The sequence below is a fragment of the Ceratotherium simum genome, chromosome Y (genome assembly GCF_057802395.1).
Source record: "Ceratotherium simum simum isolate JZ-2026a chromosome Y, ASM5780239v1, whole genome shotgun sequence".
Classification (NCBI taxonomy): domain Eukaryota; kingdom Metazoa; phylum Chordata; class Mammalia; order Perissodactyla; family Rhinocerotidae; genus Ceratotherium; species Ceratotherium simum.
The window spans coordinates 12,636,171-12,708,259 of NC_141941.1; the positions used below are offsets into that span (position 1 = coordinate 12,636,171).

A 72,089-nucleotide genomic window follows, 5' to 3' on the forward strand; every position below is an offset into this window, starting at 1 on the left:
TTTCCTGTTCTCAGAGGAATGGCTTTCTGTTTTTCACCATTAAGTATGATGTTGTCTGTGGGTTTGTCATATATGGCCTTTATTATGTTGAAGTACTTTCCTTCTATTCCCATTTTATTGAGAGTTTTTCTCATAAATGGATGTTGGATCTTGTCAAATGCTTTCTCTGCATCAGTTGAGATGATCATGTGATTTTTATTCCTCATTTTGTTAATGAGGTGTATCACACAGATTGACTTGTGGTGTTGAACCATCCCTGCATACCCGGAATAAACCCCACTTCATGATGGTGAATGATCCTTTTAATGTATTGTTGTATTCAATTTGCTAATATTTTGTTGAGGATGTTTGCATCTATGTTCATCAGCGACATTGGCCTGTAGTTTTACTTTTTAGTGTAAACCTTGTCTCATTTTGGTATCAGGGTAATGTTGGCCTTGTTGAGTGCGTTAGCAAGCGTCCCATCCACTTCACTATTTTGGAATAATTTGAGAATGATAGGTATTAAATCTTCTTTGAATGTTTGGTAGAATTCACCAGAGAAGCTATCTGGTCTTAGACTTTTGTTTTCGGGGAGGCTTTGGATTACTATTCCAATCCCTTTACTTGTGATTCATCTATTTAGATTCTCTATTTCTGCTTGATTCAGTTTTGTTAGGTTGTGTGATTCTAAGAACTTATCCAATGCTTCTAGGTTACCTAATTTGCTGGCATATACCTTTTCATACTATTCTCTTATAAACCATTTGTGTTTCCATGGTATCTGTTGTAATGTCTCCTCTTTCATTTCTGATATCATTTATTTGACTCTTCTCTCTTCTTTTTTAGTGAATCTGGCTAAGGGTTTGTCAATGTAGTGTATCTTCTCAGAGAACCAGCTCTTGGTTTCACTGATTCTTTCTATTGTGTTTTTGGTCTCTATTTCATTGATTTCTGCTCTGATTTTTATTATTTCCTCCCTTCTCCTGACTTTGGGCCCTGTTTGTTCTTCTTTCTCTAGTTCCTTTAGGTGTAAATTTACTTATTTGGGATTTTTCTTGTTTGTCTGGGTAGGCCTGTATTGTTATAAATTTCTCTCTTAGTACAGCTTTTGCTGCATCCCATAAGAGTTGGTATGTTGTTTCATTTGTTTCCAGGTATTTTTTTATTTCCCCTATGATTTCTTCATTGATCCAACAATTGTTCAGTAACATATTGCTTAGTCTCCACATATTTGTGACTTTCCCAGTTTTTTCTTGTAGGTGATTTCTAGTTTCATACCAACATTATTGGAAAAGAAGCCTGATATGATTTCAGTCATCTTAAATTTACTGAGGTTTGCTTTGTTTCCCGAAATATGGTCTATCTTTGAGAATGTTCCTTGTGCACTTGATAAGAATGTGTATTGTGCTGTTCTGGGATGGAATGTTCTCTCTATATGTATTAAGTCTATCTGCTCTAGTGTTCCATTGAAGGCCACTGTTATCTTTTGTTTTCTGATTGTTTTATATTTCCATTGTTTCTTGTTCTGTGTATTTCTATTTGCCATTTCACTTGTTCATTTTCTGTGATGGTTTTTTCAATTTTCTCTTTGTCTATGCCTTGTGACTCTGCTCTGATTTTTTGTTTTGTGGTTGCCCTGAGGTTTGTACAAAAAATCCCACAGAAGAGTTGGTCTTTCTTCTGATAGCCTCTTATCTCCAATAGCCTAGGCAGGTTCCATCCCTTACCTCTTTCCCTTCTGTGTGTTTGTCACAAATTCTTATTTTCTGTGTTGTGAGCTAATTGTATGAGTTATGGTTATTTTTGATGCTTTCTTTCCATTTCCCTTCTATGCTATAATTATTTACTAACCAATTCTGATATAGAGATGAAAATTTCTGACTCTGTCTGTTTCTTTATCTCCTTGCTCAAGGATTTTTGGACCTTTGCATTTTAGTTTCAGATAGGAGGGCTCCTTTCAACGTTTTTTTGTAAGGCAGATCTAGTGGGGATGAACTCCCTCAGCTTTTGATTTTCTGGGAAACCTTTTAATTATCCATCATATCTGAAGCATAATTTCACTGGATACAGTATGCTTGGCATGATAGTTTTTATCTTTCAGTATTTTGAAAATATTGTTTCACTTGCTCCCAGCCTGCAGGGTTTCTGCTGAGAAATCCATGAAAGCCTGATGGGTGTTCCTTTGTAAGTTATTTTCTTCTGTCTTGCTGCCCTTAGTACTTTTTCTTTGTCATTGACTTTTGACAGTTTTAATATTATATGCCTTGGAGAAGGTCTCTTTCTCTGAAAGTTATTAGGGGTTCTATTAGCTTCATGTACTTCCATGTTCAGTTTCTTCCCCAGGTTTGGAAAGTTCTCAGCAATTATTTCTTTGAAAAAGTTCTCTGCTCCATTCTCCCTCTCTTCTCCTTCTGGGGTACATGTGATTCTTATGTTACCTTACTTAACTCCATCTGATATTTCTCAACGAATTTCTTCCTTTGTAAAAAATCTTAGTTCCCTCTCCTCCACTGACTCCTTTTTAATTTTCTATTCTCAAGATCATTAATTCTCTCCTCCATATGATCTGCTCTATTTTTGTGTATGTGTGTGTGAGGAAGATCGGCCCTGAGCTAACATCCTTGCCTATCTTCCTCCACTTTATGTGGGACACTGCCACAACATTGCCTGAGAAGCAGTGCATTGATGCACACCTGGAATCCTATCCTGGGCCACCAGCAGCAGAGTGTGCACACTTAACTACTACACCATGAGGCCAGCCCTGGTCTGCTTTATTTTTAATACTTTCTACATTATTTTCATCTTAATTATTGTGTTCTTCATCTTCAGAATTTCTGTTTGAAATTTTTTAAGACTTCAATCTCCTCAGTGAAGTACTCTTCTCTTCATTATTCCTGAGCTGTTTGAACTGTCTTTCTGAGTTTTCTTGTAGCTTGTTGAGTTTATTTCTGACAGCTATTTTGAATTCTCTGTCAGTGAGATTATAATGTTCTGTGACTTCAAGTTTGGTACCCAAGAGCTGTCCTTCTCCTTCTGTTCTGCAATGTGACTGTAGTTCTTCATGGTGTTTGATGAATTGGTCCTCTTCTGGCACATTTGTGGTGGTAACCACCTTTCTTATTTGGGTATGGCTTTGGTTACTTGCTTCTGTACTGCTTCCGGGTGTATTAGAAAGCCTCCACTTTCCTCTCTCCACTGCCTATGTCAGGGCCATTGTCATTGCCCTCCTTGTGCCGTTCATGCTTCCAACATTGCTGGTGCCTTCACTTTAGTCTCAAGTGTCACCACCGGTGTCGCCAGGCAGTGAGCTTCCTGGGTTGCCTGGGCCTGGTGTTCCTCCAATGGCTTAGATGCTGGTATGGCATGCACCACCTTTGCTGCTCTTCCTGGATTGTCTGGGGTTGCTGGTTGTACCACAGCCAGGGGTGCTGGGTTCACAGGTGTCACTGTCACTGTCAGCAGCCTGGAGATCCGGGGAACTGTACACAGCCCATGCTGCTGGTGGAGCTGGCATTGGGGATGTTGCCACTTGAGACTGGGTTGCCAGTTTTGCTGTGGTTCCTGAAGCCTCTGGTTGCAGGTTCCACCTGCCACTGCTGGGAGGGGTGGTGAGCAGGGGCTAATCAGGTCAAGGTTTTTGTTGTCCCTCAATGTGCAGCTTCTGGTCTCTAGGGTGAGCCAGTGTGCTTTTAAAACTCAAGTCAGAGTGCCCCACTGTAGTTGGAAAATACACGTTTTGTATACTAAGCCCACTGTTGGAAGGACATGGTCACTGCTTGTGGCAGGGTGAGTTGGCACGCAGGCTGGATCTACTGGTAGACAGCAAGGGGCAATTTGATCCACACTCTAGGCTCCTGACGGGCATGCTCATAGGCATGCAAGCTAAGTACTTTGGGAGAAGGTCAGGGAGCACTCTTATCTGCACTTTCAGCCCCTGACAGGAATGCTAATGGGCACACAGTCTAAGTCATTTGGGAGAAGGGCAGGAAGCACTCTGATCTGCACTCTCGGCCCCTGACAGGAATGTTCATGGGCACACAGACTAAGTCCTTTGGGAGAAAGGCAAGGAGCACTCTGATCTGCACTCTTGGCCCCTGACAGGAATGCTCATGGGCACGCAGGCTAAGTACTTCAGGACAAGAGCAAGGAGCACTTATCTACACTCTTGGCCCCTGATGGGAATGCTTATGGGCACACAGGCTATGTCCTCTGGGAGAAAAGCAAAGAGCACTCTGATCCACACTCTCGGCCCCTGATGGGAATGCTGATGGGCAGGCAGGCTAAGTCCTTTGGGAGAAAAGCAAGGTGCACTGTGATCTGCACTCTCGGTCCCTGACTGGAATGCTACTGGGCATGTAGGTAAAATTCTTTGGGGAAAGGGCAGGGAGCACCTGATCCACATTCTCCACCCCTGCTGGACCACTGAACAAGTGACTCCTGTTTTCTTTCAGGCATGTGTGCCAGTGTGGGTAGCCGTGCCCTGGATCACTATTGAGATGGCAGGGTGGAGAGGGTGCTCCCCTAATCCCACTACCTCCTGGGGCTCCAGTCCACCCACCTTCAGCTATATAGATGCCTGGATCTCTTATGCATCCTCTTGTGCTGAGTAGCGAATCCTCTGTTGCTCAGTGGATGTCAGACCGGTTGTCATTTACAGGGGAGAGACAAAGCGAACAACTCACTCTGTCATGAGGCTGATGTCACTCTAAGATAATGTTTAATTTCTGTTTGATTTCTTCTTTAACACATTGGTGTTTTATAAGTGTATTGTTTAGTTTTCACATAACTGTAGATCTGCTCACTTCTTTTCTTGGTGATTGCTAGTTTCATGGCATTCTTTTTGGAAATGATAACTGATATGATTTCAATCTTCTTAAATTTGCCAACATTTGTCTTGTGTCCTATTATCTAACCTATCACAGGGAATTTTCTGTGTGTCCTTGAGAAGAATGTATATCCTGCCACTGTGGAATGGAATGTTCTCTACATGTATATTAAATTTCTTTGTTCCAATGTGTGGCCAATTCCACATTTCCTTGTTGATTTTCTGTCGGATGATTTATCCTTGCTGATAGTGGTGTATTGAAGCCCCCTACTATTATTGTATTTTGTCTAATTCTTTTTTAAGACTTGTATTTTCTTGGTACATTTTAGTGTTCACATTTGTATGTATTTATGATTGTTATATCCTCTCGACGTATAGACTCCTTTATCAATAATCATGATCTTCTTTTTCTCTTGTCATACTCTTTGGCTTGAAGTCTATTTTGCTGATATAAGCCTGGATATGCCCAGCTACTTTTGGTTTGCATTTGCTTGGAATATTGTCTTCAGTCTCTTCATTCTGAGCCCAACTTTGTCTGCAGAGCTGAAATGAGTCTCCTGTAGGCAGCACACAGTTAGGCCTGGTTTTCTAATTCACTCAGACATTCTGCACCTTTTGATTGGTGAGTTCAATCTATGTACATTTAGGGTGAGTATTGATATGTAAGGATTTCCTACTGCCATCTTACCTTTGGCGTTCTGATGCTTTTGTATCTCCATTTTTTTTCTTTTTCCTTCTGTTTCTGTGCACTTGTTTAAGATGCTGGTGTTCCATGGTAATTTGCCCATTGTCCCATGTTTCATCTTTTGTGTTTCTGCTCTAGATTTTTGATTTGGTATTACCATAAAGTTACATAAGCATCTCATAGATAAAATAGTACTTTTTCATGACAGCAATTTATCTTCATTGTTGTATAAATATTTCATCCTTTTACTCTTCCCCTTTTATATTTTGATGTCATAACTTATATTTTTATGCTTTGAATTCATTGCCAAGTTCTAGTAGCATCACTTATTTCTAATGCTCTTTTTCTTTAGCTTTTGTGCTATAATTGTTTAGTATATTATTCTGAAAGAGAGTTACAGTTTTCTGATTCTGATTCTCTATCACATAAACCAAGGTTCTGTGCACTTCTTCTTTCCATTTCAGCTTAAAGAGCTCCTGTCAGCGTTGCTTGTAAGACGAGACTAGTGGTGGTGAACTCCCTGAGCTTTTGTTTATTTGGGAAAGCTTTTATTTCTCCTTCATATCAGAAGGATAGCATTGAAAGATAGAGTATTCTTGGATGACAATTTTTATCTTTCAATACTTTGAATATGTATTATTCCACTCTCTCTTGGCCTGTAGGGTTTCTGCTGAGAAATGTGCTGATAGCCTAATGGGACTTCCTTTTTAGTTTCTGTCTTTTCTTCCTTGGCTGAATTTACGGTTGTTTCTCTACATTGCCATTTGACAAATTTGAAAAATGTGTCCTGGGGAAGGTCATTTTGCATTGAGATAATGAGGTGTTCCATTAGCTTCACGGACTTGTTTGTCCAGTTCCATCCCAAAGTTTTAACTCCCCTCTCCTCTTCTGGCTGCCTTTGGATAATAAGCCACAAAGAGAAGCTACAGAAAGCAAGTGCCGGAAGGCAAAGGTACCTTTCATCTGCTCTTCTCTATTACCAATGTTTTCTAATGCTTCATCTTATTTATTAAGTTTCTCAGCTTTGGAATATCCTTGTTTTGTTCTGTTACAATTTCCATCTCTTTGGTGAAGTACTCTTTCTGTTTGTTGATTTTATTCCTGAGATCATTGTGTTACCTTTCTTGTAGTTTTCTTGTAGCTTGTTGAGTTTCTTCATAAGAGCTATATTGAATTAATTGTCTGTTAGATCACAGTATTCCATGTCTTTGTGTTTGGTTGCTGGAAAGATGCCATTTTCTTTTAGTGATACCGTGATTTTTAAAAGTGTTTGATAAAAAGTGCATCTGCTGCTTCATTGGAAGTAGTAAACACCTTTCTAATTTAGGTAAGGTTTTGTTTACTTAAACAACTGAAAAGATTGTAAATAGGAGCTTTCCTTTTGTTTTCCAGGAGTTGAAGCTATAGCAGATGTTTTTTGTTTCTGTTACCAGACCTGAGTATCTGCTGAGGTTGGAATCCTGTGCATAAAAAAGGTGGAGAAAAATTTTAAAAAGAAATTTAAAAATATGTGGCAATGCCAGGGGATGTGAGTCATTACCACTTATGGCTTTTGGTGTGCCCACAGCCTAGTCATGGAATCCTTGAGCTGGGGGGGCCAGGTCGGTGGACAGTTCTCTTGCCAGAATCCCAGCAAAGAGAGGAGGAAAGTCATTCCTTCCATTCTCTTTGTTTACTTTCTTCATTTTTCTTTCCCTCCCTCTAGTCATTGTGCTTTCTCCACATAGAGAGTAGTGGGTACCTCCAGCTGCAGCAAGAATGGCCAGGTAGACCCCCATTCACCACCTCCACCTCTACTTCCTCTGCCAGAAAGGCTGTGCTGACCCAATGCTGCTCCAGCCACTGCCACCTGTGCCAATGCTGCCTCTGCTGCCACTCTTCAGGTGCTGCAGCTTCCTCCGAGTTCCAATCCACCTAATTTCAGGTGCACAGGTGGACGGACATCTCTTGGATGTACTGGTGTACTCTGCAGAGGTGCTTTTGGGTTCTGAAGGGGGTGAGGAGAAAACACGGGCAAGAGCTTTTATTGTGGTTTCCACAGGAAGAATTGGTGAGGCATGGTAAGAAGGCTTAGGACTGGCTAGTTTGAATAATTTCAGCAGGCTTGGAAGCATAGGGACTGTCCCTGGTTGTCTAGTGCCTGGCCCTGGGCAGGAAGGTCGTGGCCCGAGTGTGGGAGTCCAGTAAAGGGGTGGTTAGGATTTGGGCTGCAGATTGGCTGGTTTCCACTTGGTAGGTGTGTTCCCAGGGGAGTTGTTTGCTATCTCTAGGAATTAGCTAACTGAAAGGGAGAGGCACTCCCTTTCAGTGTCAGCAAAGCCCCAAGATGTCAAAGCATCAAAATAAAAAGACAAGCTTAATACACTGTGCTGATCACTACAGAGGTTATGCTACTCAGTTGTAGTAATCTGTTATGTTCCCATGGCCTCTGTAGTGGTGGGGCACCCTGCTGTGACTCAGAGATTGTAGTTTGGCCTCCTAGGCTGCTTGATGTGTACCTTTTAGTTACGTTTCCTGGACTGATGCTGCAAGCACGTGGTTTGGTTTGCTGAGTGGTTGCTCGACAGGTCAGGCTTTCTGGCTGATTGCTACAGAGGCTGTGTTTAGGCTCTCTGGGCTGACTGCTGCAGTTAGGTGGCCTGGGCTAGCTGACACAAACCTTACAGGTTGCCTTCCGGGCTGATTGCTGCAGAGGTTGTGGGTAGTCTTTTGGGGCCAATGCTGCTGATTTACATTAGGCTTCTGGGGCAGACTGCTGGGGAAGTTGTAGTCTGGCCTCAAGGCTGGTTGCTGCAGGCTTGAGTGTTTGTTGTTTCTGGCTGATTTCTGTAGAGGCTGTGATTAGGCTCCCGCCAGTTGCTGCAAAGGTTATACTTGGGCTTGACTACCAAGAGGACAAGAGCTATTGTAGTGGCCAGATTATGGAGGCCTTCCATCCAGTTGCTTGGTCCACCAGGATCTAAATGATCAAGGCCCTGTCACTGCCATCATCTTCATCATCTCTGTTCTCATCTCCTGCTCCATCCCCTACTGTTCACTCTAGTCCACGCACACTGAATTTCTTACTCTTCCTCAACAATTCCAGGCACACTTCAGCCTGAGGACTTCTGTAAATTGTTTTCTCTACTGCAGTGCTCTTCTCCAGGTATCTATAAAACTCATCTCCTCCAGATCTTTGCCCAAATGAGTCCTGTTCAGTGAGGCCAGCCCTGACTTCCCGATTTAGATTTACAGAGAAATAACAAAATGTATGGTGCTGGTTCAAAAAAAAAGGGTATGCTTTGAATCAGCTAGACCTGGGTCCAGACTCTTCCCTGTCATATTCCTTATTTCCTGTCCTTGATTAGTTCTTCTGTATCGCACTTATCGCCTTTTGAACAGAACGTGTGGTTTCCTTATGTATCTTTATTGTCTGCCTTACTCTCTAGAATGAAAGCTTCATGGGAGAACAGGTTATTGTCTATCTTGTTCACCACTGTTGCACTACTGCCTAGAACAGAGCCTGACACACTAGTAGGTGATAGTAATCAAATCTTAAGAGAATAAAAGAACACTACGTAACTACACTATGCCATGAGTATTCTCTTTAAAACTCCCTGAAAAGGGGCTAGTTTCTCTAATATATTAGTGAAAAACTCAAAAACTGATTCAGAAAGGATACAATCCAATAGAAAATGGACAAAGAACATTATTTGTACTCACAAAAATGGTCTTTAAGTGTAGGGAGATGCCCAACTTCATTCTTCATAGAAAAAGGCACAATAACACTGCTTGAAGATACTAATTCTCATTTATCAGATGCGGAAAAACTAAAAGCTTGACTGTTGACAAGGCTGTCACAAACAGGTGAGTCCTATATTGCTGCTGGGAATGTACGGTGATGGTATCCCTGTGGATGATGAATTTTCATACCTTACGTTTTAAGTGAGAGTAAAGATTTTAAAAATTATAAGAATCACTTCAAGTTTTCTCTATAAATATTCACCTTTTTTGACACTTCCTAATTTTCCTTTCCTAACACTAGGCCTTTGCACCATCTCTTCCCTCCACCAGAAATGTCTTCCCACAGTAATACCTTTTCACCAGAGTTGCACCTTGCTCCCTCAGGTCACTCATGCCTTAATCTGCCTGGTCCATAATGTATATATTATATATGTAACAATATGTATACACATATACACTACATATATACACACACACACTTAATATGTTTTAACATTTTAACATGTAAACGTACAAATGTGAAAATATATAACATTTAAATATAAAAGGACATAAATAAAAATACATATAGATAAATTCACATAGTAAAAATAAAAATATATACTATGTATTGTAATAATGAGTATACACAGGTTTTCTACAAACGATTTAATGTAAAATTATATTATATATGTTTGACTTATTTGTTATGTTTGTCACCTCACTTAGAATATCGCTCCATGAAGCAGAGATATTTTTAATTCAATGCACTGCTGTGACATATCACCACTGAGGAACCCCCATGCTTGTCTCCCTCTTCTCATCTCCGAGGCACTCCCCACTTCCAAAACACCATGCCTAGAGCCCGTCTTTGAATCCGCAGCCAGACATTTCAGGAGGAGTGCAACACCCAGAAGGCCCCACACCCTACAAAAGTATGTAGTTCTGAAGGGGCACCCAGGTTCAGGACCCTCACTGGTGGCAGGTGGAGGGGACAGCCCATCCTCTGGGGTCCTTTTGGTTTCACGTGTCAAACTTGGCTGAAACCAGATGCATGTTCTGGCTGGTGGAGCATTAGCCGCTCTGCTGCTTTGCAGCTCTGGCTTATGACCAACAGGAAGGCTAGCGTCTGCCCAGTGCAGTGAGTCAGCAGGACCACAGGGTCCCTGAAGACCTAGAGGGCATTGTGGGAGGGGTCTGAACTTCAGGCATCCCCGCAAGTGTGCATTTGTGTCTGTGGACTGGAGTGACATTTAGGGGTGTCTGTTTTGGAGAGGGCCTATAGGAAGTGGGTTTTGGGGACTCTGGGTGTGATTTGGGGGTCTCTTTGGGGGAGAACCCCTCTATGAGGGGGTAGCGATATCTGGGGGGAGCTCCGTGTTCATATTTGGATAGCGTGCAGGATTTGGGGTGCTCCTTAAAGGGGAGGAGGATTTGGGCGGCATTTGAGGTTTCCCATCAAGGCAGGATTTAGAAAGGTTTGTTTTAGTAAGGGTTCTGGTGAAAGTGTTTGGGGACTTGCCAAAGTGCCCTTGGCAACCCAGGAGACACGATGGGGTTATTCTAGCATTTGGCGACCTGGGACAATGAGATTGGCCACACTGGGGCCCACATTTTTTCTCCGAGAACGGTCTCTAACTCAGGTAGAGAAGGGACACTAGAGCCCAGTCCACTAGGCTCTTGCTGAGAACCAGGGTACCATCAGGCCTTCACTGGCTGCAGCTTTATTCATCATTCGAGGAGACGGGGTCTTCCTTGCCAGGGAAAGAGGAAGGGGAGTCGCGCTGTTTGAGCAGAGATATTCTTGTGCCAGACCATGTGAATTGGATAGTCATGAGGGAGAGTAGAGCCCCGATTTAGAGAGGCCCTTTTTACGACACCTGTACCTATGTCACAAAGAGTATGGCCTTTGCTTGTTAACAGACATAAACCATGTACAGTTTCCTTTTACAGGTTATAGGTTTTCAGCCTTGCATTTAGCGAAAGAGTGGGGACTGCTATATACATGAAGGGCAACGCCTCCTGGTCCAGTGTATCAGCAGGAGTTAGCAGCGAAGCTTCTGAATTCAAACTCCAGCATTGTACTTTCCCAGCTACGTGACCTTAGGCATTTTCTTTAGCACCCACGGTGCTTTAGTTTTCCCATAAGTGCCTATGAGGATAACGATAATAAAGATAGCAAATACTTATTAAGAACTTTCCAGTGGGGAGGGGAGGTGACCCTCGAATGTAAGTCTTAACCAGTTGTAATAATTCCACACAGATAGCAAATTCTTATTAAGTACTTTACAGTGGGGAGGGGAGGTGACTCTCGAATGTAAGTCTTAACCAGATGTCATAATTCCACACAATTTAACAGTACTGCCACTACTAATGTTCACTACATAGCACTTACCGGGTGTCACACACTGTGCCAAGCACTTTATACATATTTACTCTTTTAAACCCTATCACAGGGGAGGTTATTATTATTATTCCCATCTTATGGACGAGGAAATTCAGGCCCAGAATGGCGAAGTGTCTGCCCCAACATCACACACCTGTAGTTACTGAAGAGAAATGATTGTTGTGAGGGTCCAAGATCTCTTAGGTCATCTTTGAGCTGACACATGAAAGAACCTTTGTTTCTTCCTCAGGAAGGAGAGCTGATGGGTATTGAGAGAAAATGATGCAGTAAGGACATCCCAAAATTCTCTCCACCACAGAAATACTACAAAGTTGTCAGAATCGACTTTTTCAGAACTCTGGAAATTCACAAAATTTTGCAGCAACCAGAGAAGTGTTTATTAAAAAAAAAAGACAGACCAAATCTCAGTAAGAGCAGTACGCTTTGAAGACTTTAACTTGTCCTAATGCCATGATCCTCTTTCCAGTTCTGTGGTAGCCTTGAGCATTCCTCTTGCATCCTGGCAGCCACCAGAGGGAGGAGAACAAAGCCAGAGCTCATTAGAACATCCACCCCAAACCTCTGTCACTTCTTGATGTGTTTTTTGGAAGACTGCACTTGCAAGGCTGTCTATATTTGACCTGCTTTGGAGTTCTCCCTGGGCAAATAAACTTCTCCCCAGGGAGTTGCCACAACAGTTAAAGCAGCAGAAAGAAACTCTGAAGAGGTAATGGCAAGAAACATCCCCGTTTGATAAAAAATATAGAACTACATACACAACCAGCTAAACAAACTCAAAGCAGGATCAACTCAAAGAGATATAATCAAAGTATTGACACCACAAGACGAAGGGAGAATCTTGAAAGCAGCAAGAGAGAGGCAACTCATCACATACAAGAGATTCTCAATTAGTTTAACAACTGATTTCTCATCAGGATCCATGTAGGCCAGAAGGCAGTGGGAAGACATATTCAAAGTGCTGAAAGGAAAATCTGTCAACCAAGAATTTTATATCCAGCAAAACTCTCTCTTGAAAAATGAAGACAAAATTTGGCCAGTCCCAGATAAATAAAAACTGAGAGAATTCCTTGCTAACATATCTGCCCTACAAGAAGGCAGAATTCCTGAAGGGAGCCCTTCAGACTAAAATGCAAGAGTATTTCATGAGAATTCAACCCACAGAAAGACCGAGCATCAATAAAAATAAGCACATAGGTAAATTCAAAAAAACAGTTTAAATGTAGTTTTTGTTTGAAGCTTGGCAAGCTGAATAATAGCCCCCAAATATGCCCACATTCGAATCCCAGAACCCAGGAAATATTATTTTATACAGCAAAAGGGACTTTGCAGATATGATCAAATTTAGAGGCTTGAGATGGGGAAATTATCTCGAATTATCTGGGTGGGTCTGATAGACTCAAAACGGCCCTTGTGAGAGGAATGCAGGAGGAGTGAGAATCAGAGGAGAAGGCAGTGTGATGACAGAAGCAGAGAATGGAGTGATGTATTTGCAGGTAGAGAAAGGGACCAGTAGTCAAGGAATACAGGCAGCCACTAAGCAGAAATGGGAAAATATATATATATATATATATATATATCTCCCAGCAGAGCCTTCAGATGGAACCAGTCCTGCCAACACCTGGAGTTTCGCCCAATAACATGGATTTTGGAATTCTGACATCCTGAACTGTAAAAGAATCATTTGTATTGGTTAAGTCACTAACTTTGTGAAACTTGGTTACAGCAACAGTAGTAAACGAATGTAGTAACTTTTTCTCCTGTTATCAAATTTAAAACACAACTACATAGAGAAATAATTCTAACTCTGTGCTGATGGCAACAGAGTGTCTAAAAATGTAATTTGTGAAAACAGCATCACAAAAACAGGGGGACGAACTATATGCAAGCAAAGTTTTCATATACTTTTGCAAAGTCATCTGGTATTAATCCGAACTAGAATGTTATGATTTTAACATGGCAATTATAATCTGCAGAGCTACCACTAAGAAAATGACTGTAAAATATACAGTAAAAGAAATAACAACGTCATTAAAATGTACACTGGAAGAGGTCAAATTAAATGACAGAGATTGGCAGAATGGATTATTTAAAACTATGACCAATCACATGCTGTCTTCCCCCATGTCATTTCCTGACGGGAACTCGCTGTTCACCAACTTACACCCACTTTACCGGACGCAGCCCGGAGACGCAGTCACCCCCCTCCCGGCGGCAGCGTACGTGACGAGTGACGCAGGGCTGTTGACGTCATAAGTGATTCACTACTGGGCGCCACGGCGAATAGGACCGAAGGTTTTGTTTGGGCTTCGGGCTTGGCGGCCATCTTGGCTCGGCGGTTGAGGTAAAGGCGGCGTCGTCCGTGGACGGGACCGCGCGGGGAGTGGAAGGCGGCAGCGGGACGTGTCCGCTAGCCGGTTGGTGGGGGAGGACGAGGAAGAGGAGGGCGGCGGCCGGGCTTGCCTTCCGCTACCCGAGGAGTTGGCGGCGGAGCGACCCGGCCCCTGGCATTCGTAGAAAACGGCCGTTGTTGGCGCCTCGACCCGGGCAGGGGTTTCGGGAGCCCAAGGAGGGATGTGAGCTGGGCCGACGTGGCGGCGGCGGGGCAGATCCTGGGGCGGGCCAACGTTCCCCGTCCTTGGCTGGGGTTCAGACATCTAAGCTAGGGGCTCCAGAGGCCCAGTACTGGCTTTTCGAGTCTCAGGCCCAACAGACCTAGCCAGCGACCTCCTTGCCCCCCAGACCCAGCCTACTGTGTCACCCGTTTCAGCGTTCCAAGTCAACGTGTGCCCTTAAAGACCTTAAACCAAAAGCATTCTTCAGCCCCGCAGTATGTGTCCTCACAGCTTCCGAGGGGGCCCAGACCTCTGGGAGGGTCTGTTTGGCCTTCACGTCCCCTGAAAGGGAGCTCTCTCTAACATCTTTCTTCAGACGTCACGGCCCTCCCTGCTTTCCTCCTGCCACGGTCACCTTTCAAAGCTACAAAGGGGACCTGACCCTGTGGAAGACCATCTGGGCCTGGCTTTCTGTCAGGGACCCCTTCCTCACCTCTCACCCTGACTTGTGGCCTCTTCCATGAGAGATGGCTCTGGACGTGGTGTTTCTACTCAGAGATTTTTTTTCTTGGCCTTCTCACCATGGAGACCTTTAGTACCTGCCCTTAAAGACTTCTTCCTTTCTGCATCATCTCCAGAGACATCCCAAGACCCGGGCGTTGGAACTCAGTGGCCCACCTCCCCTAACTCCATCGCAGTGTCCTGTGTCAGAAACCCCTCTGGGTCTGGCACGGTCCCTCAGTGACACGCCCGCAGTATCTCCTTGTGGAGAACAGCACCGTTCCCATGGTCCCAGCCTTCTTTTCAGATAGCCCCCGAGTATCTTCCCAGATTTTGGTCCTAAGCACCCTTGTCAGAGACTCACCTTCCCAGCCTCATGCTGGGCCCTTCCTGTGTGTTCAAAAGCAGCAGCTTTCCCGGCTTCTTTCAGGATTCCTTAACTGCATGTCATGCCTCATAGTTTGCCCTCAGAGCCTTTCAGGGTCCCCAGCATCTTCAGTCAGAGGCGCTCGGGTTCTGCTTTCAGCCTCCTAGGACCTGACGTCACTATCACACATCTCCTCCCCCAACAGGCTTCTGTCAGAGTAGATCCCCTTCCCTGCGTCTGGTTGGCCTCCGTGGGGCCCAGCACTGTTGGTCAGAGAAACCCAGCCCGACTTCAGGATCTGGCAATTGTCTGCTCACTCCGTCTTTTAGGCCTGGACGGTCAGTTCAGCCTCCTCTTTCCAGCCCATCAGAGCAGCCCTAGTACCGAGCAGATCTTCTTTATCCTTCTCATCTGAGCATGGGGATACTAGTGCTGAATCCCTTCTCCCTCCCAGAGTTGCCGCCAACAAAAAGAAAAGCCTGTCCCCATCTGGCTCACCTCTGACCCTTTGCCTTCAGATGTCCATCTTGCCACAATCCAAGAAGCACTGTGTCTGGGCCAGATCCAATACCAAGCTCTAACTCCTCCGCTCCCTCTTCTGTGGTACTCAGCGTGCCCTCAGGACCAAACAGTGTGAGTGTCTTCTCTCTGGAGACCTGTAGGGGGGTAGTAGGGTGGTTGGTGGGGAAGCGCCTCCATCTGGTATCTGTCTCAGCTCCATTCCTGCTAGCTCCTTGAAACTGTTTCTCCCTTGCATTCCTAGGGAATGGCAAAAAAAGACAGCGAGACAGACATAGACGAGGGTCTTTACTCCCGGCAGCTGTAAGTGTGCTGAGCCTGGGGATGGGAGTTGGAGGAGACACAGAGAGCCTGGTGTTGGCTGGGCCAAGCCCTGACCCAGAATGTTCCCTAACCTGTCAGGTACGTGCTGGGCCACGAGGCAATGAAGCATCTCCAGACGTCCAGTGTGCTGGTGTCGGGCCTTCGGGGCCTAGGTGTGGAGATCGCCAAGAATGTCATCCTTGCTGGGGTCAAAGCCGTCACCCTGCATGACCAGGGCACTGCCCAGTGGGCTGACCTCTCCTCCCAGGTACCTCTTTGTTGCTCCCTTCCCTTTGTCCAGGCGCCAGATCCCCTGGGCTCTGCATCCACTTCACTTCATCCCTTCTTGTACCCTCTTTTAGTTCTACCTACGGGAGGAGGACGTCGGTAAAAACCGGGCTGAGGTATCACAGCCCCGCCTTGCCGAGCTCAACAGCTATGTGCCCGTCAGCACCTACACTGGGGCTCTCGTTGAGGACTTCCTCAGTGGCTTCCAGGTACCTTGGGGCATCAGCCTGCTTCCAGTCTAACCTTCTCAGATCCTGTTTCTGGTTGGTTGGCTCAATATTTATATAATGCGGTAGCCCTGTGTGTCAGGTTTTGTGCTGCGAGGCTAGGGGATACTGGCGGGACTTAGACCCTGGACCTGTCCTGGGGGGATCTCAGACATTTTCAGGAGGGAAGTGGCCAGGTACTGTCACTTGGTGGTTGTGAACACTGAACTCTGAAGGCAAACTACCTAGATATGTGAGGATCTAGCTCTTCTAGTTGTATGACAGCGAACAGGTAGGTTAGTTTCGTGTCCCTGTTGTCCAAGCACAACAGGAAAAATAGCGATCCTGATCTCAGCGTTTTTGTGAGGGTTAAACACCTAGCAATCCTGATCTCAGCGTTTTTGTGAGGGTTAAACACCTAGCAGTCCTGATCTCAGCGTTTTTGTGAGGGTTAAACACCTAGCATAGCAGTTGGCACATGATAAGCTCCATGTAGCTGTCTGTGAAATCACTGGACTGCAAAGAGGAGCTCTGGGTGCTGATACCCGTCCTGGGGTTTCCGAGAGGACTAGGGTGCTGGAACCCGTGGTGTAGGAGTAGGAGTTTATCCTGGTGAATAGGGAAGAGAATTCTGACAGAGACCCCTGCCGATTGTGGCTGAGCAGGTATGGGTTTTTTTTTGAGAATTGAAGCAAGTGTGTGTGGGAGGGAGGGGTCTAAACTTAGACTTTGGCAACATAGCATGACTCATTTTTTATCTCACGGAGCACTTCAGGGTTGTAGACAGGCAGGAGTGTGTTTGTCCAATGAGTGAGTGAGTTCGTTCTCAAACTCTGTCTTTGAAGTATCTCTGCCTTTCTTCTCGTATTCGGGGATTCGTATGTCCCTTCACTGAGTCTCACCCTCACTGAATAGGACACACATACATACTTTATAAATGTTTACAGAAGAGGACTGACCCAGCAAAGCTTGAGTCCTGACACCCCACCACCCATGTCCTGCCTGACACTTCTCCCATCCCTGGCCTGCCTTTCTCCTTTCTTTTCTTACTTCCCTTCACCCCAGGGCCAGGCCCTCCGCCTGAGCCTCCTTCTCGTTATAGGTGGTGGTCCTTACCAACAGTCCCTTGGAGGACCAGCTGCAGGTGGGTGAGTTCTGTCACAGCCATGGAATCAAGCTGGTGGTGGCAGACACACGTGGCCTGTTTGGGTGAGTGCCTGCCTCTCCTTTTCTCCCCAACTCCTGCCAGGCCCAGGCCAAGACTCCCTGACCCCCACTGCTCTCATGCTGCTCTCAGCCAGCTAGGTTTTCGACTGTGCATGGTCAGCTCTCCCCATGTGACAGGAGTGCTGCCTGATTGGCAGCAGTGACGGGCTGCGTTTGCTTAGCAAGCTTTCACTGCGTCTTGAAGGACATACGGAGTACCTGTGTGCGTGAGTCTCAGGCACCACTCCTGTTGTCTCCCTCGACAGGCAACTGTTCTGTGACTTTGGAGAGGAAATGATCCTCACAGATTGCAATGGGGAGCAGCCGCTCAGCGCTATGGTTTCTATGGTCACCAGGGTGAGGAGGTTGGCCCCAGATGTTCTGGTGGGCAGGTGGGCAGCAGAAGTCCTCCCTGTCTGCTCCTGGTACCCTGAGCCTACGTCTGAGGCTTGCTTCTCTTCCCACCAGGACAACCCTGGTGTGGTTACCTGCCTGGATGAGGCCCGGCACGGCTTTGAGAGCGGCGACTTTGTCTGCTTCACGGAAGTCCAGGGCATGCATGAACTCAATGGCACCTCCCCCATAGAGATCAAAGTCCTGGGTATGCCGAGGCTGGGGGCAAGAAATGGTTTCCTGGAGCAAAGGGAGAGTGTCCTGTGGTGTGGGCTGGCCCAGGGGCTAAGGGGTGACACATGTCTGTAGTCTGAATCGCATCAAAGGCCAAGTGACGACAGCTCTCTGAAATCTGAGTTCAGACTTAGGATAGACGTGTTCGTGGGGCCTCACTCAAGAGGTGTGAACTGAACTAGAGGCAGAAGAAGTTCATGCCACTAGCGTTTGATTCCATTTCTCTTATCGGTTTATTGGCCGTCCCTGTTTTTCTTAAGTGTTTGCTTTGGAATTTGTAGTGTACAACATTGTGTGTACTTAGCATTTGTGTGTACTAGTATCTAGGTAATACTTTACTGCTGTACATATTAAAAAGAACCTTACAACACAGTATTTCCACATCGTGGTTCAGCGTTTGCTGTTGTGTGTCATACAAGTCACCGTTTTCAAAGTTCTCAGAACTTTTCTGTGCATCTGGATTTACATCTGATATCATTTTCTTTCTACCTGAAGGCTGCCCTTTAACATTTGTTGTAGTGTGGAGTCTGCTGATGTTGCTTCTTTTGGCTTTTTAATGCTTGAAATTGTCTTTAATTTGCCCAAGGGTTCGAAATGTATTTTTGTGTGGTGTGGAATTCTAGATTGACAGTTTTTTCTTTTATTGCTTTAAAGATGTCGCTCTATTGTCTTGCTGCATTATTTTCCACAGGAAGCCTGCCGTCCCTCGTTCCCCTCTGTGATGTGCTTATTTTTATTTTCTCTATCACTAATTTTATGCAGGAGGATTATGCTGTACCTCAGTGTAGTTTTATCCATGTTTCTTTTGCTTGGAGTTTATGGTTTTATGAAATTTGGACAATTACTGGCCATAATTTTTCCCAAAATATTGCCTTCTCCCCCCTTCCAGCCCATCGTCTCTTTCCAGAACTCCAATTACATGTATTTTAAGCCACTTGACTTTTTTTGTCTTTGTTCCCTCTTTGTTGTAGCTTATTTTAGTATGCCAAATTTACTAATCTTTTCTTGTCGTGTTAGTTTTGTTAGTCCCATCTGGTGTATAACATCTGTAGACCGGAAACTTAAGACGGCTATTATAAATGTATTTCCTATGTCAAAGCAGCTCTGGAAAATCATGGATATGTTAGGGAGAGAATTGGAAGGTTTAAAAAAAGGCACAAACTGCTACAAGTGAAGAATACAGGTAGCCTACTGTAATGAGTCCCAACAAAGATGTGAGGCCAAAAAAAGTTTTTGAAGAAATTAATGGCCAAAAACTTTACAAATTTGATGAAAACTCAAGCCACAAATCCGCGGTTGGTTTGGTAATGTGTGATGGAGGCAAGATAATTGTGACCGTTATATTTACGAAACTGGGTTTTTGTGTGTCCCTTTAATATTTTTGAGTTTTGTTCTGGAGAATTATTGGTTGCTGTTGGATCCTTTCAGGGCTTACTTTTGTCTTCTCCAGGGTGATGTGAAGGCATAGGTTACCTGTGGTGTCATAAGGGATAATGGTTTTTCCTGTCTGAAGAGAGCTTGGAGCAGAGGTCTCCCTTGTCTGAGCTGGGTCTGAGCTGGGGTGGCTTTCTCATTCTTGTTTGGGTGGTGCTGTGGATCCAGGATGGTGGGGACAGGAGGGTTGGTGCAGGGACTGACAGATACCCCTCCATCCTGTTTATTCCCCAGGTCCCTATACCTTTAGTATCTGTGATACCTCCAGCTTCTCTGACTACATCCGTGGCGGCATCGTCACTCAGGTCAAAGTCCCTAAGAAGATCAGCTTTGTGAGTATATGGGGGTCAAGGGAGTGCTGTAGGGGTCCAGGCTTTTCTAGGCTTATTACTTCTCTGGTCCTGATGTCCTGCTTTCCACAGAAATCCTTGCTGGCCTCCCTGGCAGAGCCATACTTTGTGACAACAGACTTTGCCAAGTATTCTCGCCCTGCTCAGCTGCACATTGGCTTCCAGGCCCTGCACCGGTTCTGTGCTCAGCATGGCCGGCCCCCTCGGCCCCACAATGAGGTAGATGGCTGGGCAAACCAGTCAGGGTCCTTGGCCCACAGCCCGACCATGGCTCTCCATCTGTCTACTTTCTCTCCCTCTCCCTGTCCGCACAGTGGGCCTGACTGGTCCTCTCTTGCTTCCTTCTGCCCTACCAGGAGGATGCAGCAGAACTGGTGACCCTGGCACAGGCCGTGAATGCTGGAGCCGGGCCAGCACTGCAGCAGGACAGCCTGGATGAAGACCTCATCCGGAAGCTGGCGTATGTGGCTGCTGGGGATCTGGCGCCCATAAATGCCTTCATTGGGGGCCTGGCTGCCCAGGAGGTTATGAAGGTCAGCATGGGTGGAGAAGGGCAGGGTTGGGGATGGGCCTGGTGCCTTCCTGCCTACGTCACTTACTGTGCGTCTGTGTCAGGCTCTGGTTAGCCACTGACCATCTCCCGTTTCTTACCCCCTCCTCAGGCATGCTCTGGGAAGTTCATGCCTGTTATGCAGTGGCTGTACTTTGATGCCCTTGAGTGTCTCCCTGAGGACAAAGAGGCCCTCACAGAGGACAAGTGCCTTCCGGTATGTGAGGGGGCCCCACGGGGAAGGCGTTATTGTGGGACTCGGTGAGGCAGTTCTTCTCTGACCCTCCTTCCTTCTCGTGACTCAGTGCCAGAACCGTTATGATGGGCAGGTGGCTGTATTTGGCTCAGACCTGCAAGAGAAGCTAGGCGAGCAGAGGTACTTCTTGGTAAGTGATCCTGTTGGGTACTAGCTACCTTCATCTCCCCTAGCCTCTGGCCTCCTCTTCTGGAGTCTCCTTCTGCCTCACGAGGGAGGGTCTTTGGTTCTTGTACACTCATCCCATCCGTTTTTTGATTTTCATCATAGCAAGAGAAAGCCTGATGTGTCCCTTCATTCCCCCTTCTGGTGCCTCCTTCCTTAGATGAGCATGGATTTTTATAGCTTGGCACTGGAATATGCAGTACTAGACCCTCTTACCCTCTCCTGCTGTCTCCAGGGTATGTGAGGACTAATGGGTGGCTTTGCTACTCTCAGTCATCCTAACCAGCCTGTCTCTCTTCTTTGCCACGTCCCAGGTGGGTGCAGGGGCCATTGGCTGTGAGCTGCTCAAGAACTTTGCGATGATTGGGCTGGGCTGCAGGGAGGGTGGGGCAGTCACCGTTACAGACATGGACACCATTGAGAAGTCCAATCTGAACCGACAGTTTTTGTTCCGACCCTGGGACGTCACGGTGAGTAGGGTGGACATGGTGAGTGGGTGACATTCTTCTCCCAGTTCTCTTTTTGTTTTCTCTTGTAACCAATCTTAATGGCTTAGGTCATTTTGCCTCTCTGTATGTTTCTTCAGCTCTCCCCACATTCTTTTTCTCTAGCTTTCAGTCTTTCAGCAGATAATTACTGAGTACTTATTATGTCTTTTTGTTTCCTTTGTCATTTTATGCCTTCCCCCACCTTTTTTCTTTTGGTCACTGCTAATGTGGGACTGTGGAAGCTAGGTTGTGGAGGGGTCTATCGGGTAAGTCTTCTGTGAAGGGGGTCAGTGTTATTTTTGCCTGCTCAGAGTCTTATCTTTCATTTTGCCATCCACCTACTAGGCACTGCTCTAGACATTTGGAATACATACGATAACAGCAGGAAGGTTCGTGCCATTGTCTAGTGGGAAGACATAGAGTACATGCGAGGTTCTCAAAATGTGTGAGGTCCTCTGGAGGTTCACAACACGCTTTCACCGAGTCTGCATGATCACAACTATTTTAAGAATTCTACAACATTAGTTGCCACTCTTATTTTTTGAAGTGAAAGTAGTATTTTCCACTCCAGTGTGGGAAGCTTTCCCTAACTCAGTGACACAGTATTTTCCAAGTGACCAATGCATGACGATAAAAAATTGTGCATTAGCTAAAGATGCATTCAAAATACAAAACAAACTAATGGATTTGGTATGGATTTGTGATTTCACCTTGCACATGAACTTGATAAGACTGTATCACTTGTCGAGTTTTGATGCATTTTTTAAAATGTCAACAATTATCTGAAAATACCATTAAAATATTCTTCTCTGACACTGAATAACCCTTGTATCCCTCAAGCAAAACATAAAATGGATTGCATGCAGTAGCTATGAGAATCCAGTGGCTGTTTTCTAAAAGATTATATAACTTAAAACAGATTTGCCAAACTGGGCATACAACTGACTGTTTTGTATTGGAAATTTTGTTTTGACAATGCTTATGCTATGTGATGAAATTCTTCCAGTTTTACATGGACTGACAATATTTTAAAATTTTCTCAGTTTAAGTTTCTCATACAGGAAATATTGGTGCCTGCCCCCCTCATAACGAGAGCTCCATTTAAGACCGTTGTGTTTGAGAACTGCTACTGTAAACAGTACACATAAAAGCAAAGTGTATGGTTAATGTTAGCAGGTGAAAAACACTATACAAAGGCAACAATGAAAAACAAGATAAGGAAGAGTTGGAAGTGCCTTGGAGGGTGGTTTGCAGTGTGGTGAGGGAAGCCCTCCCTGGAAAGGTGGCATTTCCACAAAGACTTGGATAATATAGGAGAATAAGAAGATATCTCAGGGAAGACACGTTTGTATGTGTATGTGTGTCTATAACGTCTCTTACTAGGTTATGGTTCTGCTACTGTATCAGGTACAGGTTACAGCCTGAGCAAAACCTTGAGGTTGCAATATGCCTGGTTGTATTTAAGGAACAGAGAGGTGGGATGCAGGGGTCCCAATTTTATAGAAGTAATCGGGCCCAACGTATTTTACTGAAAGTGAAAGTGGGAGCCAGTGGAGAACATTGAGGAGAAGAGGAACGTTAACCTGACGGGCTTTCAGAGGATCCCATTTGTTCCTGTGCTAGCACCTTGGTTTTGTTTCGGTGAATGCACCCCAACTTCAGGGTGCTGTTAACTTGTGAAAAACAATGGATGTCAAACAGTTATCTGACCCAGCGTCTCCTATTCACATCACTGTTTCCTTTTCTGCAAACCACCTGCCCGATTTTTCCCAACCCCAGCCATGTAGCCTTTGTCACAGACCATCTGTTCTGCTGAATCAAGGAGCACCTGAGCTCAGAGCCTAGGCTTTTTCCTGTCGTTAGATAAATCGGTTCTCAGGAAGCCCGGTAATTGTGTTTTGGGTGAGTGTATGAATAACATCTCGGTTCTTCTGTCCCCACCCAGAAATCAAAGTCTGACACAGCTGCTACAGCTGTTCACCAGATAAATCCACACATCCGGGTGATGAGCCATCAGAACCGCGTGGGCCCTGACACAGAGCATATCTATGACGATGACTTCTTCCAGAACCTGGATGGTGTGGCCAATGGCCTGGACAACGTGGACACCCGTGAGTTTGGAGACAGATTTGTTATCTGTGTGTGTGTGTGTTGGTGTGTGTGTTGGGGAGTATCTCTCTTCCTGTCCTGTCCTGATGTTATGCCCGCTCACACCCGCCCTGCCACCTCCCCGCAGGCATGTACGTGGACCGCCGCTGCGTATACTACCGTAAGCCGCTGCTGGAGTCAGGCACCCTGGGCACCAAGGGCAACGTGCAGGTGGTTATCCCCTTCCTGACAGAGTCGTACAGTTCCAGCCAGGACCCTCCTGAGAAGTCCATCCCCATCTGCACACTGAAGAACTTCCCCAATGCCATTGAGCACACCTTGCAGGTGATGAGCCTTGCGGGGGAGGGAGAAGTGAGAAGTCCATCCCCATCTGCACACTGAAGAACTTCCCCAATGCCGTTGAGCACACCTTGCAGGTGATCAGCCTTGCGGGGGAGGGAGAGGTGGGAGAGACAGGCACCTGGGCAGTCTGTCAGCCACCAAGCCCTTGTTATTCAGGTGATGCAGGCTTCAGTGTGCCTTGTGCCTTTTCTTCAAACATCCTTCCCTCACTGTGTACCCAGCAGCCTATGCTTTTCAAAGTGATTCACTTTTTAACTTTAAAATTTTTATCCTGGGAACAGCACAGGCAGGTGTTTTATGTAATATATAAAATGCTTTATGCAATTCGGTATACATCTGAAAAGTGACCATGCACTCCTGTGTAAACAGAATACTATTTTCTTGCTGAACAAAATTAATGTCTTAATATCATTTCTGCTAGTTATGTAACTACCTCTAATCTTCCCTTTGTATTTAGGTTTGGAAAGCTAAATGTTGCCCAAAATATGTTTAACCGCTGGTTTGTTAGGATAATTCTGTTTGTATAATGCACGTACGTACAGAAGACTGTACGTATCATCAAAGTAACACATCTGGTTAACAGCACTGGGAAGCTTATCGTCATTCCAGTCCTCTTTCACCCAAGAATATCACTGTATTATCCAAGTGGCTGTTAATGCAGTCTTTGAGCCATATTTAGGCGGAGGAAGAGGGTAATAAGAAAATGAGGAGACACTGAAACAGTTTGATCTGCCACCTCTTCTTCCAACCCAACAGTTATAGAAAGGATGTGCTAATATTTGTGCACTTAGTACAGTATGTGTGTGTGTCTCCCCCATGTGTTTGTACATGTGTGTGTTTGTACGTGTGTGTGTGCGCGCGTGCGTCTGTAACGTCTCTACTAGGTAATAGTTCTACTACTCTGTTAGTCTCTGCTCAACATGCAGGAAGGCCTATTGAAAAGCTGTTAAAACAACTTCTTGGACTTAACCTCTTCCTGCTTCAGATTGGTTATCTGTAAAACGGGGATGACAGCAGTGTCTCACTGTTATGAGACATTCAGGGATTCAATTGGAGATGTAAAAGACACTTTCCACTCCAAACAAATGGACTGAAGGTACATTTTATTATATAGAGGATAGTAAAGGCGATAATCTGCAAACAGATCTGAATAGGTCAGATGTTGAGGGAAAAATATCAGCCTGACTGGAAAGGCAAAACATCCACATTGGTTGAAGAAAAATGACACAAATCAACCGGAAGGAGAAACACCAGATTGACCGAAAAGAGAACACATCAAATCAGTTACTTCATATCAAATCAGTTACTTCACATCAAATCAATTACTCACAACATTTACACCCCACTGCCGGGAGAGTCCTGTCAATTGACGCGGCTGGGCAAGGATCACACGTCCTGGGCAAGTTGTCCCTTCCACAGGTGGAACTTTCACCAGGTCTCAGTTTCCAGCAGTTTATATAAGCAGTTACAGAGTTTACAGAGCAAGCATCTAGTGTTCCCATGCACAAAATAGTTATCAGTGGCGTACGTGCATTGAGCTCCTTGGCTAACGTCCCAGCCCAGTAGTTGTGTATGTGCATTGTTCTCTTTGGTTATCGTCTTAGCCTGCCACAGATGGCCAGTCCATCCCATGCTACGACGCTCCACGAGCCTTGAAATGTTACACCTTGCAACTCTCTCCGTGGGAGAAAGGCCAGTTCCCGGGAAAAGGCCAGTTCCCATCACACAGAAAGCAGCTTTGTATTTCTTTGTGTGCTGGTGGCTATAGGTCAATGGAGTGGCCAAACATGGCTGTACTCATGTCAAGACACTCACAAGGCTTTTGTGAGGCACTTACCACTTAATATATACGTATTTGCTCATTCCTTCAGGCTTAGATGTTACTGTTACTGCATGTGTTTCTGAAATGAGGATACAGAGGTAAAGGTGCCATCTTGTATACCTGAAGTTACAAAACTGTTGCAGAGCTGGGATTTGGACCTGGATCTGCAGCATCCAGATTCTCCAGATCGCTTCACTATTGACTATATTAATTGATGCCTTAGTTCTCAGGGGGCAAAACCTCTGTATTGTTTTCCTCCCTATCCTAGGACCTGTGTAGGGATCATTCATGTTTTATTTTTGGTGTGAACTTTCTCACACCAAAATGTGAGGTGTAACACACCAAAAGTAAGGTACGTACATCTTAAGAACAAATTTTCCACACATATACAGTTGTGAGCACTGCCCAGATCAAGGTCACTGGTTTTTAAATGGAGGTGGTGGGGGCTTGAGAAGTTGGAGGAGCCACATTTGGGGGCTTCCTTCCTCTGTTCTCCCATAGCAGCCACACTCTTCCTGTTTGCTTTATGCACTGAAGGTCTTTCTTATGTCTACTGAAACCCGTTTTGTTTCCTATAACCCCATGAAGCTGTTTGCTCCGTTTGCAGTGGGCTCGGGATGAGTTTGAAGGTCTCTTCAGGCAGCCAGCAGAAAACGTCAACCAGTACCTGACGTGAGTAATCCGTCTGTCCAAATGCTCCCTCACCCTGTCCCCTGTAGCCCCCTGGTTACAGGCATCCTGTAACCATTGTAACACTCAGCTCCTGGCACACTTTTTGAAAGAATTACTGAAAGTCTGGGCCTCATAGCATTGAGGGGTCTGGCCTGTCGTTCCATGGAGTTAAGCCCACTCTGGGGGCCAGTGTGTAATCCTGCCCTGTGCCCCCTCTGATTCCTGATAGAGACTCCAAGTTTGTGAAGCAGATACTGCGGCTGGCAGGCAGCCAACCCCTGGAGGTGCTGGAGGCACTGCAGTGCAGCCTGGTGCTGCAGCGGCCACAGACCTGGGCCGACTGTGTGGCCTGGGCTTGCCACCACTGGCACACCCAGTACTCCAACAACATCCGGCAGCTGCTGCACAACTTCCCTCCCGACCAGGTATTGTGTTGGCTGGGTCCCTTTGGCAGAATATCTTTCCTGGAAACACGGGATCTTGACGTGGCTCATTCCAGTTAATCTGGCCGTGGCAGACACACCAGGGCACGGAGATCTTGTAAAGTGATGAAGCCCGTGCACTTTGCAGTCAAATACCTGTGTTTCTCCCCATCCCCTTTCTCTCAAGGGTTTTTCTTTCCCTCACCTGTAGTGTTGGGTGAGTCATACCCGATTCCCAGTCAGGGCTGTAGAGATTATAGGAGAGAAATTTGGGATTTAAGAGGCCAGGAACTCGGTGGGTTCCAGTCCCAGCTCCATTTGACCTTGGGGCAATCATGTGTCTTCTCTCTGCGCCTCACTGTCCTCATGTGTGAAGTAGGAATAACGGTAACCTATTTCTTGGGAGGTTTGTGGAGATCAATTGGTATTTATTAAGTTAATAAATTAGTTAAGTTAGTCAGGGGCCTGGCAATCCCTAAGAGTTTGGCAAATAGCCCGGTATCTGGCAGAAAGTGAATGCCCAGGGGCTGAGCTGAGACTTTGGGGCTGAGATGACCCAGAGAGGCCTCTCCTCTCAGGTACCGCTCTTCAGAAACCTTTCTATCCTCTTAGCTTACGAGCTCAGGAGCCCCGTTCTGGTCTGGGCCCAAACGCTGTCCACACCCCCTCATCTTTGATGTCAACAATGTAAGTCTCCGCCCCAGGGTCTCCTAGGGTCGTGTGGAAAATGGGTGGGTGGAAAGGAGGCTGAGGTTCCCCAGGGGAGGACTGGTGTGTGTACCCCCACGTATCTTGCCTACTCCTAGCCTCTGCATCTGGACTACGTCATGGCCGCTGCCAACCTGTTTGCCCAGACCTATGGGCTGATGGGCTCTCAGGACCGAGCTGCTGTGGCCACACTCCTGCAGTCTGTGCAGGTCCCTGAGTTCACCGCCAAGTCGAGCCTCAAGATCCATATCTCTGACCAGGAGCTCCAGGACACCAGTGCCTCTGTTGGTGAGAGTGCTTAGCCAGTTGGCCTGGAGCCACCACCCCACTTACGCCCTGTGATTCTCAGGCCTGAGGTTTACCCACACCATTCTTTGGTCCTCTCCTCCTCTGTTGTAAAATAAGGACGGTTGGTTGAGGCAGATTCTGTCACGTAATCCTCCTTTCTTCTTCTCACCTTGGCTCTCAGGAGAACTAGTTGTTGATCTTTTTCCTATGGGTTTGCCTTGTTTTGTTTTCCTTTCCTTTGTTTTCTTCTTCTTCTGTTTATGTGGGGAAGAAAGGGATATGATCTCCACTAATACGTTGTCTCTCTGCTTGATTTCTTCCCTCGTTCATCTCCCAGATCTCCCCTTCACCTTCCAGATCTCCCCATCTATAGCCCCAGCTGCCTTGAGTGTGCATCTTCACCCCAGGACTGAGGTCCATGTGTCTTTCCTCATCTCCCTCTTCAGATCTCCCTCCTCCTCTTTCCATCTATATCTGTGCCCCAAATCCAATTGCATCCCCCTCTCTCCCCTGCACTGTCCCATGCTCTGGAAGTCCCCCTCTGTATTGTGTCTTCTTTGTATATATCTTTCCATCTCCTCCTCACTGTATCTCTCCCCTCCTCCTATATCTCCCTCATTTCCCTTTCCTAACACCTAGTCTCTCATGTTCCTCTCTGTTTTGTATGTCCCCTATATGTATTTTCCTCTATCTCATCCTCCATACATACCCTTATCTCTGTTGTTCTTCCTCATAGTCTCCCTTTCAAGGTCTCTCTGTTTATATCTTCATCTACATCCTTATTTAAAAAAATTGTGGTAAAAAACACACAAGATTTACCGTCTTAACCATTTTTAAGTCTACTGTTCAGTGACGTTAGGTACATTCACATTGTTGTGCACCCGATCTCTAGAACTTTCCTACCTTGCAAATCTAAAACTTTCTACCCATTAACCAATAACTTCCCAGTCGTCCTCCCTCCAGCCCTGGCAGCCACCATTCTACTTTCTGTTTCTATGATTTTGACTCTTCTAGGTACCTCATACAAGTGCAGTCCTGCAGTACTATTTGTCTTCTGTCTCTGGCTAAGCACAATGTCTTCCAGGCCCATCTACATTGTTGCAAGCGAGAGAATTTGCTTAATAGTCTATTGAATATCGGATAGACCACATTTTCTTTATCCATTCATCCATCAGTGGACACTCGGGCTGTTTCCACCTCTTGTCTGTTTTGAATAGTGCTGCGATCTACTTCCCTTCTTAATGTCTTTATCAGTGCCTCAGTTACTGCAGATATATCTCCTTTCATGTCCTCACACCTGTCTGCCTCTTTCTTTCTGTTTTTGGGTGTTTTCCACTCTTGCCTTTCCTACTCCAAGCTACTCTTTGCCACAGTGTCTTTCCTTTTCAAATCGCTTATCTGCCTGAACACCTCTCCCCGACCCTGGTATCCTGATTTCACCTGAGACCCTGGCCTGGAATGTACGCTGGACTAACTTGTGCCTCCTTTGCTGCAGATGGTAGCCGCTTACAGGAGCTCAAGGCCATGCTGCCCAGCCCACAGAAGCTCCGTGGGTTCAAGATGTACCCCATCAACTTTAACAAGGTGCAGGGAGGGGACCCCTCAGGAGGGTAGGAGGATGGGCTGAGCCATCCTAAGCTTTTGTGGGGATTACGGGCCTGCCGTGTGGCCCAGTCGTCATTAGTGGTCTGGAGAGTTGTTGGCTGGTCCAGCAGGTAATTGAGGTGGAATATACCTGAGTCTCCAGGACCCAGGAAGCCTTTTCTTCCTCTAACCCCGTCTTCTCTGTTCTTTCTCCCTTCCTGCTCACAACAGGATGATGACAGCAACTTCCATATGGATTTCATTGTGGCTGCATCCAACCTCCGGGCAGAGAACTATAACATTCCCCCTGCAGACCGTCATACGGTAATGATAGTCTAGCCCTAACCTTTCACTCCTCCCCAAGCTTGAGTCTCCCACATCTGCCCTCTTCTGTAGACCCTGAACCCCTGTAACAACTACCTCTGCTTGTCACCTTCTGTCTCACAGAGCAAGCTGATAGCAGGGAAGATCATCCCAGCCATCGCCACAACCACAGCAGCTGTAGTTGGCCTTGTGTGTCTGGAGCTATACAAGGTGGTGCAGGGACACCAGCAGCTTGACTCCTATAAGAACAGCTTCATCAACTTGGCCCTGCCCTTCTTCAGCTTTGCAGAGCCCCTTGCCCCACCCCGTCACCAGGTAGGGGCTTGTGTGTATGGAAACCTTTGGTGTTAGCCATTGAGTGGGTGAGACTGTGTATGTGGGTAGGGTGTGTGTGGTGGGGTATCTGTCTCTGTAAAACTGGTTCTAGTCTTCATCATACCAGAGCAGGCTTTCATAATTAGGTCCCTGTACCCTTTGTGTACCCCTCGTTTGTTCATCATCTAGTTTTTTGAACCTGTGCAAAGTAGGAGTGTGACTGGCATGTTTGACAAATAAGGAGGGAGATGGTCAAGGTAGTTGGTTGACATTAAATGGGGTGCGAGGTGAGCGAAGCAGATAGCAGGCTCTGCATGGTGTATGGCCTTGTTGGTCATTATAAAAATATCGGTTGCTTACTCAAGATGACTTGAGGCCGCAAGAGGGATTTGAACAAAAGAGGGGGCTGGCCCAGTGGCGTAGTGGTGGAGTTCGCACACTGCACTTCGGCTGCCCGGGGTTCCCGGGTTTGCATCCCGGGCGCAGACCTACACGCCACTCATCAAGCCATGCTGTGGCAGCATCCCGCATAGAAAATGGAGGAAGATGGGCAGAGATGTTAGCTCAGGGCTAATCTGCCTCAGGAGAAAGAGGAAGATAGGCGGTGGATGTTAGCTCAGAGCCAGTCTTCCTCACACACACAAACTAAGGGGGTTGTGGTCGATCTGACTTAACATGTCAAGTTGACTGATGGGGGAGCGTAGTCCCGAGTGGCCCCCATTCCCCTCCCCTTGCTTTGTCCCACAGTACCATAACCAGGAGTGGACGTTGTGGGATCGGTTTGAGGTACAGGGGCTGCAGCCTAATGGTGAAGAGATGACCCTCAGGCAGTTCCTCAGCTACTTTAAGGTAGGGCCACTTCTTCACTCACTCCACCTGGGGGTGGTGTTATGTAGGTGGCTCGTAGTCTCCATCCCAGTGACACTGTTGTGCCTCCTCCTTCCCGCCCTCTCCAGACAGTGCACAAGTTAGAGATCGTCATGCTTTCCCAAGGCGTATCCATGCTCTACGCCTTTTTCATGCCAGCCACCCAGCTCAAGAAACGGTTGGATCAGCCGTGAGTTGGCCACTGGGCAGGCTGAGGGAGGCCCCGCATGGGGTAGGAAGCCTCTACTTCTGGCTACACCATTCATGTTCACTGTTCTCCCTACCTTCTTTGCTGCTGTATGTCCTTCCTCTCTTGCTTTCTACCTCCCTGACCCTCTTCTCCCTCGCCCCAGGATGACAGAAATCGTGAGCCACGTGTCAAAGCGCAAGCTGGGCCGCCATGTGCGTGCACTGGTGCTTGAGCTGTGCTGCAATGACGAGAGCGGCAAAGACGTCGAGGTCCCCTGTGTACGATACACCATCCGCTGACACCTGGACAGCCCCTCTACCCCTTCCTGAGTCAGTGTGTTTCCAGACCTTCTAGTTGTGGCAAAAGCTGAGCCCTTACATTTTTTGAGATCACTGTTTTTGCTGCTGCTGCTTTCTACTGTTTACAGTTGGAATTCTTAGTAAAGGGTTATTAATCCAGATGTGGCAAGTCCTTGTGTTGACATACCCTGTTGGTTCTGGGAAACGTTCGGCTTCCTGTGGCTGTGTAGGTTCAGGTGATAATCAATCCAAAGGGCTCAGCCCCACCCCAGCAACATGGAATTTGCCCCAAATCCAAGGTTATGAGACAGAGAAGACTAAACCCAACGTTCTCGTAAATGTGGGGTTTGCTCCCTTTTTAGCCTATCCACTCTGCTAGAAAGAAATATAGATCCAGTAGGTCATAGAGCAGGCTAACCAAGCCCCGTGTGTTAAGTCTGATTCAGGTTCTAATCCTACCTTTCCTACCTCCAGCTACCTGCTGTGTGATTTTGAGAGGTCATAGAGATTCTGGACCTAGACTGTCGGTCTGAATACTAAATCTTGCCGATGTGCAGAATCTCTGTCACAACTCTTAAACGTTTTGCGTCTCAGACTCCTCATATGTAAAATAAAGGGACACAGGGTTATTGGGAGAAATAAAGGGATTAAATGCCTCTAAGGTACTCAGTACTCAGCAAGCAGTATATGTTTCACACGCACTTACTGTTATTACTTGAGAATGTGCTTTAGCCTCTCTAAATTTGTATTTTCTGCTAGAGCTTGGTCTGAACCCACCCCACTTGACGCCTGAGATCCTTTACAACCATGGTTCTCTGCTATAAGGGGAACTGACCTTAAACGCTCTGCTGGGCTGAGATGCCAGTACCTTAAGACGTATTCTACACTTAGGTAAGGAAATTATTTGGCTGAGATCACCCACAGAAGGTAAGCCCTTTCCTGCTGCACCGTGCCTCCCTCAGCACCAGGTCTGCCTGTCTTCTGGGGAATCTTCAGGCCTCCTACCATCAAAGAGAGAGCAGGCTGTGGAGACTGAGGGAGGTTTATCTGTTAGAGCCAACAGCAGGAGTCTCACCACTGGTCCCCTGAATATTGCAGGGCACACACTCTGTCCAGATAGCTGAAGGCGCCAATCTTTCTGGCCACCCCCACGCCTGTGCCTTCTCCGTTGGTACCAGCTTAATGTGCATAGGGCTACCAATTCATGTCTCTATACGTCACCCAGCCAGACCCTCATTCCTCTACTCCACTTAAGAACATCCCTTATTCCTCCCCTCAAACCTCGATATTGGGTATAGCTCAGCCTGTCCCTGAACGTCAGGCCAGTCAGAGCCTCTGTCAAACTCACCAACTTTCCAGGCCAGCTCCTGCGCCCAGACACAGTGTATGCCCTTGCCTCTTAGTGACCATATTCTTGGACTGGTGTGTTGGAGTGACCTCATTCCTCCATAGGATCTGTTTGTTCCCAACAGACTGTGAGACATAAGGGGCAGAAGTGCTTCACCTCTGAGGTCTTATGTCGTGGTCATGCTAACTGTCTAGCTTAAATGGAGAGGTTTTCCTACCTCAGGCACTATTCTATCACGACTGCTGTCGAGCACACAAGACACCCCTCTCTCGACTGAGGCGTGCCTACAAATTGCATTCTCCTGCCCACTTTGTCCGCAGCACGCAAGACACCCGTCTCTACATCTGAGGCTTGCCTATAGATTGCATTCTTGTACCCCCTTTCGCTGCAGCATGCAAGACAAGCATCTCTACCTCTGAGGCTTGCCTATAAATCTCATTCTTCTGCCCCCCTCTCCGCAGCACACAAGACACCCGTCTCTACAGCTGAGGCCTGCCTATAAATCGCATTATTGTGCCCCCTTTTCCCATTACAGCTGCCAAATCCTCTATCTAACACAGTGTAATGGCACTTTCTGCAAATAAGGAAACGTTCTGTTTCTTAACACTGTAGCCTCTAGGCCACGCATAGCTTTGTAGCACCTCAAATGAAGTCTATGACCAATGAACTGAATTTATTCAATTTTAATGGAAATATCTACACATGCATTAAACAGCACAACCTAGACTCTGAATTCTTCCCTGACCCCTGTCTCCATCTAGATCAACTTTTGCATCAGTCAGGAACTCACACACACTGAAGTCTTCTAATCATGTTTAACACTAGCACAGCTCCTGAAACCTTAGTGACACTGTCCACTCCTCAGCCCGTTTTCTCAAACCCCAAGACCCACCAGTTTATTCTTTTCTGTATTTGTTCACCATTATACTCCCATGTATTATCGCATGAGAAATTTTCTCTCTCCCTGTTATAGCTCTCAATTGTCCTAGAAACACCGTTCACCCCTCTGTTCCCTCCTGCTAGGTCTGTTCTTTTCTGCACAGAAGTGTACAACACACACAAAGAGAAAGTGATGGCTACCCAGGTTGACCAAAGAGAAGCATCTGAGGATGATGGTGGTATCCAGTAGGCAACAAATGGACCACTAGTCTACCCAGAGTGGGCAGTTAGAGAGAGGGTTGGAGGAATCTCACAATACTAGTATTGTGTTAGTTATTAGCCTGGGTTCTCCAGAGAAACAATCTATAGGAGATACTGATATAGAGAGATTTTTATATATGTATACATAGAGATTTAGAGTGATATTTAAGATACATAGATAATTATATGTATACACACATATAGATAAGTATATAGACAAGGACACTATAAAAAGAGATTTAATATAAGAAATTGGCTCACATTAGTAGTTTTCCATTGACTTTAATCACAGGGCACAGTAATAGTAAGAGACACCCTAAAGGATCTGACTTCTACACCTACTCTTCCTTACCTCCACTGTGGAGTAGTATTCCAATCTCCCAGTGGTAATCAGGATCAGTCACCGCAGCCAGCACAGTAACTCCTCTCTTTGCCTGTTGATTCAGAAGCATGCAGACCCCAAGCTGGCCGGTTGGCAGTATTAACTCTTAGTTCAGTGAAATCATGTTTTGTCTCCTGGTGGAAGCATTTCCTCCCTTGGAAGTAACAACTGTAAGACCTGTATAGCATAAGGTCAGAGTAACAGGAAACCCAGCTTGTGAGAGTGGGACACTAGGAGTAATAGTGAGTAGTGCCCCTCCCCATTTCCACTTCTTGGTTCGTGCACCTGTGAATCTGGCTGTGAGAAACCGCACCATATGTTGGATGCCGTTGAGAGCATATACAGGCTGTTGCAGAACCTTGTTCCAACCATGCAAGGTACTGCCACCTCGTTGGCACTACAAGTGGGACTTCAAAAGGTCATTCAACCTCTTTATCAAGTCACTTGCTTGAGAATTGTGAGGAACATGGTAAGCCCATGAGCATCAAGTCTCTGAGCGTGGGCCCAGTGCCACAGTTCTTTTGCTGTGAAGTGAGTTCCGTAAACAGAAGCACAGGTGTGTGGAACACCATGATGTAGAAGAAGGCGTTCTGTTAAGTCCATGAGTGGTAGTTTTGGCAGAGCATTTTGTACACAGGAGGCAAATCCATATTCAGAATGTGTATTCCAGTGAGAACAAACACTGCCTCCTCCATGATGGAAGAAGTCCAATGCAATCAACCTGCCACCAGGTAGCAGAAGTCGTATTGGGGCCTCAGTGTTGGCCTCCACTGTTGGCAGATGGAGCACTCAGCAGTGGAAGCAGCAAGGTCAGTTGTGGTGAGTGGAAGTTCCTGTTGCCGAGCCCAGGCATAACCTCCATCCCTTGAGCCCACTGGATGATGACAGGGGTGGCTGGGGAATGAGGCTATGGTATCCACAGAATGGAATACCTTATCAGGTATAATATAATACCTTCATTATTAAAGTCCTCCTCTGCTGAGGTCACATACTGTGCTGGGCATTCACATGCGACACATGTTTTTCACCCATTTAGACAAGTCTATCCACATAAGTCTTCCCCAAATTTCTTTTTTTTTTTTATATTTTTCCCCCAAAGCCCTAGTAGATAGTTGTATGTCATAGCTGCATATCCTTCTAGTTGCTGTATGTGGGACGCGGCCTCAGCACGGCCGGAGAAGCGGTGCATCGATGCACGTCAGAGATCTGAACCCGGGCCGCCAGCAGCGGAGCGCGTGCTTAACCGCTAAGCCACGGGGCCGGCCCTTCCCCAAATTTCTTGTCACCAATTTTCAAACATGTTTCTTCCAAGACACTGACCATCCAGCAAACCATTGGCCGTGGCAGAGGAATCAGTTACGTAATCACATTTGGCCATTTCTCCTTTCAAACAAAGTGAACAACCATGTGCACTGCTAAAATTCTGCCTACTCCAGGGTTCCCTTCACCACTATCATTCAGCAATGCCCCAGAGAGGGTCTGTAGTGCAGCTGTCCACTTTTGGGTGCTACCTACATACAATACAGAATCATATGTAAGCCAGGTGGGAGTCTTCTCTTCCTCTGTCAGTTGGTCATAGGAAGCTTCCAGGAGGCTGTATGTGCAGGCTGGGGAGGAGAGGGTAGTGTAGCAGGAATGGAGACAATGGGCATTTTGGCTGCTTCTTCCTGTAACTTCCTTCTGCCTTCAGGGCCTGAGCAGGCCCTGCTTTGTACACAACACTTCCTTTTAATGATGGAGTGTTGCTGTTCATGCCCAACTTTATGGCCTGATGGGCAGCTCAGGTCACCCGGTTACATGGTGGCCCATAGTCAAGTCTCTACATGGTTTAGTCTCTACACAGGCCTAGTAGCAGGCCAAGAGCTGTTTCTCAAAAGGAGAGTGGTTATCTGTGGAGGAGGGCATGGCTTTACTCAAAAATCCTGAGGGTCTATGCTACGATTCACCGGTATGGGCCCGCCAAAGACTCCAAACAGCATCCCTGTCCACCACTCACACTCAAGCACCATTGGATGTGCTGGATCATATGTCGCAAATGACAGAGCAGCTTGCAGGGCAGCCTGGAATTGTTGCAGAATCTAGTGTTCTGGGTTCTGCTCAAAATGAGCAACTTTTTTGGGTCACTCAGCAAATAGATCAGAGTCACACACCCAAAAGTGTATGAGGTTGCCTCCAAAATTCGCAGACTCAGTAGGCATTGTGCATGCTTTCTGGCTGCAGGAGGAACCAGACATAACTACTTATCTTTCCTGTTGGAGGTGGTATCTCAACATGCCCCACACATGCTTATGGAGGTTGAGAAGTCCAAGATCTGCAGTCCAAGATGTGCAAGCTGGAGACCCAAGAGAGTCAATGGTACAGTTCCAGTCCAAGTTCAAAGGCCTGAGAAGCAGGAAAGCAGATGTGTAAGTTCCAGGTGAAATCTCAGTCCAAGCAAGGAAAAGTCAGTGTCACAGACAGACCACAGTCAAGGTGAGAAAAAGAGTTTTTGTTGCTTGCTCTTGTCTTTTTGTTCTATTCAGGTCTTCAATGGATGGGATGAGACCCACCTACATTGAGGAGGGCAATCTGCTGTATTTAGTCTACTGATTCAAATGTCTGCTCGTCCAGAAACACCTTCTCAGTCACACCAAAAATAACATCTCACCAAATACCTGTGCACCCAGTGGCCCAAATTGACATGTAAAATTAAACGTCACAATAATTGTCCTCAGGGTTTTGGGAAGGTTGAGACTTAAAGATTCTGCTCACGCATTTTAAAGTTAGAGTCGAGGTGTGTCCATATGGAGGAGGGCTGTTTAAATACCAGCATCCATACCAGAGCCCCAAAAACTCATAAAGTTATACCTCATTTATGCTACTGACTCAACTTCTTCTACTTTTCCTTTACTCATTCTTTTTAGCTTTTCTTCACGCATTCCTTGCATGGTGAAATAGGGTGTAGGTATGCAGGTGTCAGGAGTCAGAGAGACCTAAAGTTGGTTTGAAACCAGGTTCTCTTGTCCCTCACGTAGACCTGACAGTGACAAGCCCAACATCCTCACCAAGTGGCTTCCCAGGGGAACGGGGCATGTAGAGGTAAACGTGTCCCCCCAAAGTGGGGTCTGGGATGGGGATAACGAGCGTGACTAGTTAAGGGTACAGCGGCCCTCCCACTCCACTCATTTGAGGGTTGCAACTGTATTTCTGCAGATGCTGTGAAACATCTGTTTGTCCTCAGTTTGATGAAATAAATCCACCACCTTCTTGACAATGAATGAGGCTAGGGGATCAGCAGCCCTGTGGGAGACAGGGAGGACAGGACTGCCTCAGACAATGTCCTATGTCACCTCCAAGCAGTTGCCTGAGTCACACATTAATGTCATAAGAAGATATATTTATTATACAGTTATTGTTTATGTTTTAACTTCTTTTTACCTGTTATTGTGAAAATTTTATTATGAAAGTTTTCAAACATTCAGGACAACCTATTACACAGTATTGTTTTTTTCTTTCTCTTTTCTTATTGTGGTAAAATATATATAACATAAATTTACCATCTTAACCATTTTTAAGTGTACAGTTCAGTGGCATTAAGTATATCCCCACTTTTTTGCAACCATCACCACTATCCATAGCTGGAACTTTTTCATCTCCTCACATTAGCCTCACCCCAGCCCTTGACAACCACCATTGTACTTTCTATGAATTTGTCTGCTTTAAAGTACCTCAAATAAATAGAATTATACAGGATTTGTCTTTTTGTGACGGGATTACCTCACTCAGCATAATGTCTTCAGGGCTCATTCATGTTGTAGCTTGTATCACAACTGCCCTCCCTTTTAACACTGAATGCTATTCCTTTGTATACTACATTTCATTCATCCTTTCAGCTGTCAATGCACACTTACCCACCACTTTTTAAGGTAACTTTGTTTAAACATTTCATAAAAATTCTCAAAACTTCTAGTACAGCTTGATAAATTCTTATAAAGGCAACACACACATGCATTCCGTACCAAAAACACCACAGGACCATCTTCCCAGAAGGTCCACTGATGCTTCTTTCTGGCCATTAAATCCTCTCCTAGAGTTTTGCTAGACATAGAGGTTTACCTGCCTCTGAGCTTTAAATAAACTGCAACACAATACAATTTGTGTCTTTTTTTACCCATCTTAATTTTTAAAAATTACGGACATTTACAAAGAATTATCATGGTAACAAAATAGTATAATGAACTTCATGTACCTGTCAGCCAGATTTCAACAATCTTAAATTCATAGCCCATCTGATCAATCACACTAGATTATATTGAAATAAAATGAGAGCATCATATTTTATCTGTGAGTATTTCAACACGCTTCCCTGAGAGAAAGGGAATTCTCCTCCACCACAAAACTACACCATCCCTATCACAAGCAAAAATAAAAAGTTTTAAAATCTCCTTTCCTTAACTCGTTTAGATTAATTTGGAGTAAATTGTAAATGTTATTCAACAATTAGATTTAAGTAAATATTTTTCCATGTTTATAATATTTTTCTTTCCCTTTCAATTACTTTAATGCATATGACAGATAAAATATTGCTTATAATGCTCTAGTTTGCATCTCTAAAAAATAACCCATTTATATGTAAGTAATTCTATTATTACACTTAATCAAATTATTTTCCTGATGTCCTGTGTTAAACCATATTGCATTTTCCCAAACTGCAGCTAGCTTGTATTTGAAATTACTTGGCAGACAAAATTGAAGGTCCTCAAAGAAGGAGACAATTTTCTCCCAAAAGGAACCACATGTGGGATCATATTGGATAACCCCGTGGTCTATTTCTCAATTCTGCATCACCCATAGCTACTTCCATATTTTCATGTAAGGAAATCCAGGTCAAAGAGGAATTTAAATCTGATCTACATCGATGCCCGACTCAGGGGTGTCTCCTCACCCACCTCCCTGCCCATTGCACATGCCTTCTCGCCTACCAACAAACATCCACTTCTCTGCTTTGCCCTATAGCTAGGCCAGCCTTCTACATGGTGAACACTGACTTCTAAGCCACAGGGCCAGGCATCAGCAGCAGATGCTACGCCCCTCCCAACTCAGCTGGAACTATGACTCAGTAGAGACAGTGACTGTACCCTGAGTCTAGGCCTCTACTGCCTTCCTGCCTGTATGCATTTCTGATCATGTCATGGAGACTTTTCCATGTTTTATTTATTACTGCTTTTTTATACATGATTCTTAAAGAGAGGATTTTATTTTTACCTGAAGATACTATATCTTTGGGTAAAGGCTGTCTGGACCCCACCCTTCATGTGTGAAGCTCCCCCAAAGTTTCACAAGCAATGAGGTACCACCCCAGGTACAAATCAGTCAGAGGCAGGAACATCAATCCTATATAAAGCCTGACCACTCTCAGACTTAGGGAGTCAGCTGGGAGAAAGCACACCTTAGCCCCCATCTTCTTCCCTTTGACTATTGCCTGTAGCTGGGTGACTACCCTTTGAAGAGAACCTCAGCATCACCAGAGTTTCTTCCTGGGAGATGGATGGGGCAGATAAGGGTGTGGCATTAGCTGTGGTGAAGTCCACAATCCTAGGGTCAAGTACGCCTCTTAGGGGAACCTCAACCTGGCCCTATTACCCATTCCCTCCTTGGTGCTTTTGAGTACAAGGGCTGAGGAGAGACTGAACTGAGCAGCTGTAGTACATGTATCTATGAGCAGGGGCGTGCCACTCCACTGTACCTTATTCTGGGGACATCCCAGGGGTCCCTGAGCTGGCTGGGAAGGCAGGGCTGTGAAGGGCACCACCTAGTGCAAGTAGCTGGGATGGTTTGTAAAGGCACTATAATCACAATATGAAATAGTCTCAGTTGAAGAGCGTGTTACTGCAATTCCCTGCTGAGGAGGGGAGATCTCTAGCTGGGATAAGGACTGGAAACTTGGAGAATTCATACCTGTCCCCACTATTGAGGAGAGCACTTGGCAGTTGGCCATGGATACTTCATAACTAGGTAAAAGGACACATATCAAGTTGAGAGAGGCTCAGGAGAAACTGGTGTTGATCAAGCAAAACTCAAGGGAGTTATCCTTACTCAGAAATATGAGTAAGCCACATCAAGAGTGGAAGCAGATGAGTTCGGAAAGACTAGTTGTTTGACAGACACTGAAAGTCCCACTGGGACCAAATGCTCAGATGTGTGGCAGAAGCGTAAGGCAGTGTTAGTCAGTGCAATCACCACTATATGACCAGGGTCTGAAGGGTCAATAAGAGATGTTTGAGGATTGGGAACACTGCATTGAGAGGTAGCCTTTAATACTTGGTTCTGGAATTGAGGCGTGGAGCAAAAGATGGAGCAGAAAGTCATTGGTATCCATGTGGTAATCAAGCCATGGCACAGGTGAGACTATACCAGTAAGGATGTGGCCATGTAGGAGAGTCGGACAGTCTGACAGATCCCTACTGTGTTCTTGGTTGAATGAGGGAAGAGGTTTTAAATTCTTTCTCTTGTGAGCTCTAACCACTGCATCCTACTCTTCTGCCCTGTGTATTCCATGCAACCTGTCAACTAATTCTGGATGAAATCTAGGGTGTGATCTCAGGGAGGACAGACAGGTGGACCTGGTAGACAACATACTATGAGCAAAAATGAATAGCATTGATTTGAGCTGTGAAGGTGTTGAGTGCTTATTTTCAGAAGCTAGGACCTGTGCTCCATTTGATGGCCCAATGAGCTGTTTCCATTGTTCTAGTGTTTTGGTGTCCCCTCAGTGTTCTGGTGATGTTTCCAGTCCCGAAATCGCTGCTGAGTCTCTGGAGATAGTACAGGAAGCAGAGTCCTCAGAATACCCTTCTTGACTGTGTTTCAACAGAGAAAAACTTCCAGAAGTCCCTCAGGTGACGTCCTCTGATACTGTGTTGGCTGGACCACTCCTGATGGTAATGAAGGCTGGGGAAAATATGGCCCTTGCCATTGGGGTTGGGATTGCCACTGAAATTTCCTGCCTGCTCTGGGAAGCAGTGGTCGTAAGTGTGATGAAAGGAAATACCCTTTAATTGCTGGAGAAACTCAGTAGTACAGCTTGATATGAAAAGGCAAGTGGATACATTTGTTGGATTAAATGTAAAGCCTGGAACTTTTTGTGGGTCTTGGGATGAGAAAGTGAGCAAAGGGGAATTGATTTGGATAGTCCAGAGGTTTCCCACTTGCCTCTCAAAACTTGATTGAACTTTGAGGATAAGAGTCAACACTGATTTGATCAATGTCTTCTGGTGGCCGGGACCAATTCGAGTACCAATTCCTTGGAGGATACCAGGCAAGCTCCTTACTGTTAGGGCTCTCAGGACAAAGTTGTGACTCCTCTACTCTGCCAGGTATTGACTGAGGGTTGGAGTCACAGAAGTAAAGACAATCACCATCCTGAAAGGGTCTTATTGTCCAGCAAGAGCAGCTCAGATACATAAAAGGGAATTAAATTAAGAGACCACGCGGAGAGTATATGCACTTTATTGTTTTTGATGCTATCATAAATGAAACTGTTTTCTTTCTTTTTTAGATAATTCACTGTTATTGTAAAGAAAGAAAACTGATTTTTGTACATGGTTTCTGTGTCATGAGACTTTACTGAATTCATTCATTAATTCTAACAGTTCTTTTGGTGGAGTACTTAGGATTTTCTATATATGAGATCAGGTCATCAGCACACAAAGATGCTTTTAATTCTGCCTTTCCAATTTAGATGCCTTTTATTTCTTCTGTCATCTAATTGCCCTTTCTAGGATTTCCAGTACTATAGTCAATAAAAGTGGTGGGTACCCTTTTCTTCTTCTTGATCTTAGTGGAAAAGCATTCAAACTTTTATCAGTGAATATAACGTTAGCTGTGGGCTTTTCATATGCAACATTTATTATGTTGAGATATTTTCTTTCCATACCCATTTGTTTGAGAGTTTTAATCATGAAATGATATTGAATTTGGTCAAAAGTGATTTCTGTATTTATTGAGATGAATGTATGCCTTTCATCGCATTTATTGATTTGCATATGTTGAACCATCCTTGCATCCAGGCATAAACCCTACTTTTTGTGGTCTGATTCTTTAATATGCTGTTGAATTAAGTTTGCTAGTATTTTATCGAGAATTTTTACATCTGTGTTCAGTGTAATCAGCTTATATTTTTCTTTCTCTTGTAGTATTCTATTCTTGCTTTGGTATCATGTAATCCTGGCCCCATATAATGATTTAGGGAGTGCTCATTCCTCTTCTACTTTTTGGAAGAATTTGAGAGGAACTGGCATTACTTTTCGAAATGTTTGGTATAATTCACCCACGAAGCCATTTGGTCTCGGTCTTGTCTTTGTTGAGAGGGTTATGGCTATTGACTCCATCCCCTTAGTTGTTACTGGTTGTCCAATTTTCTATTTCTTCATGAGTCAGACCATGCAGGTTTTAAGTGTAGGAATGAATTCATTTCTTTTAGGTTATCTCTTTGTTGGCATATAATTATTCACAGTAGTGTCTTATGATCCTTTGTATTTCTGTGGTATCACCTGTAATGTCTCCTTTTTATAATTTTATTTTTCGGTCCTCTCACTTTTCCCTTGGTAAGTCTAGATTTTCATCTTTTCAGAAAAATAACTCTTAGTTTCAGTCATCTTTTGTACTGTTTGTCTCTTTTCTAATTTATTATCTTTCTTATCTTCCTCTGCTGCTAATGGTGGGCTGTTTTTCTTCCCTGTCTAGGTCTTTGAGGTGTAAGGTTAAGTAATATACTTGAGGTCTTTCTTTTTTGTTAACGTAGGCACTTATCACCACAAACCTCTTCCTTAGCACTGCTCTTGCTGCCTCCCATCACTTTTGATATGCTGTGTATCCACTTTCATTTGTTTCAAGATATTATTCATTTTGCTTCTGATTTTTTCTTTAATCCATTGGTTGTTCAGGAATGCATTAAGTTTAAAAAACTTGTGAATTTTCCAATGCCTCCTGTTTGAGTTCTACTTTCCTATCATCTTGGTCTACAAAGAGCCTCTCTATGATTTCAGTCTTGATGGACTAACCTTTTTATCATTATATAATGACTTTGTGTCTTCTTACATCTTTTGACTTAAAGTCTATTTTTTCTGAGGTGAGTACAGCTACCCCTGCTCTCTTTTGGTTTCCATTTGCGCGGAATATCTTTTCCCTCCCTTCACTTTGAGCAGAGGGAAGACAGTGATGGTGGCTGGAGTGGTTGGTGAGCACACACTCAGCTGTGAGGGCCAGTGGCTGGCGCCTGAGTAGTGGCAGGACCTACTGCAAACACGAATGAGGTGGTGGGGTCCAGGGCAAGCAGGAAGGGGTTGGGCCAACTGTGAGAATGCTGACGGCTGCAGGGTCCTTCCCATCAGCATGCATTCCTGTGGCTGCATGATCTCCCCACAGGTGTGCACTTGGCAGGGCAAGCCAGTGACAGATGTTGAGGAAAGCCAGGTGGGCTAGCTGCAAGTGAGCCTAGTCGTGCAGGCCAGTGACAGGCAACAGGGCTGAATCTGAGCCCACAAGCGGCAGTGGGGGCCTTGACTATTGGTGTGCACTTCTATGGCTGCAAGCCCTTACGTCAGATGAACACACAGAAATGGAGGCCAGTTATAGGCATCAGGGCAGTGGTGTGCAAGTGTAGAGAGATGGAGGGGCTAGCCACGAGAAAGTGCATGATGGCGGGGTCAGCTGCAGGGGTCTAAACTGGTGTCTTGCACTATGCAAGAGTCAAAGAGGCCTGCGGTGGTTGCTGGTGTGGGGCCCAGGCTCTGACTGTGGACAGGGGGATGGAGTAGGGAGGGACTCAGGTGGCTGATGTGACTATCAGTGGGGTGAAATCTGCAGGGAATCTGTGGCTGCTGTGCTGCATGTCGGTTCTTCCTTCAGTGGCAAAGGCTGCTGGTGGCGTCTGCAGAGAAGGGCACTGGGAATCATCGTTATTCCCATCGCATGGCTGATACTTGCCCCTGCTTTTCTTCCTTGTTCCTAGCCTTTCTTTATGGCCCTTCCATTCTTTGTCTCAATTTTGCTAGTTTCTGCTTGGGATATTAATGTAGTGGGTCCTTTGTGTGTTGCCCCGAAAGGCTGGGGTAGTTGGTCACTCACCCCACTCTCATTTTTTTTGGTGAAGGGACTCTTTCTGGCTGGGAGTTCCCTCTTGGCACTGAGCAGTGCCAGCTTAGGGATGGGAGAATGCAGACAAAATAAGGCTGTTCTTCCTTCCCTTTTTATGCACTTATTCTTAAAGTTTTTGTTCCACTGTGCTGTTGAATTTTCTTAAGAGGACTCCAGAACTCTACCAGAGCTGATTTTGTTTGTGAAAAGCTGTTGAATTGTTGATTGCTGGGCAGGATGAAGGCTGAGTTCTGCTTCACTATCCTGATGATACCTACAAATCTGTCCACTGAGGAGCCTGGGATACTGAGGTTGCCTACTATTATTGGGTTGCTGTCTATTCTCCCCTTCTGGTCTATTAATAGTTGTTAATAGTTCTGAGCCTTGGTTCCTGTGCTCCCAGCCTCTCCCAACCCCTCAGATATGACAGTCATCTCAGTACTTTGGTGGGGTGATAAAGAAGTGGGCCTCCTGGGCAGTGTCCCTCAAGGCTGGGGAAGCTGGGTGGCCACTCATTATGCTCTCACTTTTCCCCATGTAGAAACTGCAGATTGAGTGGGTCTGCCCCAGGACTGAGCTGTGCCTTTTTGTGGGAAGGGCGACACAGGTAAAGTGAAATAGTTCTGACCCTTTCCAGTACATCTACTCTCAGACTCTTTGCTCCAATAGCGTGCTCTAACTTCTCTGCTGGATGCCCCAGTTACTACTGAGGCACACCTGTCCATGAGTGGTTGTCAAAATCAATGTTATGTCAGGGTGATGATGGTAGAAAGATCATATTCTGTTATCTTGCTGATACAACTCTCCTGAAACAGTTGTTTTTTAATCTTGAGATGAAACTGTTATTTTCTTAACAGTACAAAATATTTTAAAATTTCTCCTTTGACCCATGTGTAATTTAAAAGCGTACTATTTAATCCCCAGGTATTTTGGTATTTCTCAGCTATATTTCTCTAATTTATTTCTAGATTAATTTACGTTGTGGTCTGTTGAAATTGCAAGATTTCTATTCTTTTAAATTGTTAAGATGTGTTTTATGACTCGGAATGTACTCCATCTTGGTAAGAGTATTAGCTTTAAAAATAACAAAATTTACAGGCTAAAGCCAAAGTTAAAAATAATTTTACTTGTATATCTCCTGCTGTTAGATTTTGATGTTTCTCGCTCTAGGTTTTTCCCTTATCAGAAACGTAGGCATGCACAGACATTTTTTAAACAAAATATGGAATATTACGTTTACTTATATTCTTTTCTTTCCACTTAATGTATTAGAAGATATCATTCCATGATACTCAATCTAATGGCTGCATATTGCTACACTGCATTGTAATAAATCTGAAATGATGCAGAAAGATTTGAAATGGTAAAAATGGATGACTAATACAAAATACAACTGTGTTCTACTATGTAGCAGCCCACCTAATGAGTGAAGTGCTATCTCATCATTTTAGTTTTTTTTTGCTGGGAAATATTTGCGCTGAGCTAACATCTGTTGCCAATCTTCCTCTTTCTTTTTTTCCCTCTCTCCAAAGCCCCAGTACACAGTTGTAGATTCTAGTTGTAAGTCCTTCTAGCTCTTCTATGTGAGCCTGCCACAGCACACCTACTGACAGACGAGTGGTGTGGTTCCATGCCCATGAACCAAACCCTGGGCCGCTGACGCAGAGCATGCTGAACTCTAAACACTTGGCCATCAGGGCTGGCCCTTATTACTATTTTTGATTGTTTTTTCTCCAGTGATTAGTTATATACAGCATCTTTTCATATGCTTGTTGGCCAGCTGTGTATTTTCTGTAGAGAAATGTCTGTGTAAGTCTTTTGACCATTTTCAAATATGGTTATATATTTTTTGTTGTTATTGAGTTGCAGGAGTTCTTGACACATTCTGATATTAGCCTCTTGTCAGATTTATGATCTGCAAATAATTTCTCCCATTTAGTGGGTTGCCTTTTACGCTGTTGATTGTGTGCTTGAAGTACAGAGGTTTTAAAGCTTGATACAATGCTGTTTGTCCATTTCTGTTTTTGTCGTTGTGCTTGTTGTATCACATCCAGGAAATCATTGCCAAACCTAATGTGGTGAAGTTTTTCCCGTTTTCTTCTAGGAGACTTACAGTTTTAGGACTTACTTTTACCATTTTGAGTTAGTGTTTATACAAGGTGTAAGATTAGTGTAAAATTTTACTTTTTTTTTATTGTGGATATCCATTTTTCCCAACACCATTTGTTAAAGATATTATCCTTCCTCAGATGACTGGTCTTGGTACTCTTAGTCAAAGATTATTTGATCATATATGTGATGGTTTATTTCTGGGCTCTGTATTCTATTCTCTGGATCTATATGCCTGCTTTTATACTACTTTGTTTGATTACCATAGCTTTGTAATGCGATTTGAAATCTGGACATGTCAAACTGCCAACTGTGTTCTTCTTTTTTAAGATTATTTAGGCTCCGTGGTGTTCCTTGACATTCCATGTGAATTTTAGCATGTACTTTTCTATTTCTGTAATAAAAATGCCATTTAGATTTTGATGGCACGGGGTTGAATCTAGATCACGTTAGGTAACACTGATATCTTAACAATATTAAGTCTTCCAATCTAAGAACACAGGATGTCTTTCCATTTATTTGTGTCATCTTTATTTCTCTCAACAATGTTTTGTGGTATATTGAGAGTATGAGTATTTCACCTCCATCGTTATGTTGACTAGATGTGACCCGGGAGGGCATCTTTTTTCTTTTTCTTTATCTTTCTGTCTTTCACCCATGAGTATGACATTACCTGTGGGCTTTCTATAAAATGTATCCTTCATTATGTTGAGATAGTTTCCTTGTAGTTCTCATTTTTTCAGTGTTTTTACTATGAAAATTTGTGGAATTTTGTCAACTGCTATTTTTGCATCAATTAGATAATCTTATCACTATTTCCTTCATGCTGTTAATGTAGTGCCTTATATGGGTTGCTTTTCATATATTGAAGTACCCATGCGTTCCAGGGATAAATCTCACTTGGTCATGGTGTATAATCCTCTTAAAGTGCTAGTAAATCTAGCTTGCTAATTTTTGTATTCATGGTAAAAAGAGACATTGGTTTGCTTCTCTTTTCTTGTAGCATCTTTGTCTGTCTTGGGTATTAGAGTAACAATGGCCTCATGAAATGAGTTTGGGAGTGTTCCTTCCATTTCAATTCTGTGGAAGCATTTGAGGATGACTGGTATTAATTCTTAAATATTCGGTAGAATTCACAGTGAAGCCATCTGGTCTTGACATTTTCTTTGTTGGGAGTTTTTGATTACTGATTCAATCTACTTAGTAGTTAGAAGTCTGTCCATATTTTCTATTTTTCATTATTCAGTCTCGTTATGTTGTTTATATCCAGGAATTTGTTCATCTGGCTTATTCAATTTGTTGAGAAATAGTTGTTCACAGTAGTCTCATAATCTTATGTATTTCTGTGATATCAGTGTAATGGGAGAATTTTTCTACCTCTTTTGCTGGAATCCTTTCTTGGTGTTACATTGGTCTGGGTGTTAGACCTTCTCAATTGGTCTCTAGATTTCTCTCAGAGGTATTGTGGTCTGTACATTGTTGTCACCATGGTGTTTCTGTGGGAGAGTAAGCAGCCTCTATCTGGAGCGATATTTTAGCTGGACACAGAATTCTGAGTTGATAGCTGAATCCTCTTAGGTCAGGGATACCATTTCAATGTTTCCTAGTATCCATAGTGTCTATTGAGAAGTCACGTGTTGTTCTTCTTTACTGTGCCCATATGGTGGTATTTACTTAGAGTTCTCAAAACTTTCTCTTTATTTTTGGCCTTGAACTTTAGACTCTGATGTGTGTTGTGTTCTATTTTGGGATTTTTCCTACCTGGAATTTGCAAAACTTCTTGAATCTAAAAATCTCTCAGAAAATTCCACCATTATTTTTCTCAACTGTTTTTCTTCTGGCATTTACTATTCTTGTTTCCCTACATAAACTGCAGTTACTTGTGTGTTATAAACCTTTTGGAATTGTCTCAAAAAACATTTTTTTGAGGAGGAGTCCCTCCTCTCCAGGATTCCCTTTCACTGTTTAGCAGTTGTTTCCTCTGAGCTCTGTTATTTTTGTTCTTCAAGCCAGTAAGACGGCAGCTTCTAAACATGGTACCAACTGGGGGCTTGATCTTTCACAAAATATTGTAAAAACATGCAACTGCCATTCTTTCTCTCAATTATATGTTCTCCTCCATCTTGTGCTGCTTTTGTTTGTTTTCCAGAGCCTTCAGGTAGTTAGCTGTTTTCTGTATTTTACCATTTTATAATCAACATTTATTGTTGGGAGGGTTGGCTGATAGCAGTTAATCTTCCCTTAATGGAATTCCCATGAGCCCTTAAAAATTAGGTCGTTTCTTTCATGCTGCCCATTTCTAAGGTGACTGCTGCCTCCTAACACCAGAGCCATTTTGAGGAGCTTTTTCTGCTTCTGGTCCACTGCAGGAAGTGTAAGTGGGGGTCACTTCCTGTCTTTGGTGAGACATAGTGCCTCTGAGAGATATAAGGGGACTGCCATGGCGACAGTTGAGGCCAGTACTACACAGGCAGAGGCAGAGGACCACAGGCGCAGGAAGTGGTACCAGCTTTGGAAAGGCAACTGAGGGAAGCAGAGGACCGCCAGGGAGGCTGCTGTGTCCTGGCAAGAGCTGGTGAGGCAGCACCCCTTGTTTGTCCTCAAGACCCTTGTTAGTCAAGTACTGAGGGAGTGACGGACTGGGGCTTAATGCTGTGGTCTGAAGAACCGGGCAGAGAATGTGGAGTTTGTTGGGAGCTGCCATGATGGCAGGGCAGAGCATGTGGCATTATGTTAGGGACCAGCTGCAGAGGTGGCAGCCTTGGTGAGTTAAAGGGTGCCTCCTAGGGGACTGCATTTCCAGGAGCCTGGCCGCCCTTGGAGTTACCTAGGATGCAAGTGAAGCTTGTGAGGTAGGGCAGAAGACCTGAGTTTCCTGGGTAGAATTGGATTCTTAGTGACGAGGTGGGGTTTGTTATGTAACAGGAAGTGGTATTAGGTGGAAGAAGATGAGGGTTTTTGCTGAGTAGGTCTTTAAGATATTTTGATCAAGGCCTTGAGATGGCATTTGCCTTTTAAGGGCCTTTGTCATCCCTGTGACTTCTAGTGGATTCTAGAGATGGGGCCTTTCTGAGGAAGGAAACACCATGAAGGGTGGAGCCTTTTGGGGGAGGGGTCGGAAGTAGCTTGACCACGATTTGGTGTAAGATTTGGCCTCAGGAGGCGGCTTTGCACAGGGGTCAGCAGCATCCTTTAGAACTAGTTGGTTACTTTCTTTTTCCTGGTATGGTGAAATGGTCACAATTTTCCTAATGTTAATATGAATTACATTGATTTTCTAATAGCAGGCCTTTCTTGGATTCTGAGGTTTAAACCAATTTGGTCATTTTTAACACATTATACATTCAATACACTCAATACTTGAGTTTAAGAATTTATATTGTAATATTTTGGTTAGGAGTTTTACATGGATATTCTCGAGAGAGATTAGCCGTTAACTGTCTTCTGTCTTTTGGGGATTCAAGGATATGATGGCTACATGGAATGAGTGACAGAATGTTCCTGTCATTTCTGTTAGGTAAGATTTTAATTATATTTTTCTTATAAGTTTGGCAGCACCTACTTACCTTTAAATCACTTATAACAGAGTGACACCACTACTGTTGTTAATTCAAATTATTTGTAGATTCACTTGCATTATCTAATGCACACTCACAAAATCTGCAGATGACAATTTTGTCATTTCTTTTAAAATATATTTTCTTGTTTGTACTAGCTAAACTTTCATTCGATGCAGAAAATAAGAATAACAGGGTCCTTTGTGTCTGTTTTTGACTTGAATGAAAGTCTTTAAGTCTTATCTCTAATGATATTATTTCTTGTGTGTTTTCACTAGACCCATTAACAAGTAAGGAAGTTCACTTATCTTCTTAGTTTATTAACAGGCTATTTTTAGTTTAAGTTTTTGTTTTGTCTTTAACTGTAAATTTAACTGCATTTAAGTATAACCATTAAATTTTCTGCAATTTATTGAGATAATTACGAATTTTTTATCTTTTGATTTGCTAATAATATAATAAAGTTTAATTATAATTATACATTTTTTCTGTTTTATTTACAGTTATTTTGAAACACAAAAAAGTCTTGGGGAAAATTACAAAGGTCAATTAACCAACATTCCACATATCCAAAAAAAGAACTGTGAACTTTTTCATATTTGCTTCAAATTTTTTTAAAATATAAAACCTCACAGATGAAGTCTCATTGTATGACTATGCCAAAGTTCATTTAGTTGAATAGATGTGACCAGAGAGGGCATCTTTTTTCTTTCTCTTTATCTTTCAGTCTTTTGTCAATGAGGATGATGTAACCTGATGGCTTTTTACAAAATATGTCTTTACTATATTGAGATAGTTTCCTTGTAGTTCTCATTTGTTGAGCACTTTTACTATGAAAAGTTGTGGAATTTTGCAAAATGCTATTTTTGCATCAATTAGATAATCTTATAACTCCGTCCTTCATTGTGTTAATGTGGTATCTTATGGTGATTGATTTGCATGTATTGAAATATCCTTGCATTCCAGAAATAAACCTCACTTGACTATGGCACAAACTAATCACAATAAATTTAAAAAACTGAAATCATATAAAGTATATTATCTGAGCAAAATGGAATGAAGCTAGACATCACTTTGAGAAGAAAAACTGGAAAACCACAAACATGTAGAAACTGAACAACACATTCTTAAACAGCCAGTGGGTCCAAAAGCAACACATGGAAAATTAGAAAACACTTAGAGACAAAGGAAAAGGAAAACACAGTATACTAAAACGTATAAAATGATGCAAAAGTAGGCTCAGAGGGAAATTTATACTTGTATACGCCTACATGAAAAAGAAGACCTCAAATAACAATATAACTTTACAACTCAAGGAACTAGAGAAGGAGAGCAAACTAAACTGAAAGCTAGCAGAGGAAGGAAATAATAAAAATTAGAGTGGAAACACACAAACTGCAGAGAGTAGAAAAACCAAGAGAATCAATGAACCCAAACGTGTCACAGCACAAAGATCAACAAAACTGATAAGTGAGAGTGCCATCAGCAAGACTGGATTAAGTGGTCCCGGGCTCCAGTCCCCCCACACAGAAATATGATTAGCAACTATGCCAGACAAGAACATGTCTGTGGGAACTCCAGACCCCTGGGGTGCGGCTGAAGTACCCCCTTGGTGCAGAAACACTGAGAAAAGTGGATTAGAAGGGTTAGAGGAGAAAGTTCACACTGACTGCATCACCACTCCACCAGGCCAGCACAGCGCCACACTGAGAGGGTGTCCCTGGGCCTACTGTTCTCCAGTGGGGAAAAGAGAGCCGGAGTCAGACATCTAGCTTTCCCAGTGTCCCAATGTGTCCCCAGGAGGACCTCTTCTCTCTGCCGCCTCACAGGGAACACTGGGGGGAATCCACAGGGCTAGACCACTGTGGAAGCTAGGCACAAAGAAGGAGGTGGGGCTCACAGTGACCAATAGGTGGGTCATCACAGCAACACCACATCCCTGCTGGAAATCCTGCCCAGCCAGAGACCCAGCCAGCAGCTCCACTCACCCCCAGAGACCAGCCAGGGGCTCCACTCAACCAGAAAGCACAGTCAGCATATGCCCACCTGAGGTCAACAGACAGTGGTCTGGCCTATCTGGGGAGCCCAGCCTGTGGCCCTGCCTGGGCAGAAAGCCAGGCCAGCAGCCACACTCAAACACAGACCACAGTCTGGAGCCCCAACCAACCAGGCAGCCTGACCAGGTAGCACAGCATTCCCCACAAAGCCCCACCAGCAACCCCAGCCTGACTACCAGATCTGGAAGCCTGGCAGCAATTCTGCTTGACCAAACATAGACAGTGGCCCCAGCCCAGAGAGTGACACCACCCAGGTGCAGGGCACACCCTGCAGTGGCACCACCCAGCCAGGTAACACAGCCCCATCCAACTAGAGGCAACTGCAGAGCCCGCCCAGCAGGCCCACCGCAACACAGAGCCAGTGGACCTTCCCTGCTGCAAGTCTAGCCCGCGGACCCCCCGGACCTCAGACTATGGGCAGTGACCCTGCCCAACCAGAGACCCCTGCAGCAAGCCCTGCCTACCCATGGACGCTACCATGCATGTCCAGAACCCCAGCCTGGCTGACTGGTGATGGTCTTTCCCTGCCAAAGCACACACGTAAACTCCGGAAGAGACACCACTTCCTCAAACACAGGCATCACATCAGGATAAAAGGATCACAAGGAATCAGGGATATGTGACAGCACCGAAGAAACTTAGTGAAGCTCCAGTAACGACTGAAAAGCAAGGGAGAACTATGAACCGACTGAGAAAGAATTTAGAATGATCTTCTTAGTGTTCAGTGAACAAGAAGAAAATAAACAAAAATAGGAAAAATGAGGTGAACAAAATGAGACATTCAATGCAGATACAGAAATCACTAAAAACCCAATAGAAGTAAGTCCTAGAGCTGAACAATACAATGACTGATCTGAAACATTCACTAGAGACCTTCAACAACACACTCAATTAAGCACAAAGAAGAATCGGTGAAAGACAAGTCATTTGAAATCAAGTCGGAAGAGTAAAAAAAAAATAATAAAACTTGGTTTTGTGTCCTGCAAACTATGTTACAAAGCTATAGTAAACAAAACGGTACAGTACTGGCATAAAATCACACACACAGACCAGTGGAGCAGAAGCAAGAGACCAGAACTAAACCCACCCATATACAAGGAACTAACATTTGACAAGGAAGCCAAGAATACTGCACGGGGAAAGCACAGTCTTTTCAATAAAGAGTGTTGTGAAAACTCATAACTTACATGAAACAGAATAAAACTGGACTGAGATCTTAACAGAACTCACAAAAATTAACTCAAAATAGATTAAATGTAACACCTGAACCACAAAAATCCTAGAAGAAAACGCCCCTGGACATCGGCATAGTTACCAATGATTTTTTGGATAAGACACCTAAATCGTAGACAATAAAATTGAAAGTACACAAGTGGGACTATCCAACTAAAACACAGCTTCTGCACAACAAAAGAAACATCTGACAAAATGCAAAGGCAACCTACAGAATGAGAAAAAATGTCCGCAAGTCATATATCAGATAATGGGTTAACATTCAAAATACTCAATAGCAAAAACAAATAACCCAGTTAAAACACAGGAAGGACCCAAAGAGAGATTTTTCCAGAGAAGACATACACATGGCCAACAGGTATAGGAAAAAGATGCTCAACATCATCATGAGGGAAATCCCAAGCAAAACCACAGGGAGCTATCACCTCACACCTGTTAGAATGCCTATCATCAAGAAATAATTCAGAGGCAGAAGGTCAAATACCATATGATTTCCTTCATTAAGTAGTAGATAACAACAACAATAAACAAATACATAGAGACAGAGATTGGATTGGTGGTTACCAGAGGGGAAGGGGGGAGGGAGGAGGGCAAAAGGGATAATTTGGCACATGTGTGTGGTGATGGATTGTAGTTAGTATTTGGGTGGTGAACACCACGTAATCTATGCAGAAATAGAAGTATAATGATGTACACCTGAAATTTATACAATGTTATAAACCAATGTTATTGCAATAAACAAAAAATTAAAAAAAAAAAGAAGACAAGAGACAAGTGTTGGAGGGGCTGTGGAGGATAGGGAACCCTTGCTCATCTTCAGTGGAAGCTATAATTGGTACAGCCACTATGGAGAACAGTAGGGAGGTTCCTCAAAAATTAAAAATAGAACCACCATATAATCCAGCCATCTCTCCACTGAGGATCTATCCAAAGGAAATGAAATCACTGCCTCAAAGAGAGTATGCTCACCTATGTTCACTGCAACATTATTCACAATGGCAAAGATACAGAAACAACCCGAGTGTCCACCAAAGGATGGATAAAGAAAATGCAGCATATACTGAGACAATGGGATATTACTCAGCCTTAGAAAAAAACAAAATCCTGCCATTTGTGACAACATGGATGAATCTGGAGGACATGATGCTAAGCGAAATAAGCCAGACGCGTAATGACAAACTGTTCATCGTGCCAATTATTTGTGGAATCTAAAGAAGTTGAACTCATAGAAATGGAGAGTAGAAGAGTGGTTTCGTGGGCTGTGTTTGGGGAAATGGGGAGGTGTTGGTCAAAACAATGAGCAACTGTACACCAGTAAATTAGAAAATCTAAATGATAGGTCCCATTTCAAGCAGCACATCATCTACCAAACTGAAAAAAGAAATAAATCTGCACAGACCCACAAGTAAAGGAACTGAATCAGTTACAAAAAACTTTCCAACAAAGAAAACCACAGAAATTGATGGCTTTACCCTCAAAATCTACCAAAGATTTAAAGAAAAATGAGCACCAGTGCTTCTCAAACTCTTTCAACCAAGAGAAGAAAAGGGACATAGTGCTGTTGGCAATAAAACATGGTGCAGCTCCGTGGAAAACAGTTTTGTGATTGCTCGATTACAATATGACACAGCAACTCCACTTAGAATATGACAACAATTACATTTCTAGGTGTATACTCAAAAGAACTAAGAGCAGGCACGCTAACAAAAATTCATATACAGACATTCATATCAGCTACCCTAATGAAAAGGTGGGCACAAGCCAAGCGTGCATCCACTGATGAACGGATGAACAAACCGTGGGAGACACCGACAATGGAATATTACTCAGCCACTAAGAGGAATGAAAGACTGCCACAATACTGATGAAAGGTGAAGGAATCCAGGAACAAAAGGTCGCGTGTTCTTTGACTCCATTTATAGGAAATACCCACGACAGACAAATCTACATGGATGGAAAGTAGATTAGTAGTTTCCAGGGGCTCCAGGCAGAAGATAAAGGGAGCCACTGCGTAATCGGTACTGGGTTTCTTTTGGGGGTGATGAGTATGTTCCAGAGCTAATCAGTGATGACGTCTGTGCACCCCAGTACTCCTTAGGCAGTCACTCCTTTTATCTTCTCCTCCCAGCCCCTGGCATCTGCTACTCTACTCTCTCTCTCTGTACTTAATGCCACTGAACTGCACGTTTTTAAATGGCGAAAATGGTAAGTGTGATGTGTATTTATCACTTAGAAATGAATTAACGGCTTAATTATTTATCGAAAAACACTGAGCTGAGGCTGGTGAGGACTCCCTCTCTTCTTCCTCAGGATGAGAAAGCCTCTCCTCCTCTCTGCTTCTCTGAGACAGTTCATCTTTGACAGTGTCTGTCAATGGCAAATCATTGTTGTTAATCAAATAATAAAAATGTGGGTGGGACAACAAAATACTGTGTTGCACAAATAAATAATGTCCCCATCCTTCCCCCGCAGAAAACAAGTGTAATTCAGGGGAAAGAGGCTTGTAGACACAGAGGAGAAAAAGGAGTTGAAAACAGATTTGGAACACAGACACTTCATGCATTTCAAGTTAATAAACATTTCTTTCTTTTTTTTTTTTGTGAGGAAGATCAGACCTGAGCTAACATCTGTGCCAAACCTCCTCTTTTTCTGCTGAGGAAGAGTAGCTCTGGGCTAACATCCATGTCCATCTTCCTCCACTTTATACAGGACGCCGCCACAGCATGGCCTGATAAGCGGTGCATCGGTGCACCCGCGGGATCTGAACCCAGGCCACCAGCAGCGGAGTGCATGCACTTAACTGCTACGCCACAGGGCCAGCCCCAATAAACATTTCTTAAACAAGAAAATGGAGGGTTCTAAATAAAAAATGTGCAATATATTATTAAAGGGGAAAATAAGCCATAAATAATCTAAATTAATTTTTTTAAAGACACACCTTCTCTAAATTACTACCTTTATATAAGAATCCAGTGTTGGAGAAGAACATGAACTCCACATTCTACCCTACTAAACAGTTGGTAGAAGAGATGCAAATCCTCAGTTCTGTTTCCATCAAGCAGAGAGCTTAAGCCTGAATACTAAAAACATGAAAGCAAAATCAGCAACACAAACATCCACCCCAAGATATTCATTAAATGATTCATTAATTTGAGATTATTACATTATGAAATTTACTCTGGATTAAAAACAGTAAAGTCCTAAAATTTACAAATGAGAGCAGTATCAGTAAGTTCCTATCAAGTGAAAATTACACTAACAGTAAAAAAAAAAAAAAAGGTAATTTATGCCTCCACACTATTTGCTTTTCCATTCACATAATGGCTGTCTTTGCATACCATTGCACTTTCGAATTACTGTACTGCTTCAAAAACATATATTAAGTTAAATAAAATATAGTAAGTTTGTAATATAGATATTAGTATGGAAGAAAAAAATGTCTGGAATTAGAAATGTTAAACATCTGATTAAATATCAGAATTCACTTTTACGAGAGCAAAAATGAAAAAGTTAGATAAGCCCAAAAGGGATGCTATACAACGTATCAATCTACGGGCAAATCTAATCATTCAATAAAAAATTAAACATAAGAACATCAGAAAGCAAAAGGATATACAGTAACACATGTTTTTAAAAAGCCATTTATGTAGCATCAGAGTATATGGGAGAAATGCTATCTTCTAATTCCCATGTTAAAAAAAAGAATTTTTATACCTAAAAATGACCATAATAAAAAATAAAATTTTTAATTCCTACTTTCCAAATGTCCCATTTGAAGTGGAAGACTTAAAACATCAAAGGAAGAAAAAAATCACAAATCACAAAAACTTTCAATTAAAACATCACTTCTACATGCTTTTAACATATACTTATACTTCATATGTTGTATTTGTGCTTTCAAGAACAAAATTACTGGGGCCAGCCCAGTGGCGCAAGCGGTTAAGTGCGCATGCTCCACTGCTGCAGCCCAGGGTTCACCAGTTCGGATCCTGGGCGCACACCAACTCACTGCTTGTCAATCCGTGCTGTGACAGTATCCCATATAAAGCAGAGGAAGATGGGCACGGATGTTAGCCCAGGGCCAGTCTTCCTCAGCAAAAAAGAGGAGGATTGGCAGATGTTAGCACAGGGCTGAGCTTCCTCACAAAAAAAAAACAACAACAACAAAATTACTCTCAGGATCAAGCAATTATTCTTGTTGTATAGATGATTATGTTGAAAACAGAATTCTCAATCCAAGTAATTCTTCTACTTTTAAGTAACTATTATAGAAATTAATAATCCATACTCTCTGAAAATATTTAAACCCTACGAACAGTTTGTATAAACACAGAAGGCAACACCATAAAAACAAATCCACGGGAAAAAGCAGTCTTTATAATACATCATTTGGGTATATACAGTATATGAAAACATGAGCTCCATTCACGTTCTAGCCTCATACCATTTTCTTAGCTGATTCAATTTTGATAAAGCCGTCTGTATACATTTTCTGCTGTTGTTGTAACACATAACCACAAATCCAATGGCTTAAACTAACCCAAATTTATTATTGTGTGGTTCTGGGGATCAGAAGTCCTAAACTCAAGGTGTCAGTAGAGTTGCATTCCTCTGGAGGCTCTAGGAAATAATCCGTTTCCTTGGCTCTTCCAGCTTCCAGATGCCCTCTGTGTTCTATGCATTCACGTGGTACCTCCTCTAAACTTAAGACCAGCAGGCTGGCCTCTTCAAATCTCAATGTCTGTCTGACTCTGACCTCACTTTCTCCCTATTATTATAAGAACCCTGGTGATTATCCTGAGCCCACCTAGATGACTCAGAATAATCTTCTCAGCCCTCAATAACATCAGCAAAATCCCTTTTGCCATAAAAGAAAACCTATGCAAGGGTTTCACAGATTAGGGCCTGCTCATCACTGGGGGCCATTATTCTGTCTACTACAGTACATCTGATGTCCCCCAAGCATTCACATGATCCTACATGCAAAATCATTATTCCCATCTCAACATTGCCAAAAGGCTCAATCCACTACAGCTGTCAACTCCAAATCTAAAATCTCATCTCAAAAGACCCAAATCTCATAATCAAATCACCTATGATTTAGTGAAACTATGACCCATCAACAGCAAAATTCTTCTGTCTCTGTGGACCTGTGAAACTAGAATACAAGTTATCTTCCCAAAAGAACTGCTAAGTCTATTTCTTGGAACTATATGAACCACACTGAACATATAAAACCACAAAACTACCAAGAATAATACAAGGCTTTAGAATTTCATCAGTGTTCTTCACTCAGAAGATGTAAACATCTATTTTAGTTCACCTCTCCCTTCCCACTAAATATACTGTTGATAAACTTAAACGTTTTAATCAATCCACAGTATCAGGTTGGTATTTTAAAACAGTTTGTGTTAAAGATAAAATTTTTGTGTTTTAAATTTAAATTTATTACAAAAAAATAAGATGAAAAAACATATTTAACATATTTGATTGTGGATTTTTACAGATTTTTTTTCTAAGCATCAAAATCAGCAGTAACAGTCACTTGAAAACTGTCAATCATTAAAGAGTCATTTGCTGTTCTAAACTGCACACTGGCGGTGATTCCACAACCTTGTGAATATACTAAAAGCCAATCAATTCTACATGTTAAAATGATGAATTTTATGGTATGTGAATTGTACATCAACTTTTTTTTAAAAAGTAAGCAAGACCCAACTTGGCACCACAATATTGTTTGAATTTATCTTTTTTTGTTCCCTTTTTCTCCCCAAAGCCCCAGTAGATAGTTGTATGTCACAGTTGCACATCTTTCTTAGTTGCTGTATGTGGGACGCAGCCTCAGCATAGCCAGACAAGCGGTGCGTCAGTGCGCGCCTGGGATCCAAACCCAGGCCACCAGTAGCGGAGCGCAAGCACTTAACTGCTAAGCCACGGGGTCAGCCCCGATTTTCTGAATTTAGAAACAGGTTCTCGAGTGGAAAAACAATTTAAGGGTTCTAGATTTGATGCCTCGATTTGCTTTCACAAATCTCTTCTTTCAATTTCAATCATGAAGATTGTTAGCATTCATTCTTTTTATGAAGGAAATATGGTATATGAGCAATTTGTCCCAAAAACTAAACCGTAATTGGGTAAGGTGAATAACTAAACTGTCTTTTAAATTTTCTCTTTTTGGTGGGCAAATCTCACGGCCCTCAACGAGTGTTAAAATGAAAACTATAATTTGAACAAAAAATGAATATTTACATCTAAAGAAAGAAGAACATTAGGTCATTTGCAAATGCCAAATAACTCAATAAGGCATTGTCAGAGCAGTTTGTTCTACATTTCTGCACTGAAACGCTATGTATGTTGAAAGTATTCTACAACCTACAATGGAAACATTTATCAAAATATTTACGGTGTATTGTTTAGGGGGTAGAGAATTCCTACTTCAGAGGGTTACAAGGTTCTGGAGATGGATGGTGATGATGGCTGCATAACACTGTAAATGTAATTCATGCCACTGAAATATACAGTTAAAAATAGTGAAAATGGTAAATTTTAAAGTATGTATATTTACCACAACAAGAAAATTTCAGGTAATCTGAAATAACAATACTTCTCTTTGGGTTCATAAAATAAAAATATAATACCAGATAGTTCCTATAAGTCTTAAAGATAATTTTCAGTTCAAAAACTGGGCTGGATCTTACAGACTTCTCCTTTGCAAAACAATTTTCTCTGGAATATTAAAAGACTTTTACCTTTTTGTTTTTGCCATTATTATGCTCTCTGTGTAGATAACGGGATTTTTTTTCTAGATCCAAACACTTCTCTGAAACTTCAGTTTGTAGCAAACAGCACCTTATAAATTTTCGGTGAGTCCCATCTATCTTAGTGCACACATACTCAAGGAAAATAAATGGAACTTCGTTACAGCTAGGAAAAATCAGCAAGAATGTATTTATTGAATATCAATGGGAGGATCTAGATAAGATTGCACACATTCTAATTACAAATGCATCAGCTGAATTTCCATGATACAAGGATCCTTAAAACTTTAAAAAGCAAATACATTTCTCTTCAGAAATCTAACTCTAGATAAGGAAATCCTGTAATAAGATTTGTAAGAAGGTTTTGGACTGAGATGATCCAGAAATCATTTACATTTTATAATCGGTTTAAGGATACCTAATATTTTAATGAGAGATCTGTCTTCTGGAATGTTTGCCTGAGATTAATATTAAAATCAGTCTTCATTCTGACCACCAGCTAATGGACTGCAAGGAGAGTGAGCCCAGAAGAGATGCAGATACTAAAGGATGCAGACAATCTAGAAGTTGGTTAATCCAGACAGAGGGATCCACTGACTTGACTTGCCGTCTGGGATCCTATTAAACAAGAATTCTTCTTCCCACAAATAAACAAGAGCTCACAAATGTAATTCATGTATGTTTATCCGCCTAGGCTCTCACGAAAACACACACTAAAACATTTCCTGATTCTCACTAATGGAGAAACTTCTCCTTAATTCAGGCTCCAAGGGCTGCCACGATTAGGGTATTAAAACATTTTCCAGTTGTCTCACAACTGTAGGCGGAAGCCTTTAGTTGACGAGCACATTTTAATTGTTTCTGTTCCAACAGAAACAACAGTCTAACATTTGTTTCCATAGTCTAACAAAACAAGCTCAAGTCAGACAGCTGGTTTTCAAAGACAAGTGCATCTTACACCTGCAGACACCATCTCTCAGATGGTTCCATTAACAGTGAAAATGTCCATAAACCAAACATGGGGCTAACAGTACATTAATCTATTCTTAGATGAGAATACAAACACAATTATTTTAAATTTATCTCATATTATTCTGTTATTGTACACTAAAGGATTAATCTTCCTAAAGAAAGTTTGGCCCTTGCACAGCTCCTGGGAGCCAACCTGCAAGCCGTCAGAACATCAAGCAGGGTAAGATTTTGCATACTTGGGCACCATGGGCCATGCCAGATAGTTCATGCCAACAGTGTGATTTATGGCGGGGGCTTTGGATCAGGAAATAGCAGCTTGACCTCTGGAGGGCCTGGACACTAAGATCCATCACATGGGTGGTCGTCCATGTGTACACAGCCCACCCCAAACAAGAGCCCTGGACATGAAGACTTGAGTGAGCTTCCTTGATGGCAGTATAGTATGAGTGTGTTATCCATCATTGCTGGGAAAGTTAAGCTCTGTCCATACCACTATACCGTGAGAAGACAACTGGAAGCTCATGCCTCCTCCTGAACTCTGTCCCCTGGTCCCCTTCCCTTTGTTGATTTTTGTCTACATTTTCATTCTAATAAGTTACAACCCTCAGATAACAACTTTTCTGAATTTTTTGAGTCCTTCTAGGAAATCACTGAACCTGAGGGTGATCTTGGGAATCTCCCAAACTGCAATCATGTGCCAGAAAAATATTAGCAAATGTGATAGAAAATCTGGAAATCAGTGCTTTCTTCTGGCTCTGTTTCATTTTAGTTTCAAAGATCTGAAATCTCTTCTACATGATAGATAGCAATGAATATCCAACTAACACAGAAAAAACTCAGTATTTGTGTTCTCCTTACTCTGTTGTATATTTTTCTTGTCACAAAAGTAGTTATACCTTAGTCTATGTGTTTAGATTACAAGTCACTTGAAGGGATACATAAGGCAGGAAAGATAATAACAAAATTATTTATAGGAGAAAAACTTACAATTATAAGAACATTTGGATTAAGAAATGAAAATGTCCTGCCCCAACAATAAAATTACCTTAACTAGTGATGATACCCACACCTCTTCCCCCTAAGGCTAGGGCTCCATCTCTCATGAAAATTACCACAATGTTCTCCCACATGATCTTTTTGTTCTTCAACCCCTTTTGCTCAAAAAGATTTCAATCACAGCTAAAATCCAACCCAACTGTTCTAAAGGTCAACATGAACAACTCATCTACCCTCCCCAGTTTGAAACAAACATTCGTCATTCTCCAAAACCTTTTCAGTACATTCGAGGAACCCCAGTGCTCCTTTTTTCCTCTAATTGTGCCTCAAGATTTCTGTTGGCAGGAGGTCACCAGGCCCAGACTCCCTTCTTTCAATGATTTGCCTCTCTTAGACTTTCGGTTTTGTTTACATTCCACTCCCTTAATAAGGTTTTCTAAGTAAGTCCTCACCCTGTACCAAACCCACTTGCTGTTTGCCACAAGGAAAAAAAAGCTCAATACATATTTGTTGAACAAATGTTGACCTTATGAGAAGAAAATGGAAAATACCAGGACGAAAAGCAACACTTGCGCTCAAGAGCCCTGAGCTATAATCTAAAATTTTAGAAAAATTCCAGAAAAATGGAATAACACTGCCAACATCCAGCCAAAGGAAAAAACACCTTCTCCACATTGCTATTTTGAGGTCTGTGCACAACGCTCCTTTGGTACTCTTAACTTTGGGAAACCCTGAATGATCAAGATTCTTACATGACACAAACTGAGTTTGCAAATAAGAAAAAAAATTACAGGCCATTTTGTTACCCTTTAAAGGAAGGCCTATCACACAGAATACAGAATTTTATCATTAATTTTTCCCTGAGAATACTATTTTGTTAAACACATCTGTTCTTGTTTACCTTCCTGAATAACTGCTGATAAATGTTCACCTAGAATCTGCTTTTCTATAATAGTAATGAGCAGGTACCTCTTTTAAAAAATGGTTTAAATTACTAAAAACTCGTCATAGTAGACAGTTAAAACTGTTTTCCAAAATACTAGTACTTACTGCATACATTATGGTCATCAAGCCTGCCTCCTTGTTTTACACCGCTACTCCTGTATCAGTACCACAAAATGGCTACTTCGGTCTCCAGGATTTCCAAATTTTATTGCATGAACTTCTCCTGACTTCATTCATGAGTTATAATGATCATTTCTTAACTGGAGGAAATTTGGTATTTATTATAATACACATTTATTAAATTACACATCTGCTTCATAACAAAAATATCCTTTCATCTTTAATTCAACATAGATCAACAACTGGTTTTCTAAACTTAATTTACTGCTTTGGCTCATCAAAAAAACTGAAAAATAAACTTAGGAAGAAATCTATTTCTTCAAAGAAATCAGGCATTTCTTTGATGGAACTGAAGAAAGGAGAGAGGAAAGTAAAAATAAAAAGAGGGTAACAAATTTACATTTTCATCCTATCCTATGAATACGTACTGACCCACTTAACAGAGAAGTCAAAATGTAAATAAATATACAATTATTCTTGTGTGTTCAGGCACAGGTAGCTTCTAACTCTGTCGTCTTATTCTTCCATGAGCTTCTTGATGTGGCAGAGACATCCAGGAATCTGAAAAGAAATTTTTAACTTTCCTATTTCCTAAGAATCTGAGGACTTCAAGTGTAAAAATTATAAACAAAAGAAGTATGCAAAAGAAACCCCATTCCTCTCTTAAGTTGGGTTAGTTTAATAGTCTTGAAAGACACACCTGTATGGTCAGTTCAATTCTGTTTAGTCAGAGTGCCAAGAATTACTAAACTGAGTAAAATTGTAATGGAAAATTCTGTGGTTGGAAATTTTAATATAACCACAACAAAACTGTAAAATACATTAAGAAAACGCCATTAGAAATGAAGAGACAAGCTGATACTTCAACAATAATAGCTGGTGACATCAATACTCTTTGAATATATGCGTATGACATGTATAAATTTATGATATATATAATATGATATATATGGATAGAATACCCAGCAAAAAAAAATCAGCAAAGAAATGAAGACTTGAGCAACACTAAAATTAACCAGAGCTAAGAGACATCACAGAACACTCCATCCAACAGCAACAGAATACACATTCTTCTCAAGTGCTCACAGAACATTCCGAAGGATAGACCACATCAGGCCACAAAACAAGTCAATAGATTTTAAATGTCCAAAATCTTAATCACTGTGTTCTCTGATCACAACAGAGTGAAGATGGAAAAGAATAAGATATTTGGTAAGTTCACAAATATGTGGAAATTAAACAACACATTTCTAAATAACTAAAGAAGAAATCACAAGGCAAACGAGAAAACACTTTAATGTGAAGGAAAACGAAGACACAATAGAGCAAAATTTAAGGAATGCACCTTACACTCTACACAGAGAGAAATTTACAGTTCTAAATACCTACATTAAAAAAAGAAAGATCTCAGATATGAAACTTTTATAAGAAAACACAGGAAGTACACTCTTCGACATCGGTCTTACCAACATATTTTCAAGCAGCATGTCTGACCGGGCAATAGAAACAATAGAAAAAATAAACAAATGGGACTACATCAAACTAAAAACCTTCTGCAAAGTAAAGGAAACCATCAACAAAATGAAAAGACAACCTAAAAATTGGGAGAAGATATTTGCAAACCGTATATAAGAGAAGGGGTTGGTCTCCAAAATATATAAGGAACTCATACAGCTCAACAACAAAAAACACTAAGAATCCAATTAAAAAATGGGCAAAAGACCTGAACAGTCATTTCTCCAAAGAAGATACACAGATGGCCAACAGACACATGAAAAGATGTTCAAAATCATTAACTATCAGGGAAATGCAAATCAAAACTACAATGAGATATCACCTCACGCCTGTCAGAATGGCTATAGTTAACAAGACAGGAAACAACATGTGTTGAAGAGGATGTGGAGAGAAGGGAACTCTCATACACTGCTGGTGGGAGCGCAAACTGGTGCAGCCACTATGGAAAACAGTATGGAGATTCTTCAAAAAATTAAGGATAGAACTACCATACGATCCAGCTGTTCCACCACTGGGTATTTATCCAAAGAACATGAAAACATCAACGCGTAAAGATACATGCACCCCTGTGTTCACTGCAGCATTATTCACAATAGCCAAGACTTGGAAGCAACCTAAGTGCCCAGGAAGGGACGAACGGATGAAGAAGATGTGGTATATACACACAATGGAATACTATTCGGCCGTAAGAAACGATGAAATCCAGCCATTTGTGACAACATAGATGGACACTGAGGGTATTATGCTAAATGAAATAAGTCAGAGGGAGAAGGTCAAATACCTTATGATCTCACTCATTAAGTAGAAGATAAAGGGGCCGGCCGGGTGGCGCAAGCGGTTAAGTTGCGCGTGCTCTGCTGTGGCGGCCCGGGGTTTGCCAGTTCAGATCCCAGGCACACACCAATGCACCGCTTGGCAAGCCATGCTGTGGTGGCGTCCCATATAAAGTGGAGGAAGATGGTCATGGATGTTAGCCCAGGGCTAGTCTTCCTCAGCCAAAAGAGGAAGATTGGCAGATGTTAGCTCAGGGCCGATCTTCCTCACAAAAAAAAAGAAAAAGAAAAAGTAGAAGATAAAAATGACAAACAAACAAAAGAACAAAGACAGAGCTGATTGGTGGTTACCAGAGGGGAATGGGAGGGGGGATGAAAGGGATGATTACGGACATCTGTGTGGTGATGGATTGTAATTAGTCTTTGGATGGTGAACTGATGTAAGCTATGCAGAAATAGAAGTATAACGATGTACACCAGAAATTTATACAATGTTTCAAACCAATGTTACCACAATAAAAAAAATTAAACAAACATACTTAAAAAATAAAAAGAAAGATCTCAAAACAATAATCTATCTTTCCACCCGAAGATACTGGAAAAATGGCAAACTAAATCTAACACAAGTAAAGGAAGTAAAGTTTAGCACGGAATTTAATGCCACAGAAATGAGAAAAACGACAGGGAAAAATCAACACCAAAAGTCGATTCTTTGAAAAGATCAACAAAATTGACAAACCTTTAGCAAAACTGACCAAGAAAAAAACAGAAAAGAAATTTAGTGTAAGTATCAGCATGTAAACTATGTCAAAATATGTACAGGAAATATAAACAAACATGGTTCTCCACACGATATTTGAAGATCTACTCTGTGGATCATGAAAGGACTTATAATTGTCAACTTGATTTCACACATCTCTCTTTTTTGCAGCAGCTTCCTAACCTCTGCTGCATAGAACCTGTTTGTTTCTTCTAAGAATCTATTCACAAAAGATTCTTGGTAAATCTAAGATGGAATAAATAAAAGAGAATAGGTTAAAACTTACCTTTAAAATATCAGATGACAAATTAGTTTCAATTTAATATAGATTAAGAAATTACTCACCTGCAAATCAGAAAGCATAGTTAAAATTCTTTGAATCAAACATCAATCAACCATTTCACCACTTCTTTCTTTTTCAAGCAACAGAAGAATTCCATCCATAGTCCTGCTCTGAACTTTCTGATCGTAAATTATGTATGATTTAAATAACTCAAGCCCCATGTTCCTAAAACAAAAACAACTGTCTAACTAAATATTTTAAAAATCTGGTAGCGGCCAGCCCAGTGGCATAGTGGTTAACTTTGCACAATCTGCTTCAGCGGACTGGGCGTAGATCTACACACCGATCATCAAGCCCTTGCTGTGGCACTGTCCATGTAAAGTAAAGGAAGATGTGCACGGATGTTAGCCCAGGGCCAATCTTCCTCAGCAAAAAAAGAAGAGGGTTGGCAACAGATGTTAGCTCAGGTCTAATCTTCTTCACCAAAAAAAAAAGAAAAACCTGTAGATTTTACCTTTTTTACCCAACAGTTATACGTTTATGTGTATCATGCATAACCTACAGTCAAAACAAAATACAATTTGATGTTAAACTCCTTCTACCCACAGTTGGCTAAGTTTTTCCAATTCGTTTTTTGATCATCTGAAATGAATCAAAACAAGTAAAATTTTGGAGTAAGTACAGTACACTGAATGATTAATTTAAAAAACAAAGCAACATTTAGAATTTCTTGAAAGCTTCTAAATTTGCCTCCATCCAAAAACAGCTGACTACACATTCTTCTCAAACGCACATGGAACATTCTCTAGGATAGACCATATGTTGGGAAACAAAGCAAGCCTCAATAAATTTAAGAAGATTGAAATCATAACAAGCATCTTTTCAGACCATAAGGCTATGAAACTGGAAATGAACCATGAAAAAAAAACTGGGAAAGTGACAAAAATGTGGAGATTAAACAACATGCTACTGAACAACCAATGGATCATTGATGAAATTAAAGGAGAAATCAAAAACTATCTGGAAACAAACGAAAATGATAATATGCCATACCAAACCATATGGGATGCAGCAAAAGCGGTCCTGAGAGGGAAACTCATAGCGATACGAGCCCACCTTAACAAACAAGAAAAAGCCCTAATAGGCAACCTTAAATTACACCTAACAGAACTAGAAAAAGAAGAACAAACAAAGCCCAAAGCCAGCAGAAGGAGAGAAATAATAAAAATCAGAGCAGAAATAAATGAAATTGAGACCAAAAAAACAGTAGAAAGGATTAATGAAACAAAGAGTTGGTTCTTCGAGAAGATAAACAAAATCGACAAACCCTTAGCCAGGCTTACTAAGAAAAAAACAGAAAAGGCTCAAGTAAATAAAATTAGAAATGAAAGAGGAGAAATTACAACGGATACCATGGAAATACAGAGGACTATAAAAGAATATTATGAGAAATTATATGCCAACAAATTGGACAATCTAGAAGAAATGGATAAATTCTTAGACTTATACAACCTCCCAAAATTGAACCAAGAAGAAATGGAGAATCTGAACAGACCAATAACAAGTAAAGAGATTGAAATAGTAATCAAAAACCTCCCAAAAAATAAAAGTCCAGGACCAGATGGCTTCTCCAGTGAATTTTACCAAACATTCAAAGAAGATTTAATACCCATCATTCTCAAACTATTCCAAAAAATAGAGGAAGATGGAACACTTCCTAAATCATTCTACGAGGCCAACATCACCCTGATACCAAAACCAAAGACAATACAAAGAAAGAAAATTACAGGCCAATAGCGCTGATGAACATTGATGCAAAAATCCTCAACAAAATATTGGCAAACCGAATACAACAATACATTAAAAAGATCATACACCATGATCAAGTGGGATTTATACCAGGGACGCAGGGATGGTTCAACATCCCCAAATCAATCGACGTGATAAATCACATCAACAAAACAAAGAATAAAAACAACATGATCATCTCAATAGACGCAGAGAAGGCATTTGACAAGATACAACATCCATGTATGATAAAAAAACTCTCAATAAAATGGGAATAGAAGGAAAGTACCTCAACATAATAAAGGCCATATATGACAAACCCACAGCCAACATCATACTCAACGGGGAAAGACTGAAAGCCATTCCTCTGAGAACAGGAAAGAGGCAGGGCTGCCCACCCTCACCACTCCTGTTCAACATAGTACTGGAGGTTTTGGCCAGAGCAATTAGGCAAGAAAAAGGAATAAAAGGAATCCAAATAGGTAACGAAGAAGTGAAACTCTCACTATTTGCAGATGACATGATTGTATATATAGAAAACCCTAAAGAATCTGTTGGAAAACTATTAGAAACAATCAACAACTACAGCAAAGTTGCAGGGTACAAAATCAATCTACAAAAATCAGTTGCATTTCTATATGCTAATAATGAACTAACAGAAAGAGAGCTCAAAAAGATAATACCATTTACAACTGCATCAAAAAGAATAAAATACCTAGGAATAAATCTTACCAAGGAGGTGAAGGACCTATACAATGAGAACTACAAGACATTATTGAAAGAAATCCATGATGACATAAAGAAATGGAAAGATATCCCATGCATGTGGATTGGAAGAATAAACATAGTTAAAATGTCTATATTACCTAAAGCAATCTACAGATTCAATGCAATCCCAATCAGAATCCCAATGACATTCTTCACAGAAATAGAAAAAAGAATACTAAAATTTATATGGGGCAACAAAAGACCCCGAATAGCTAAAGAAATCCTAAAAAAAAAAAAGAACAAAGCAGGAGGCATCATAATCCCTGACTTCAAAACATACTACAAAGCAATAGTAATCAAAACAGCATGGTACTGGTACAAAAACAGACACACGGATCAATGGAACAGAATTGAAAGCCCAGAAATAAAACCACACGTATACGGACAGCTAATTTTTGACCAAGGTGCTAAGAACATGCAATGGAGAAAGGAAAGTCTCTTCAATAAATGGTGTTGGGAAAACTGGACAGCCACATGCAAAAGAATGAAAGTGGACCATGTGCTATCGCCATTCACAAAAATTAACTCAAAATGGATCAAAGACCTGAAGGTGAGACCTGAAACTATAAAACTCATAGAAGAAAATATAGGCAACACACTATTTGACATTGGTTTTAAAGGAATCTTTTCGAATGACATGCCTACCCAGACTAGAGAAACTAAAGAAAAAATAAACAAGTGGGACTTTATCAGATTAAAGAGCTTTTATAAGACAAATGAAACCAGAATCAAGATGAACAGACAACCAACCAGCTGGGAGAGAATATTTGCAAAACATACATCTGACAAGGGGTTGATCTCCATAATATATAAAGAACTCACACAACTGAACAACAAAAAAAACAAACAACCTGATCAAAAAATGGGCAGAGGAAATGAACAGACACTTCTCCAAGGAAGATATACAGATGGCCAATAGGCACATGAAAAGATGCTCAACATCACTAATCATCAGGGAAATGCAAATCAAAACCACACTAAGATACCACCTCATGCCCGTTAGAATGGCTATAATCACCAAGACAAAAAACAACAAATGTTGGAGAGGATGTGGAGAAACAGGAACCCTCATACACAGCTGGTGGGAATGCAAATTGGTGCAGCCTCTATGGAAAACGGTATGGAGATTGCTCAAAGAATTAAAAATAGAGATGCCCTATGATGCAGCCATCCCACTACTGGGAATCTATCCAACGCACCTGAAATCAACAATCCAAAGAGGCTTATGCACCCCTATGTTCATTGCAGCATTATTCACCATAGCCAAGAAGTGGAAGCAACCTAAGTGTTCCTCGACTGACGATTGGATTAAGAAAATGTGGTATATATATACAATGGAATACTACTCAGCCATAAAAAAAGACAAAATTGTCCCATTTGCAACAACATGGATGGGCCTGGAGCGTATTATGTTAAGTGAAATAAGCCAGAAAGAGAAAGACAAACACTGTATGATCTCACTCATATGTGGAATATAAACCAACACATGGACAGAGAAAACTGGACTGTGGTTACCAGGGACAGTGGGGGTGGGGGGTGGGCGGGGCACAAGGGGTGAAGGGAGTCATATATATGGTGATGGACAAACAAAAATGTACAACCCAAAATTTCACAATGTTAGAAACCATTAAAATATCAATTAAAAAAAAAGAGTACATTGTTTATGTCTACATATTTGTGAATTTTCCAAGTTTCTTTTTTTTTTCCACTGGCTTCTAGATTCATTCTATTGTGGTTGGAGAATATTTTTCATGTTGTTTTCTTCTTTTAAACTTTGCTGAGACTTGTTTTATAGCCTAACATATGATGTATCCTTGAGAATATTCCATGTGAATTGAGAAAACTGTTTGTTATTCTTGTTGGCTGGAGTGTTTTTAGCACTGTTGAATTCCTCCATATCCATATGAATCCTCTGTCTACATGTTCTTTGTACAGTTGAAAGTCTGGTATTAAAGTCTCCAATAATTCTTTTAAAACTGTTTCTCTCTTACATTCTATCAATATTTGCGTCACATATTTTGTAGCTCTATTTTTCTGGGTGCATGGGTGTTTAGAATTGCTATATTTCGTTGATGTATTGACCATTTTATCAGCATAAAATTCTCTTCATGTCTTCTGTAACAATTTTGCCTTAAAATTTCATAAACATACATATACATAATTTCATATACATATATATGTGTGTTTGTGTGTATACATTCTATTAATTACAATTCAGGAACTCTTACAATTCAAGAATTAAAAGATAAGACAGTTAAAGGATGGTCAAATCACTCCAATAGATGTTTCGTGAGAGGAGATATTCAAATGGACAATAAGCACATGAAAAATATTCAACATCATTGGTCATCCAAAAAATTCACATCAAAATTACGATGAGACACCACTTCATACTCACTTGGATGCCTTTAATCAACACATGAGATATTAAAAGTTTTGTGAGGATGTGAAGAAATAGGAATCCTCGCACATTGATGGTGTGAATATATACTGGCACATCCTCTGTGTAAAACAGTTTGAGGTCCTCAGAAAGTTAAACACAGAGTGATCTTATGACTCCACAATTATCACTATATATGTAAGAGAAAATGAAAATGTATATCACATTGAAGCTTCACACAAATGCTTTTCACAGCATTATTCATAATAGCCAAAATGGAAATAACCAAGATGTCAACGGCAGATAAATGGATAAAGAAATTGTAGCATATACATACAATGACATATCATTCATCTTTATAAAGGGGAACAAAGTACTAATATATCCTTCTGTGTGAACGAACCTTGAAAACATCATGTATATCAAAACACTATGCTCGGTGAAAGCAGCCAGATATAAGGGTCACATTTTATATTATTTCTGTCTCATGATATGTGAGGAGTATGCAAATCCCTAGATAAAGAAAGCAGAGTAGTGGTGACCACGTCTTGGGGAATGCAGAATGACAAGTGATTACTTAACGTGTACAGGGGTTTTCTGGAGTGTGAGGAGGTATTGACACTAGAGATAGATGGTTGTTGCACAACCTGGGAGTACACTAAATGCCACCAACCTGTACATTTTAAAATAGATAATTGTATGTTTTGTCACTTTCACCTCAGTAAAAATATATA

At 42.5% G+C, this 72,089-nt stretch overlaps 1 protein-coding gene across 1 annotated transcript; it reads left to right on the forward strand.

Annotated features, from left to right (window-relative positions):
- The first annotated feature begins 15,784 nt into the window (after window positions 1–15,784).
- Window positions 15,785–31,355, forward strand: LOC147911667 (ubiquitin-like modifier-activating enzyme 1). Its single transcript, XM_087427878.1, has 24 exons — window positions 15,785–15,843; window positions 15,943–16,111; window positions 16,206–16,340; window positions 17,440–17,546; window positions 17,810–17,900; window positions 18,012–18,144; window positions 19,839–19,936; window positions 20,027–20,173; window positions 20,311–20,487; window positions 20,617–20,721; window positions 20,810–20,890; window positions 21,240–21,395; window positions 23,359–23,524; window positions 23,650–23,846; window positions 26,294–26,358; window positions 26,588–26,783; window positions 27,393–27,467; window positions 27,587–27,776; window positions 29,272–29,360; window positions 29,592–29,684; window positions 29,808–29,999; window positions 30,747–30,848; window positions 30,956–31,056; window positions 31,220–31,355. The coding sequence occupies exons 1-24, from the start codon at window positions 15,788–15,790 to the stop codon at window positions 31,353–31,355; spliced, it is 3,057 nt and encodes a 1,018-aa protein (XP_087284004.1). The 5' UTR covers window positions 15,785–15,787.
- The last annotated feature ends 40,734 nt before the right edge of the window (window positions 31,356–72,089 follow it).

Bases quoted from the DNA above. Each gene is read 5' to 3' on its own strand.
- LOC147911667 (XM_087427878.1), top strand. From the start codon at position 15,788: ATGGCAAAAAAAGACAGCGAGACAGACATAGACGAGGGTCTTTACTCC. The intron at 23,525-23,649 runs GTGAGTTTGGAG...ACCTCCCCGCAG, and splicing joins CCTGGACAACGTGGACACCC to GCATGTACGTGGACCGCCGC. The intron at 30,000-30,746 runs GTAGGGGCTTGT...TTTGTCCCACAG, and splicing joins TTGCCCCACCCCGTCACCAG to TACCATAACCAGGAGTGGAC.